The sequence below is a fragment of the Heptranchias perlo genome, chromosome 17 (genome assembly GCF_035084215.1).
Source record: "Heptranchias perlo isolate sHepPer1 chromosome 17, sHepPer1.hap1, whole genome shotgun sequence".
NCBI lineage: Eukaryota > Metazoa > Chordata > Chondrichthyes > Hexanchiformes > Hexanchidae > Heptranchias > Heptranchias perlo.
The window spans coordinates 50,728,633-50,800,721 of NC_090341.1; the positions used below are offsets into that span (position 1 = coordinate 50,728,633).

Sequence of the window (72,089 nt, forward strand, 5' to 3'; positions counted from 1 at the left end):
TCGGCTGACTCAGTTACAGACCAGAGATTGAACCCACAACCTTCTGGTCTGATCGGTTCATTACACACTGGGCTCTGCTTGTGACCCCCTCCCCCTCCCCCTCCCCACTCCCTCCCCCTCCCCACTCTGTCTCCCGCAGCATGACTTTTCATTGATATTGGTTCCCAAGGCATCGGCCTCTCTCCAGAGCCCCAGTTGGACGAGTCAGCCGGGAGGAAGGACCCAAAGCAATTTACAGCCAATGAGGTACTTTTTGAAGTGCAGTCTCTGTTGTAATGTAGGAAACGCGGCAGCCAATTTGCGCACAGCAAGATCCCACAAACAGCAATATTTACAATGACCAGATTATCTGTTTTAGTGATGTTGGTTGAGGGCTAAATATTGGCCAGGAGACTGGGGAGAACTCCCCTGCTCTTCTTCTAATAGTGCCATGGGATCTTTTACGTCCACCCGAGAGCAGACGGGGCCTCAGTTTAACGTCTCAAACTAAAGAAGGCACCTCCGACAGTGCAGCACTTCCTTAGTACTGCGCTGGAGTGTCAGCCTAGATTTTGTACTCAAGTCTCTGAGTGGGACTTAAATCCACAACTTTCTGACTCAGAGACGAGAGTGATACCCACTGAGCCATGGCTGACACAGAGGCCCTGATATTAGCGGGGAGGTGGGATGGCAGTGGGTGGGTAACCTGCCCAATAAAATCTATCCATTCCCCACGCGATTGCGGGTAAATTGGAACCACTTAATGTGGTTTCCGGGTTTCCCGTCGTCAACCTGCGCAGCGGGCGGACTGCGCACCCGCATCACAGGCTGTCAGCTGGAGGAGCCCTATTTAAAGGGGCAGTCCTCCAATGCTGCTCCTGGAGCAAAAACCCAAACAGCACAATGGAGCAGCCCAGGGGAAAGGCTGCTCCTAGATTTAGCGAAGCCTCACTCCAGGTGCTACTGGATGGGGTGAGGAGGAGGAGGGATCTGTTTTACCCAGCGGACGGGAGGAAGTGGCCTGCCTCTGCCACCAAGAAGGCCTGGCTCGAGGTGGCAGAGGAGGTCACCAGCTGCAGCGTCTCCAGTGCGGGAAGTGCTTCAATGACCTAACTAGGTCAGTCAAAGTGAGTAAACATACTGATTCTCCTACACTCCGTCTTCCACATCACCGCCCCCACCCCACAACTCATTCTGCACTGCCAACACTACTCTATCACATCACTCCTCACACCCACTCAAACCTCATTCTCAACTTACCTGCACTTCCTCACCTCCCCAGCACTCATCCCACCACTACCACTCAACCCAATCCTCATACAATGTCATGGCTCTGTCTCATACTCACTCTCTGATACATCTCTTTCATGGTCAGCCTCACCCAAACCAATGCATTCAGCGGTTGGCCATGTCACCATCACTCACTCACGTGTCTGTACTTTCTCCCCTTTTAGGAGAAGAGAGCCCAGAATGCACGGGAGAGGGCGAAGACCGGAGGGGGGCCACAACAGATCGTTGAGCTCACAGACGCGGAGCAGGAGGCGCTGGAGCTGAGCCGCACCCTCGAGTGCCTGTCCGTCGGGGACACCGAGACTGCCACCCGACAAACGGCTGGTGACAGAACTTTAACATTCAGCACTTACAATAGCAAATGATGTTAACATGCCTTGTCATCTTCAGCACCTCAACATCTGTCATCATGCTTAATATTGCTTTCTGTTCTCTAACAGAGCCTTTAGCGACCGCCGTGACGGCAGAAGGCGATTCCTCAGAGGACCTGCCGGCCTCTGAGGGGGCACCGTCACATCTGAGCGAGCCATCCACCACCGTGAATACACACACCTCGGTGGGTCCCCGTCCGCAGTTAGTTGGGTTCGCACACGGTGAGTCACCACACACGTGTGAGCACGAGCAGACACGGGTGGTAGGGGCAGCTGTGGAGAGTCTGCGTCGGTGGGAGCACTCTTCTCCAGGGTCTGCTCAACTGGACACAGATGCTGAACCCTGGGGGTCATCCATGAAACGGAGAATGATTGAGGGGCAGCAGCACATTTGCGAGGTGCTGGAACAGGAGCCATGTGCACTCTCCACAATCGAGCAGAGGATGGAGGAGTCCAACTCCTGCATGAGTGGAATGGTGGCACAGGTACAGGAGGGCATCTCTGAGATACTGTTACAGGGACGTGAGGGCATCTCTGAGATACTATCACAGGTAAGTGCAGGAATGTCTGTGATAGAGGGAAGGCTAGACTCCATGGAGCTTCAAGCAAGGCTCAAAAGTGAGTCTATTCAGGCCCTGACAATGGCTGTTCAGACTCAGGGTGAACAACTTTCTGCCGCCTTAAACAGGCAGGCAGATACACTAGTACTGGCCTTACAAGGCATCACACATGTCCTCCAAACTATCGTCCAGCAGAGTGGTAGGAGTGATGTGGCCCTGGCCCAGGGGACATGGAAGTGGGGACATCACTCAAAGCGCTCCCACGTCTCACCCGTTGCCCTCCTCTCAACCAGTACCCGCAATGCTGCCTCCTCTCCAGGTGGCCGAATCTGCCCCTGCACAGGTGCAGGTGGATCAGTCTTTGGAAGGGCCCTCACGGGCACCAAAGCCCAGAGGGCGTAGGCCCAAAGCATCTAATTGGTCAGGGCATGAACATGAGCAACCTGCCACTACCTCTGCTGCAGCCACAGGGGAGGCACCGTGTAGGAGTAGCCAAAAGCGAAAGGCGAAGGTTTTGTAAGCACAAAGGGGATGCACAAGGGTGTTTGACAGTTGGTCATGTTTTTTATTTATATTTGCTTTTTGTTAAACTTACATTAAATATTATTATTGTCACCACTACTGCCACGCCTTGGCCATTCTTGACTGGCTTCTGTAATAAGGCCCTTTCATGAGGTTCACCATGAACGCCCACACTTGATGCCACCCATTGGGTCACCCTACAGTGGGTGTACGTGTAGTTGCAGGACTGTTTTGTGCAGGGGGCGGTGGGGCGGTGGGGAGGGGGGGTGCGGAGCTGGAGTGGCCGCTGCTCTGTCCAGGTGGTGAGGACTGGACTCTTCGCACTGTCTGATGTTAGGAGAACCGTTCATTTATCAGTGACTCCCTGGCCTCACGAGCAGCCAGGTGAGCCGCTGCTCTGCCCATGAGTTGCTCCTCCTCCTCCGCCTCCGCCTCCTCATCCTCCTCCTCCTCAATGTGGGTGGCAGATGTGGATGGGACCTCCTCAAGCGGCACCCCTCTCTGTTGTGCCATGTTGTCACGACTATAATGCATCCCACTCTGTCTGGTGCGTATTGAAGCGCTCCCCCAAAACGATCGAGGCACCTGAAGCGCATGTTGAGCTGCCCTATAGCATTCTCAATTGTAGACCTGGTGGCGATGTGGCTGTTGTTATATCGACGCTGTTGCTCGGGGGTGGGGTTCCACAGAGGTGTCATGAGCCACGTGTGCAGGGGGTATCCCTTGTCCCCGAGGAGCCAGCCCTTGCGGGTGTTCGGTGCGTGGAAGAGGGGCGGGACGTTGGACTCCCGGAGGATGAAGGAATCGTGGCAGCTGCCAGGGTATCTGGCGCACACGTTGTAAGATTCTCAAAATTCACAGATCCCCCAAAACTCGGAGGAAAACCCTACATAAAAGGACTCTGGACTCTTTTCTAACCATTTCAGGATGATGAAATATTGGGCTGACTCACACACACGCCGCACCAGGAAGCATCAACCAGGGAAAAGTACTTTTCGAGGAATCCACGTCCTTTAAGGGACTCATTTCCTCATAGGGGCAACTGTAAGAATTCTGGAAAACTTTGGCCATTGACTAAAATCCTAAGATGGAAGGATAGGTGAGAGGTCACCAGACGAATCAACAACACACACAGTGGAATGTGGGAGAATTACTGCTTCAGACATGTCTCTGTTTTAATGCAAAACCTACAGCAGGTGATCAACACTCAGCACTAATTCGAAAGGCAGTAGGCCATTGAAAGAGGCAACTGCTCCAGACATGGTGGGGCCATGTCTTTGTTTTAAAGCAAAACCGATCAACACCTAGGACGTTGGATACAAAAGGAAGCCTTGTGTGACAAGCTCTAAAAATCGGAATTAACAATGACCCATCGGGAGAAGCAATTGCAACATGATGAGGGGCCATCAAAAGCCATCAAAGATTCTTAAGGACTTTGTAAGAACTGTTTAAACAGACATGAAGTGTTTTTTTTTTAAGTGACGAAGACCATTGTAAAAGGTTGTAGAAGTGGAAACTCGAAACCTCTCTCCCTCTCTCTCTCTTTGGCTCTTGCTGGCTTCTTGTGTGCTGCTTGTCTTGTTCTGCCTGTCTCTGGAAGGAAAGCAGCTTCTGGCGAAACCAACGAACCCTACGTGAGAGAACCGGTCAGCCAGACGTGCAAGTGCAAAGGATTGTTCAACAGCTCGGGAGGTGACAGTTCAACAAGGCGAGGGGGCAACAGAGAGGGGGTCAGCAGCTCTAGAAGCAAGCCGACACACGAGAAGAAACCAGAGCAACAGCCCCAGTGACCATCAGACACCTCACGGTAACAAGGGCCTTACGAAACAACCAACCGAATATTACCACCAACCAACCGGGTAATATCGGGCCACCGCGACCAAAGAAAACCAACTCGGGAGAAAACCGAAGATCCGCAAAGTTTCCACTCTACAATCTATTTCTGACTTACCTCTGGGTGAATTACTGTCAAAGATTCGTTTGGTGAGCATTATCTCTGGTCCTTTAGAGTCCAACTTAGCTAGTACAGTGGGATTGGGAGGGGTGGGGTATCTTTCTACAGTAATTTCCCTCGTGTGTACCGAAGTGTTCCCCATTTTATTAGAGTGTTAAGATTGTTGTGTTGTATTTTCTCTCTTGAATAAAGATCAAAGTTTCTTGCACCAAAACCAGTTGTCTGTTGCACTTTGTCACAACCCCCAAATAAGTCCAAGGTCTAGAACCCAGGGAGTGGGAGCGATTCGAACCGTTCAGAAGTCAGAGGCGAAGCTGACACACACCACCACCCCCTACAACGTGAAGGAATCTCTTGCGGTGGTCACAAACGTGCTGAGCGTTCATCAAGAGTGATAGCCCTTCCTGTTGATGAACAGTCCTGGATCGTGTGGAGGTGCCCGTAGTGCATAAAATGTTTGCCATGTTTGCCTACGTAACAACAGTGACTGGACTTCGACTGTCCTTCACTGGTTGTGAAAAGTTTTGGATAGCCTGCGGAGGCAGTGAGGCCTTCTCTAACCAACGGCTCGGCCTTATCTGTCAACGCACATTCCATAAGGTTTTATAATGAAATATTATCATGTGTTTATGACTCATTCTCTCAGCTGAGTCCAAAGTCAGAGGTTTATTATATTGGACTTTCATACTTTGCAGCGGATTGATCAGAGAACTGAACATTTGGACCAGACAACCAAAGGATACCCAGCACCCTAGGTTACTCCTGCTCAGCACAGCTCTGTACCGGAGCAGGAGGCTCCTTTACCCACTAGGCCCGCACCCTGGGCCCTGCTCAGTACGGCCCTGTACCTCAGCAGGAGGCTCCTTTACCCACTAGGCCTGCACCCTGGGCCCTGCTCAGTGCAGCCCTGTACCTCAGTAGCAGCCTCCTTTACCCACTGGCCCGCACCCTGGGCCCTGCTCAGTATGGCCCTGTACCTCAGCAGGAGGCTCCTTTACCCACTAGGCCCGCACCCTGGGCCCTGCTCAGTACAGCCCTGTACCTCAGCAGGAGGCTCCTTTACCCACTAGGCCCGCACCCTGGGCCCTGCTCAGGACAGCCCTGTACCTCAGCAGGAGGCTCCTTTACCCACTAGGCCTGCACCCTGGGCCCTGCTCAGTACAGCCCTGTACCTCAGCAGGAGGCTCCTTTACCCACTAGGCCTGCACCCTGGGCCCTGCTCAGTATGGCCCTGTACCTCAGCAGGAGGCTCCTTTACCCACTAGGCCCGCACCCTGGGCCCTGCTCAGTACGGCCCTGTACCTCAGCAGGAGGCTCCTTTACCCACTAGGCCTGCACCCTGGGCCCTGCTCAGTATGGCCCTGTACCTCAGCAGGAGGCTCCTTTACCCACTAGGCCTGCACCCTGGGCCCTGCTCAGTACGGCCCTGTACCTCAGCAGGAGGCTCCTTTACCCACTAGGCCCGCACCCTGGGCCCTGCTCAGTACGGCCCTGTACCTCAGCAGGAGGCTCCTTTACCCACTAGGCCTGCACCCTGGGCCCTGCTCAGTACAGCCCTGTACCTCAGCAGGAGGCTCCTTTACCCACTAGGCCTGCACCCTGGGCCCTGCTCAGTACAGCCCTGTACCTCAGCAGGAGGCTCCTTTACCCACTAGGCCCGCACCCTGGGCCCTGCTCAGTATGGCCCTGTACCTCAGCAGGAGGCTCGTTTACCCACTAACATTCATGACATCACTGGGGGAACTGAGTTGTAGGAACTAAAACAGCGCTAGTAACTGCTCACCATTATTGGTAAGGTTCTGGAAGATCGAGGCTTTGTTATCGTCAAGTCGGAACAAGCAAAGCGAATAATATTTTCGAAACTCTGTTTTAAAAAGAGGAAGTGATGTTGAGAATTCCTCTTTTACGTTCTCACCTTTTAATTGTTGTGAAAAAAAATCTTCTCTTGTTTGGGTAGAAAGCAGGAAGAGCGAGCTGACTCTGACAATATCAGCACTCTGCCGATGCCTCCAGTCATTGTGCAGCACTACCTGTGCCCAGCTGTTCCTCTTCCTCATTCCTTCTGCCAGTCCGCAGGCTCAAAGGAGGAAGGAAAGTGAAACCTTGGCCCACGCAGTGCTACAAAAGATTTCAGTTCCAGCCCAGAATGATAGACAGGAGTGATGTGGGCCACAGTCCGAACTGCGACCAAATCAAACTCCTTCCGCTTGTATTCTTTTTATTTCTTTCAAAGGCCGAGTTAGCAGGGAAAGTTGGGGGGAGGGGACTCAACTCTTCGGCCTTGAAAGGAGGCGAATGAGAGGGGACTCTATTAAAGTGTGCAAGGCAAGATTTATCCATCAATGAGGAAACGGCACCAAGAACAGGCCCGCAAAACTCAAACTGGACACAAATGGGCTGTGAGGGCCAGAATTGGTTCACAGCCATAGTTAGGACACCCCATCATAAAAAAAGCAAAGCCTTGCATTTATACAGCGCCTTTCAAAATCTCAGAACATCCCAAAGCATTTAACAGCCAATGAAATACTTTTGGAGTGTAGCCACTGTGGTAATGTAGGAAACGGGGCAGCCAATTTGCGCACAGCAAGATCCCACAAACAGCAATGTGATAATGACCAGATAATCTGCTTTGGTGATGTTGGTTGAGGGATAAATATTGGTCAGGACACCGGGGAGAACTCCCCTGCTCTTCTTTGAATAGTGCCGTGGGATCTTTTACGTCAACCTGAGAGGGCAGACGGGACCTCAGTGTAACATCTCATCCTAAAGGTGGCACCTCCGACAGTGCAGCACTCCCTCAGTACTGCACTGGAGTGTCGGTGCACTGGGTTTTGTCCTCAAGTCTCTGGAGTGGGATTTGAACCCATGACCTTTTGGCTCAGCTACACACTGAGCCAAGGCTGACATTGACACAGCCATCATAAAAGAAAGAAAGAACTTGTATTTATGTAGCGTCTTATCACTTCCTCAGGACGTCCCGATGTTATAAAGGTTTACGTGGTGCGAGGTGGAATAGAAAGAATTAATGAAGTTCACCCTTTTAAACATTGACACAACAGTGCAGATTGGTAATAGGCGAGCTCAGGAAAGCACTGGGTGGGGTAGTGGCTCCCTCAGAGCAAACGTCAAAAGCATTGGCAAGACGACCAACTCTCTAATGTCCATTGAAGTCCACAGCCCCAGTGTGGATCTGAGCTATGCAGATATGTTCTGATGTCCAGTTTGCTGAGTCAGCTGGGGCAGCAGTTGGCCTCAGTATGCCCCCCACCACCCCTAGTTAGGGAGGGGGACAACATCCAGGGCTCTCCCTCCTGTTCACTATTCAGTGGTACCTGCTGTGAGTGCACACGTGCAGATGTTGAGAGAGTTCAGGATAGGGCTTGGCTGCGATGCCCCCATAATCAAATAGCCTACTGACACTCACTGCAAAATATTACACACGAGGAAGGGGCCAATGGGATGAGGTACCGGAGTACTGGCATTTGACCGTAGAACATCACCCCAGCGAGAGTCAGCACCTTCGCGAGAGAAAACAGGGAGAGATGAGATCCATAAATAAACTTATAAATTAATCACAAAAGTGTTTTTAAAAAAAAAATGATTCACTCAGTGAGAAACAATGGACCAAATCCTGCTGGGCCAAGGCCTTTGTTTCCTAGGGAACGGGCTGTTAATTCTCCTAGTTAAAAGACTTGTGCTGCCCCTTGCAATGTTTTAGTCGTTAGCTGCAGGCTTGTGCTGAACTTTGATCCGTGGTTGAGGGCAGTGAGCAGCTCCTGTCCGTCGCACAGCCTGGAAAGTTCTGGAAAAGAAACTGAGGGTTGTTTGAGGATGGTTTGGCGGAATGCGCTGGCCAATTAATTTGGCAACACACAAGTTGGTTTATTTATATTTTAAACACAATCTGCCAGTGTCTTTTACAGATCCTCTTTTAACTCTTGGTGAACTGTAAGGTGCTGTCAGCCACTTAGGGCACTGTTGCCTGGACAGCAGCGCAATATGTATTGCTGCAAAATGGGATCTTGTGCATCCCCGATTTCCTTCACTCCACTATTGGCGGCCGTGCCTTCAGCTGCGGAGACCCTAAGCTCTAGAATTCCCTCCCAAAACCTCTCCGTCACTCTACCTCTCTCTCCTCCTTTAAGACCCTCCTTAAAACCTACCTCTTTGACCAAGCTTTTGGTCACCTGTCCTGAAGTTCCTTGGAACGTTTTACTACGTTAAAGGCGCTATATAAATGCAAGTTGTTGTTGTTACTCAGACTTAGTTGCTAAGTGATTAAACAGTATGGTTTGGGCCCAGTCGTTCAGAGGGCAAAGTGCCCGCTGTGGTTCTGTGCCACACACACCATGAAACGTTCCAGGTTCGATCTCAGGCCATAGGCCTGTGCTGAGTGAGCTGATATCAGCTGGGGCAGTGGGGTTGCCAACTCTCCAGGATTGGCCTGGAGTCTCCAGGAATTAAAGATTAATCTCAAGGACACTGCCGCGAGCAAACCCGGGAGAGAAATCATAGGGGCATTAAAAAATGGTGTGTTTTTTCATTTTCTTTGAACATTTCTGTTTATTAGTTATAAAAATATTGGAGATGTCTTAGAGGCTGTTTGACTGTCCCTTGGAGAGGGTGCAGAGGAGATTTACTGGAATGGTAGCAGGGATAAGGGACTTTAAGTTTGTGGAGAGACTGGAGAAGCTGGAATTGTTTTCCTTGGAGTGGAGAAGGTTATGAGGAGATTTGATAGAGGTTTTCAAAATGAGGAGGGGTTTTGATAGAGTAGATAGGGAGAAACTGTTTCCACTGGCAGGAGGGTTGGTAACCAGAGGACACAGATTTAAGGTAATTGGCAAAAGAACCAGAGGGGAGATGAGGAGAAATTTTTTAATGCAACGAGCTGTTATAATCTGGAATTCACTGCCTGAAAGGGCGGTGGAAGCAGATTCAATAGTAACTTTCAAAAGGGAAATGGATAAATACTTGAAAAGGAAAAAAAATTGCAGGACTATGGGGAAAGAGCGGGGACTAACTAAATTGCTCTTTCAAAGAGCCAGCATGGGCTCAATGGGCCGAATAGCCTCCTTCTGTGCTGTATGATTGTGTGACTCTATGACCCCTGTTGGAAAGTGGAGGATGGGATGGGAGCACGGCTCTGATGCCTTTCACAGTAGAATAAATGTGGCCTTGCCAGCATAAAATCTAGGCTAACACTTCAGTGCGGCGCTGATGGAGTGCTACACTGTTGGAGGTGCCGTCTTTCCTCTCAGATGGACATAAAAGATCCCATGGTCCTATTTCAAAGAAAATCAAAAGAGTTCTCCTTGATATCCAGGCCCATATTTATCCCTCAACCAACAAGATTATCTGGTTATTATCACATTGCTGTTTGTACCAACGGTGACTACACTTCAAAAGTACTTCATTGGCTGTAAAGCGCTTTGGGACATCCTGAGATCGCGAGAGACATCATAAAAATGCAAGCTCTTTCTTTCATTGCTCCCATCTCAAGAACAAATATATTTAAAATAAACTTGATGGCAAAGGTTTGGGGGCTTGAAGTAAAAGTGCAATAAATAAATACAGAAACAAGTAACGCAAGAATGAAGAATCAGAGGGAATGGGGCAGGGAGGGAGTGAGACTCGTCCTCCCTGGTTGGCAGCTGCCCGCCTCATGCAGCTCCCAATCAGCCGGCTGACTCGGAGCTCTCTCTGCGTTGCCATGCGTCCCAAGAAGATGTCCCTCGGGACCCCCTCTCCGCTGTTTTATCATTTTTCACGGAGACTCAGGCTGCCTAATCAAGTGTGAAAAGCCCATTCACAGGGCAGGGGAAAGTCTGCTGGCACACGATATCAGCCTCTCATGCCCTGGGGGGTCTTTGGTATGTGCTGTGAGTAGGGGAGAATGAGCCTCGACGATGAGAAGGAGAGGCCGTCCCTCCTCCAGAGCACTCGTATTTAACTTAAACACATTTCATATTACAATAACTTTAAACAAGAGATGGTGGAGCAAAGTTAAGAAGAATATGCTAGCTCAGCTTTAGATAAGTTCTCAAATCCAGTCTTATTACGTCCTGGTTGTAGCATCTTTATGACAGACTGTCAGAGGATTTTGTGGAAACTACAGCCCACGGGCTCCCATTGTGCCAATGTGATTGCAGTATTTACATAAGCCTCCCGAAAGATCCGATTAATGTATCTGAAGAATGCTTTTTGTTCCTTGATCCAACGTCCCCATTAAATTAACCCTAAATTGGCTCTTCCCTATGTCAGCTGTCTGTGTCTCACGCTGACAGTCAGTGTTTTGGGGGCCCAGCTTTCATGTCAGCGTCTGTTGACATGGGATCAGCATGGATTGGATCAGACTGGGGCCTTTCCCACCAGCCCCCACCCCCACCCCATTCCCAGCGACCCTCCTATCCAGTGTTCTGCTGCCAATGGAGTGATTCCAATCACTGCGGGAATTCTCCTAAGAACAAGAATTCACACTGACTGTAAGTTCTCAGGTAGGAGTGGCACTCATTGGAGAGGGAAGGGGGGAAATAGGAACATAGGAACAGGAGGAGGCCATTCAGCCCCTCGAGCCTGTCCTGCCATTCAGTTAGATCATGGCTGATCTGTATCTTAACTCCATCTACCTGCCTTGGTTCCATAGCCCTTAAAATCCTTGTCTAACAAATTCCATCAATCTCAGTTTTGAAATTTTCAATTGACCCCCAGCATCCACAGCTTATTGGGACACAGAGTTTCAGATTTCCACTCCCCTTTGTGTGAAGAAGTACTTCCTGACATCACCCTTGAATGACCTCGCTCTAATTTTAAGGTTATGCCCCCTTGCTCTGGACTCCCCCACCAGAGGTAATAGTTTCTCTCTATCAAATCCTTTAATTATCTTAAACACTTCAATTTAATCACCCCTTAATCTTCTATAATCACGGGAATGCAAGTCTAGTCTATGGAACCTGTCCTCATAATTTAACACTTGTAGCCCTGGATTCATTCTGGTGAATCTGCACTGCACCCTTTCTAAGGCCAGTATATCCTTCCTGAGGTCCGATGCCCATACCTGAACGCAGTACTCCAGATGTGGTCTAAATAGAGCTTTGTACAACTGTAGCATAATGTCCACCCCTTTGTATTCCAGCCCTCTTGGCATAAAGGCCAACATTCCATTAGCCTTTTAAATTATTTTTTGTACCTTTCCACTGGCTTTTAGCGATTTCTATACTTGGATCCTTAAATCTCTCTGCTCATTGACAGTTCCTAGCTTCTCGCTATTTAGAAAGTACACTGATCTATCTTTCTTAGGTCCAAAGTGAATGACCTCACACTTTCCTACATTGAACTCCATCTGCCACAGTTTTACCCACTCACTTAATCTGTCAATGTTCCTTTGCAACTTCCTGCTCCCATCGACACTATTTACTGTACCACCTAACTTAGTGTCGTCAGCAAATTTAGATATACAGCTCTCTATTTCTTCATCCAAGTCATTTATAAATATAGTGAAAAACTGCGGCCCCAGGACAGATCCCTGGGGGACACCACTAGTCATGTCCTGCCAATTTGACTACAAACCTATGATCCCTACTCTCTGTCTCCTACCTCCTAACCAATTCTCTATCCAAGCCAATAGGTTGCTTCCAATTCCATGCACTTTTATTTTTGCTAACAGTCGCTTGTGTGGAACCTGATCAAATGCCTTCTGGAAGTCCACATAAATAACATCCATAAACATTCCCATATCTACCACATTAGTAACCTCCTCAAAAAGAGATTTACTAGAGTGATTCTAGGGATGAAGGGTTTTAGTTACGTGGATAGACTGGAGAAGCTGGGGTTGTTCTCCTTAAAACAGAGACAGTTGCAAGGAGATTTGATAGAGGTATTCAAAATCATGAAGGGTCTAGACAGAGTAGATAGAGAGAAACTGTTCCCTTTGGCGGAAGGGTCAAGAACCAGAGGACATAGATTTAAGGTGATTGGCAAAAGAAGCAGAGGTGACATGAGGAAAAACTTTTTTACACAGGGAGTGGTTAGGATCTGGAATGCACTGCCCGAGGGGGTGGTGGAGGCAGATTCAATCATAGCCTTCACAAGGGAACTGGATAAGTACTTGAAAGGAAAAAATTTGCAGGGCTACAGGGATAGGGCAGGGGAGTGGGACTGGCTGGATTGCTCTTGCATAGAGCCGGCACGGACTCGATGAGCCGAATTGCCTCCTTCCGTGCTGTAACCTTTCTATGATTCTATGATTCTAGATTAATTAAACATGACTTACCCTTTATAAATCCATGCTGGCTCTCTCTGATCAGTTCACATTTGTCCAAGTGCTCAGTCACTCTGTCCCTAACAACAGATTCCAGTAACTTCCCCACACAAATCTTGGCAGCAAAAAGGTTATACTACAGTAAAACACAGATTATAAATCATCACCATCGTCACCTCATTCCTCAAAAAACCCACCCTCGACCCCTCTGTCCTTGCAAACTGCTGCCTCATCTCCAACCTCCCTTTCCTCTCCAAAGTCCATGCCCACCTTTCCCACAACTCCTTGTTTGAACCTCTCCAATCAGGTTTCTACCCTACCTCAGCACCAAAATGGACCTAATCAAAACAACAAAAACCTCCCCTGTGACTGTGACCGTGGTGCACTGTCCTCCCTCAAACTCCACGACCTGTCTGAAGCCACTGACACAGTTGACCGCACCATCCTTCTCCAACGATTCTCCTCCGTTGTCCAGCTCGGTGGGACTGCTCTCACTTGGTTCCACTCTTTCTGATTTTAACCAGAGCATCTCCAGCAATGGCTTCTCTTCCTGTCCCTACACTGGTACCTCCAGAGTCCTCCAAAGATCTATCCTTGGCCTCCTCTTCTTCCTCATCTGCACGCTACCTCGTGGCGACAATATTGCAGACATGACGTCAGCTCCACATGTACGCTAATGACGTTCATCTCTACCTTTCCACCACCTCTCTCGATCCCATCCATTGTCTCTGGACAAACTGCTCAAACTGCTTGTTTAACATCCAGCTCTGAGAAAGCCACAATTTCCTTCAGCTAAATGCTGGGAAGGCTGAAGCCATCTTCTTCAGCCCCTGTCACCGATTCCATCCCTCTCTCTGGCTACTGTCTCAGTATGAAACAGACTATTTGCAACCTCAGCATCTATCCCCATATCCTCTCCATCAAAGACCGCCTACTTCCACCTACGTTACATCCCCCGCCTCCGCCCCTACCTAAGCCCATCTGCTTCTGAAACCCTCCTCCATGCATGTGTCACCTCCAGACTCGACTATTCCAATCCCTCCTGGCCAATCTCCCATCTTCCATACTCTGTGAACTTCAGCTCATCCAAAATTCTGCTGTCCGTATCCTATCTCACACCAAGTCCCACTCACCATTCACCCCTAACCTCACTGACCTACATTGGCTCTCAGTCCCCCAACACTTCAGAATTAAAATTCTCATCCTCATGTTTAAATCCCTTCACGACCTCACCCTTGCATATCTCTGTAACACCCTCCAGCCCTATAACCCCCCTCTGACCATGGTCTCTTGTACAACCCCTCCTCCCTTCAGCCCACCATTGATTGCCTTCCCTTCAGCTGCCTAGACCCCAAGCTCTGGAATTCCCTCCCTAAACTGCTCTGCCTTGCCACATCCTTCTCCTCCCTTAAAACTCACCTCTCTGACCAAACTTTTGCTCACCCATCCTAATAATAGAGTACAAAAGCAAAGAAATTATGCTGAACCTTTATAAATCACTGGTTAGGACTCAGCTGGAGTATTGTGTCCAGTTCTGGGCACCACACTTTAGAAAGGATGTCAAAGTTTGGAGGGGGTGCAGAGGCGATTTATTAGAACGGTACCAGGGATGAGGGACTTCAGTTATGTGAAGAGACTGGAGAAGCTGGGATTGTTCTCTTTAGAACAGAGCAGGTTAAGGGGAGATTTAATAGAGGGGTTCAAAATTATGAAGGGCTTTGACAGAGTAGATAAGGAGAAATTGTTTCCACTGGCAGGAGTGTCGATAACCAGAGGACACAGATGTAAGATAATTGGCAAAAGAACCAAGGGGGAGATGAGGAGAATTTTTTTTTGACGTAATGAATTGCTATGATCTGGAATGCACCCCCTGAAAGGATAATGGAAGCAGATTCAATAGTAACGTTCAAAAGGGAATTGGATAAATAGCTGAAAAGGAAAAATTTGCAGGGCTATGGGGAAAGAGCAGGGGAGTGAGACTAATTGGATAGCTCTTTCCATGAGCTGGCACAGGCACGATGGGCCAAATGGCCTTCTTCTGTGCTGTATGATTCTATGATTCTATCTCCTTCTTTAGCCTAATGTCCATTTTTTTGATAGAGCTTTGGGATGTTTCTCTATGTTAAAGGTGCAATATCAATGCGAGTTGTTGTTACACAGCCAATCATGACATCCTCGAAATACCAGATGTCCCTTTAAGTGGCTTCACCGTATGATGGCAATTGGAGGTCATGGCTAGGGATTGTGAGATGTGTGGTACATTAGCCAATTATTTCAGGACTGGCCTCCTGTCACTGGGATTAATGATCACACCCGGAACAAATAGTGTCAAAGGTGATAGAAGGGGTGACAGCACAATGAGTTTCTACAGCCACAAGCCAAGCCTCAGTGACATTAGATTGTTGGTGGGTTTGTCCCTTTTAAAGAAAACATCTTCTGCCTCTTAAATTAGGAGTAAGAATGGCATCCCGACTGATAATTTTCACCCAACAGGGTAACAGAGTTGTGGAATAAGCTACCAGGGTAAGTCATTGAAGTGGACAGTGTGAATGGAGTCAGGAGGAAGTAAATGTGGGGATAATGGATTGAGGGGTATTGGGGGAAGGCGGGTGGGCCGGGAGGGGAGGCGGTTGATCAATGGCCTTGTTTTAGGTTCAACAAGCCCATTGATCAACCCCTCCCCTCCTTTCGCTATTCTTCATGTTCTCTTCTTTCTCCCCTGTGCCACCGACCATTTCATGCCCAAGAGAGATGGCCAGGGGCTGCTCTCTGTAATTGCTGCTCTGTTACCGGGTAACATGTCTGTTAGAGCAGCTCAGGATTGAATCATGCCCCCCCTTCCCCTCCATTGGCCTTCCCTCAATCCGTGGCTCCATCTGAGTCAATGCCTCCAGTGGGGGAATAGGACATTTTATTTGAAGAACTGTTTTGGCAAAGCCGGCAGGCCATGACGGTCAAACGGCAGGGTATGTGGACACGGCCTGGTAACTGGGGACTGGGCCTCTGCCAGGACTTGAGAGTAAACGCAAAAGAAACGAGGTTGCCAAGTGTCATCTTTGTATTGAAGCCGTCTGTTCAAAGGTCTTTCCAGCAGAGAGCAACACACATTCCCATCTGGGCTCCAGATTTTGGGTCTTTTGTTTTGTTTTACAACCTCCGCACATCAATGTAATGAACACTTGGTTTCATAAGAGATTGGAATCATTCAGTATTCTGGCGATTGGACTCTCCGGTTAGAAAAAAAAATTCCAGCCCTCCATTGCCTCGTCTGAGTGACCATTCTTCACATGTGAGCCTAAATAGTGAGCGTCAGCAAGGTGTTCCACTATGGGAGGCATCACAGCCCACCTCAATCCTCACCCGATGTCTACAACTCTCAGTTATATCAGCCTTGGTTCAGTGGGTAACACTCTTGCCTCTGAGTTAGATAGTCATGGGTTCAAAGCCCACACTCCAGACACTTGAGCACACAATCTAGGCTGATGCTCTCAGAGGTGCTATCTTTTGGGTGCAATATAAAACTGAGGCCCTGTAAACAATCCAACAGCACTACTTTAAAGAAGAGCAGGGGAGTTCTCCCAGTGTCCTGGCCAATATTTATCCCTCAACCAACACGAAAGAACAGATGATCTGGTCACTATCACATTGCTGTTTGTGGGACCTTGCTGTGCACAAATCGGCTGCCACATTTCCTACATTACAACAATGACTACACTTCAAACGTACTGCATTGGCTGTGAAGTACTTTGGGACATCTTGAGGCACTATAGAAAGGCAAGTCTTCCTTTCTTTGTCCCAAACAGCTTTACAGCCAATGGAGTACTTTTGAAGTGAAGTCACTGTTGTGCATTTTCCAGCAGGAGTCACTGGATAGCGATCAGGAGTGGGAACCTTGGATGATCCCTCCTCACTTTCCCGTCAGTTGTAGCTCTCTTCACTGTTGCCCCAGTTGAGATCAGTCACTCACACCCCACATTTGCCCACCTATCATCTGGGAAGCTTTCAAAAAAATGCCAATCAGAGAAAAGCTACTGAACTCAGCTCTTCACGATTGTCTGTCGGAGTGGAGAGATTTGCATCTCGGGCCGACCGTGTCAAGGGGACACCTGAGCGCCCCCCAGGAGGGAAAAACAGAGACAGGTATCATTCCACCCCTCCCCCCTCCTCCTCGTGTCTGCTCTCTTCCCTCTCCTAGGCTGTTTCCTCTTCACCCATGATTTGGTCTCTACCCCCATCTTGCCCAGACTGATCTCTCTCCCACTCCCTTGACTGTTTTCTCCCCTGCTCTACCCTAAACTGGCCTCCCCTCTCCCCACTCCAGCCTGATCTCTCCCCTCTCCTACCTTGAGCTGGGCACTCTCCTCCCCAGTCTGGACAATTCTCTCCCCTCTCTCCCCCAGGCTGCTTTCCCCCCTCCCCTCTCTCCCCAAGACTGCTCATCCCCCTCCCCTCTCTATCCCAGGCTGCTCTCCCCCCCCCTCACTCCCCCAGGCTGCTCTCCCCCTCCCCTCTCTCCCCCAGACTGCTCATCCCCCTCCCTTCTCTATCCCAGGCTGCTCTCCCCCCCCCCTCACTCCCCCATGCTGCTCTCCCCCCCTCCCCCCTCTCCCCCATGCTGCTCTCCCACCTCCCACCTCTCCCCTGGGCTGCTCTCCCCCTCCCCTCTCTATCCCCAATCGATCCCATGGCACTAGTCAAAGTAGAGCAGGGGAGTTCCCCCCAGTGTCCTGACCAATATTTATCCTTCAACCAACATCAGTAAAACAGATGATCTGGGTCATTATCTCATTGCTGTTTGTGGGATCTTGCTGTGCGCAAATTGACTGCTGCGTTTCCTACATTACAACAGTGACTGCACTTCAAAAGCACCTCATTGGCTGTAAAGCGCTTTGGGACGTCCTGAGGTCATGAAAGGCCCCATAGAAATATTTCCTTCTATGGAACTGTATCCTGGTAAAAGTTAGCACTTTCAGGAGAGGAGGGAAGAAAACTGGAATGGATCATTTTGTTTTTAGGAAAATGAAAAATGTTTGTATTTAATCAAATGAAGAGACCAGGGCTCGTGACTCCATTCATCGAGATATGCTGATGTAGAGTACTTTACCAGATTGGAAAGGTTATTATCCGTTGAGTTAATTAGTGAAGAGGTCGTGTTTGACTGTGTGTTTTCAGATATAATGAGATGGTTACGTTAGGATTCATGGGATTCAAATTCTTTTGAACTCTCAGTGAAAATTTCACAGGTGTCCATCCAGATTGAGAGGATCAAAGCACCCTACCAAAGGTCAGAACATTTAAAGGCCACATGCAACCCAGGAGAGCCACCCAAGCCGTTTCCATAGCAACAGTTTTTTTTATTTCCCCAATTCTAATGTTTTCCCAGTTTCCAATTTTCTTCCCCCTCCCCCCGCCCCCTCAAATGTGTTGATTCAGTCTCAGGTTCAATTTCATGGGTCCATTCCTTCTTCATTTGGGAACCCCGCCTGGTTTTACTCGCCTCTCTGAAACGGAGCCCTGTTGCAGCACCTCTGCTGAGATCGGCTAACTGAGGACGGTCTCAGGGACCTGCTGCTCTGTAGGGCTCAGTACTAAATTGGTTAGTATGCTTACCTATTGCCCATCGAGAGAGGCCACACCAACACTTCTCACACTCTAGCCTCCAGAGTCGCAGAATTCAAAAGAATGACATAGAGTGACGCTCCTCGGCTGAGTTCCACAACGCCCCTGGTGCAGGAGGCTCTCCCAATGTGGGTGCTCCACTGGTGTAGGAGGCTCACCCAATGTGGGTGCTCCCCTGGTGTAGGAGGCTCACCCAATGTGGGTGCTCCCCTGGTGTAGGAGGCTCACCCAATGTGGGTGCTCCCCTGGTGTAGGAGGCTCACCCAATGTGGGTGCTCCCCTGGTGTAGGAGGCTCACCCAATGTGGGTGCTCCCCTGGTGTAGGAGGCTCACCCAATGTGGGTGCTCCCCTGGTGTAGGAGGCTCACCCAATGTGGGTGCTCCCCTGGTGTAGGAGGCTCTCTCAATGTGGGTGCTCCCCTGGTGTAGGAATCTCTCCCAATGTGGGTGCTCCCCTGGTGCAGGAGGCTCTCCGATGTGGGTGCTCCCCTGGTGTAGGAGGCTCTCCAGATGTGAGTGCTCCCCCGGTGTAGGAATCTCTCCCAATGTGGGTGCTCCCCTGGTGTAGGAATCTCTCCCAATGTGGGTGCTCCCCTGGTGTAGGAGGCTCTCCCGATTAGGGTGCTCCCCTGATGTAGGAATCTCTCCCAATGTGGGTGCTCCCCTGGTGTAGGAATCTCTCCCAATGTGGGTGCTCCCCTGGTGTAGGAGGCTCTCCCGATGTGAGTGCTCCCCTGATGTAGGAATCTCTCCCGATGTGGGTGCTCCCCTGGTGTAGGAATCTCTCCCGATGTGGGTGCTCCCCTGGTGTAGGAGGCTCTCCCGATTAGGGTGCTCCCCTGGTGTAGGAATCTCTCCCGATGTGGGTGCTCCCCTGGTGTAGGAATCTCTCCCGATGTGGGTGCTCCCCTGGTGTAGGAATCTCTCCCGATGTGGGTGCTCCCCTGATGTAGGAATCTCTCCCGATGTGGGTGCTCCCCTGGTGTAGGAATCTCTCCCGATGTGGGTGCTCCCCTGGTGTAGGAATCTCTCCCAATGTGGGTGCTCCCCTGGTGCAGGAGGCTCTCCCAATGTGGGTGCTCCCCTGGTGTAGGAATCTCTCCCAATGTGGGTGCTCCCCTGGTGCAGGAGGCTCTCCCAATGTGGGTGCTCCCCTGGTGCAGGAGGCTCTCCCAATGTGGGTGCTCCCCTGGTGTAGGAGGCTCTCCCAATTAGGGTGCTCCTCTGGTGTAGGAGGCTCTCCCAATGTGGGTGCTCCCCTGGTGTAGGAGGCTCTCCCAATGTGGGTGCTCCCCTGGTGTAGGAGGCTGTCCCAATGTGGGTGCTCCCCTGGTGTAAGAATCTCTCCCGATGTGGGTGCTCCCCTGGTGCAAGAATCTCTCCCGATGTGGGTGCTCCCCTGGTGTAGGAGGCTCTTCCGATATGGGTGCTCCCCTGGTGTAGGAGGCTCTCCCGATGTGGGTGCTCCCCTGGTGTAGGAGGCTCTCCCGATGTGGGTGCTCCCCTGGTGTAGGAGGCTCTCCCGATGTGGGTGCTCCCCTGGTGTAGGAATCTCTCCCAGTGTGGGTGCTCCCCTGGTGTAGGAGGCTCTCCCAATGTGGGTGCTCCCCTGGTGTAGGAGGCTCTCCCAATGTGGGTGCTCCCCTGGTGCAGGAGGCTCTCCGATGTGAGTGCTCCCCTGGTGTAGGAATCTCTCCCGATGTGGATGCTCCCCTGGTGTAGGAATCTCTCCCAATGTGGGTGCTCCCCTGGTGCAGGAGGCTCTCCCAATGTGGGTGCTCCCCTGGTGCAGGAGGCTCTCCCAATGTGGGTGCTCCCCTGGTGTAGGAATCTCTCCCAATGTGGGTGCTCCCCTGGTGTAGGAATCTCTCCCAATGTGGGTGCTCCCCTGGTGCAGGAGGCTCTCCCGATGTGGGTGCTCCCCTGGTGTAGGAAGCTCTTCCGATATGGGTGCTCCCCTGGTGTAGGAGGCTCTCCCAATGTGGGTGCTCCCCTGGTGTAGGAGGCTGTCCCAATGTGGGTGCTCCCCTGGTGTAAGAATCTCTCCCGATGTGGGTGCTCCCCTGGTGCAAGAATCTCTCCCGATGTGGGTGCTCCCCTGGTGTAGGAGGCTCTTCCGATATGGGTGCTCCCCTGGTGTAGGAGGCTCTCCCGATGTGGGTGCTCCCCTGGTGTAGGAGGCTCTCCCGATGTGGGTGCTCCCCTGGTGTAGGAGGCTCTCCCGATGTGGGTGTTCCCCTGGTGTAGGAATCTCTCCCAGTGTGGGTGCTCCCCTGGTGTAGGAGGCTCTCCCAATGTGGGTGCTCCCCTGGTGTAGGAGGCTCTCCCAATGTGGGTGCTCCCCTGGTGCAGGAGGCTCTCCGATGTGAGTGCTCCCCTGGTGTAGGAATCTCTCCCGATGTGGATGCTCCCCTGGTGTAGGAATCTCTCCCAATGTGGGTGCTCCCCTGGTGCAGGAGGCTCTCCCAATGTGGGTGCTCCCCTGGTGCAGGAGGCTCTCCCAATGTGGGTGCTCCCCTGGTGTAGGAATCTCTCCCAATGTGGGTGCTCCCCTGGTGTAGGAATCTCTCCCAATGTGGGTGCTCCCCTGGTGCAGGAGGCTCTCCCGATGTGGGTGCTCCCCTGGTGTAGGAGGCTCTCCCGATGTCAGTGACTCCCCTGGTGTAGGAATCTCTCCCGATGTGGATGCTCCCCTGGTGTAGGAGGCTCTCCCGATGTGGATGCTCCCCTGGTGTAGGAATCTCTCCCGATGTGGATGCTCCCCTGGTGTAGGAGGCTCTCCCGATGTGGGTGCTCCCCTGGTGTAGGAGGATCTCCCGATGTCAGTGACTCCCCTGGTGTAGGAGGCTCTTCCGATATGGGTGGTCCCTTGGTGTAGGAGGCTCTCCTGATTTGGTGGCTCCTCAGTGGCTGAGATATTAATGGCAATGTATAAAAGAGCCAGAGACCAGGAGGTCCCATGTTGAAAGCCCAACCTGAGCTGAGTTAGCTGATCACAGCCAGGGTTTCAATCGGGCTGGGTTACAGAGAAGCTTCCTACTGCTGATTACCAACCCTTGCTGAAAAGTCAGCTTGTGTGGATCTCATTGAGGACACGATCGGGCTTGGCTTTGATGCTGAATACTCTGCCCACACTCACAGTCTGGAATTAGGCAGGAAGAATGGGCTCTCGGGTGAGGCATCGGAGGCAGCCAGCATCATAGGAATGTTCACTGAAGCACACAGACCACAAACTGTTACACAAAGGCCCCCTTCCATTTCGGTCACCCATTGACAGGAAGAATATCATAGCCCTTCAGCCGGGACCACGCCAGGAGGCAGGAATTTAACTCACAAGGAACGTTAAGGAAGCTGCAGTTTTGTTGAGGAAAAAGGAGGTAATCTAACGGAAGTTCTCAAAAATTATGAAAGTATTGGCAGGATTTGAAACAGGCAATTGGTTCACTCTGGTGAAAGATTTAGATACCAGGAGATGTGAGTCGAGACAGTAGGAAGTTGGGGGTCAGAAGGGAAGTCGGGTGGAACTTTACCTCCCAAAGGATAATAGAGTAAGGGAATAAATAACCGGGGAAAGTTATTAAGGCGGACGGTATAAATGGGGTCAAGAGACAATTCGATAGAGGTAAATTTGGCTTTGGGCGTTAGTGTAAACTGGGCCATGTCAGACCAGCTGCCTGTTGAAGCTGATGGAATAGAAAATGGGGCGAGATGCAAAACGTTTACACTATCGCCCAAAATCAAAATGACCCCCAGTGTGTTTCTGCAGGGAGGAGGGATTGGGGGTTATGATCAGAGGGTGGGAGGGGCTGGTCAATAAAACTGAGACAGACTTTGTCCGTTGACTCAGTAGAAATAAAAATGGGGAGAGATGTAAATCGGGCTGCCAATTCACTGTCTCCCGGTTTACATTATCGCACAAAGCCAAGATCTACCCCATTGGGCCTGAGGACCTTATCCTGATCCTAAAGTTCTTTGGGAAATTTTGCGAGGTTCTGCCACCAACACTAACAGTGAGTGTTAGAGAATCAGGCTCACAATTTTATATCACTGACCTGCACTTGCATCTAATAAGGTTCCACTGCCATGGAATGACTCCCTCCCCTATCTGTGTACACATGAATGGAGTGACTGAGTGAGGACTTGACTGCACAGTGTCTGTGCGCTCTCTGCTGATTTACCTGTCTGCCCCCAGCTTTTAGTTAGTTCTTTCTTGGCCAAGACTTGCAAGTGAAATTCTTAAACTCTCTGATGGCCACACCCATCCCAGTGAGGAATGCAGGAGCACTATTTCCAGGAAAGGACTGTGGAGTGTCGTTGATGTCACCAGGACCCACATTCTCCAGCTTTGCTGAGGGGCCATTCTTTTCATGGGGAGTGGAAGCAATACTGGACCTGTTCTGAACCAGTCCTGGGTGTGTCCTGCTCCTTTCAAAGCATGCTGAGCTGACTCATTCAAAGTGAATGTAAGTGTGTCGGAGGCTCTGCAATTAAACTCTCAAAAGAATCCAGCACAGACTGAAGGAAATACAAACAGGGAATGGTGGACACATGCAAGGGGGCTTCAACACCTGAAACAATGAGAAAGTCAAATGACAACAGGTTATGGTGTGATCATCAATTTTCATTGAAGTTATAAACGGTCTTGCGACTATCCCCCAGGATTGCAACTCATTACATTCCTGAGTCTGTGCCTCTTCACAGGACACTGCGTGGGATCAGTATGGTGCATGCTGGAGATTGTAATCCCAGCCACTCAGGAACGACAGCAGTGAGCCAACACACTGCAGGTGATTGTAATAGCAAGTTATAGTGCAAGTGAAATCATTTTATCATTGGGTCTCACTGTACGGGACTCTTTGCCCTCAAGCTGGAAGCCGGTGGCAATCCAAGGAGCAGAAGCCATGGGAGCCCCCGGTATTTATATCTGGGATCTCATTTTCTCTCATTATTGACTTCTTTGCACTTCTTGCTCCTCTGCTGCTGATTCTTGTGTAACATCTAGGGGAAAAAGAAAGACTTGCATTGATATAACTCTTTTCACAACCTCAGGATGTCCCAAAGCAATTTACCGCCAATTAAGTACTTTTTTGAAGTATAGTCATTGTTGAAATGTAGGAAGTATGGCGGCCAATTTACGCACAGCAAGGTCCCACAAACAGCAATATGATAATGATCAGATAATCTGTTTAGTTGTTGGTTGAAGGATAAATATTGGCCAGGACACCGGGGAGAACTCACCTGCTCTTCTTCGAAATAGTGCCATGGGATCTTTTACATCCACCTGAGAGGGCAGACGGGGCCTCGGTTTAACATTTCATCCGAAAGACAGCCCCTCCAATAGTGCAGCACGCCCTCAGTACTATGCTGGAGTGTCAGCCTGGTTTATGGGCTCAGGTCTCTGGAGTGGGCCTTGAACCCACAATGGCGCACACTCTGACCATTTGCAACCTTAAATGGCAATCGGGGCCTCGGACCTAGATTTGTATATTGAAATGGGCCTAGTGCCTGAAACAGGCAGACGCTTTGGAAGCCCAATGTTAAGCCCCTTTCAAAATGCGCCGGCCGCTTTGTTGGTGTTAACGAGGTGATTAGACTACCGAGCCCATTTTGAGGCCATTGCCGCCCCATTAACGCCAGGCGACACAAGTTAAAATCGAGCCCTTAGACTCCCCAGGTATGTAGACCACCTGCCTCTGGTGTGTGCGAGGATCTCAATGGCACTCCTGATGTTGTACCGGGCTCAGTTTCTAACCCCCCCCCTCCCGCCCCACACCTGTTTCCTTATGTAACACATAGTGGCATCAGCTGGTCTTCATCAACCAGCCCAGTCGTACCACCTGATTAGCAGCATTCAGTGAATCTGTTCTGATAAGACCAATGGCTGCCTCTTAATTTTCTGCTCTGATGCTCCATCATATGTTGCACTTTGCATCTGCCTGTTATGTGCCAGCTTTTCCTTCAACATAAAAGCAGTGGGGATTCAGACAGGGTGATTTGGCCCATGGAAATTCCTCCCTGCGGTAAATTCTCTCTCTCGTCTTAGCATACAGCTAGAAGCTACTGATAAAGGGGAACAAACGTCTAACACATTCAGGTGACAATCCTGTCTGCTACTTTAACGGAAACCCTAGCCAGTTAAACAGGTTAACGGCTGTGTTAAAATAGTTGGGGGATATCATATGATCTCGTTAAGCGTTTGTCCGCTAATACTGGCAATAATCACCTCCCGCTCCTTGTAGTCCTGGAGATGTGTTCACTGTGTCAGTGGTGTACTCCCACACACACCTCCTTCTCTGCTCATTTTCAGCCCTTCTTCACCTGCTCAAAATATTGTCACGACATTTCATCGTAGCGTTGGCTCTGAAATAAGACTTTTTTTGTTGCCCTTAAGCCACTCTCTGCTACAGTTGCCCCCTTGGCAGCTGCATCGTGAAGTTTGAAAGATTTATACATTAACACCATTTACACTAATGCACGCGCATTCACACTAACGCTCGCGCACTCACACTGATGTACACACACTCACATTAATGTACACGTACTCATACTAATACACAAACACTAATGCACACACACTCACATTAATGTACACATACTCATACTGATACACTAATGCACACACATTTACACGAACACTAATGTGCACACAGTCACACAAATACAGACACAGTCACACTAATGCTCAGTCACATGAAAGCACATACTCATGAGGGTAGAAGTTCTGACTGGTGAACTTCAGATAGGAATGCAGGCCTGGAGATTCCTGGGTCCCCAATGCGGTGGCACAAATCCAGCAGAGGGAGTCACATGGTCGCTAAACTTGGAGGCGGCTGACCCCATCAGAAATCCTGGGCTCAGTGGGACAAAGGCAAGATTCCAGCCACCAAGGGGCGACAGAGCCTGGAAAATTCGAGGAGGGTTCTGAGCAAGTGCGTAACTTCCTTATTTAAAGGGCTCCATGCAGCTCAAGGGCCAAGAAGGGTTGTGGGAGAGGAACTGGAATGGCTGGAGCTATAGAAAAATACAGTTGAAGTACCAAGCAGCAGCACGGTCCATGTGGAAGGAGGCGGCTGTGACTGGAAAGAGCTTAATGACCTCACTAGGTCAGCAAAGATAAGTGTATTGTCAGATGAGTAATAAGGCAAATAATTGCCACGCAGAGAAGCAAATGTTTATTCCTTAGAACAATAGTCAAGCATTGCCCTTTGGGATATCACGTAGTACCAAGCTCATTGTCCCAGAAGCACAGTCACTTGGCAGCACTCATGTCAAGTGTAATGTATGTGAGCATATTGAAGGCTCACATCCTAGGGCCTTTGCTCCCTGACACCTACCATTACCACCATCCATTCCACGAATCCTGACCGATTGTGACTGCAGGGTCTGCACACTAGGATCTACACACTGCAGCAGCCAATTAACTTAATGCATTCATCCTGCAGGAGAAGACGGCACACAATGCCAGGGAACACCAGGGAACATCAGGCTACTGGGCAAGGACATGCCAGCTCCTGAAGAAGAAGCAATGGCCATAATTGGCTTCAACTGTAGTCTGGTAGTTGGGGTTAGAGATCTGGGAGTCTTTGTGTCTTCAGTGGGTTTTTATTTCATATTTCTATGTATTTTTCAATCACTTGTGAAGGCAGAGGGCATGGCTAAGACACTAAATGAATAGTTCACATCTATCTTCAATAAAGAAGAGGATGCTGCCATTATAGCAGTAAAGGAGGAGGTAGTAGCGATATAGGATAGGATAAAAATAGATAAAGAGGAGGTACTTAAAAGATTGGCAATACTCAAAATAGAAAAGTCACCTGGTCCAGATGGGTCACATCCTAGGTGACTGAGAAAAGTAAGGGTGCAAATTGAGGAGGCTCTGACCACAATCTTACAATCCTCCTTAGATATGGGAATGGTGCCAGAGGACTGGAGGATTGTAAATGTTACACCCCTGTCCAAAAAAAGGGAGAGGGATAAACCCAGCAATTACGGCAATCAGCCTAACGCCGGTGGTGGGGAAACTTTTAGAGAGAATAATCCACGACAAAATTAATTGGCACTTGGAAAGTATGGGCTAATAAATGAAAGTCAGCACGGATTAGTTAAAGGAAAATCGTGTTTGACTAACTTGCTTGAGTTCTTTGATGAAGTAATGGAGAGGGTTGATGAGGGTAGTGCCAGGGATCGTGCTAGGGATGAGGGACTCCAGTTGTGGAGAGACTGGAAAAGCTGGGATTGTTCTCCTTAGAACAGAGGTTAAGGGGAGATTTGATAGAGGTGTTCAAAATCATGAATGGTTTTGACAGAATAAATAAGAAGAAACTGTTTCCAGTGGCAGAAGGGTCGATAACCAGAGGACACAGATTTAAGGTGCTGAGCAAAAGAGCCAGAGGTGACATGAGCAAGCATTCTTTTATGCAGCATGTTGTAATGATCTGAATGCACTGCTTGAAAGGGAGGTGGAAGCAGATTCAATCGTAACTTTCAAAAGGGAACTGGATATATACTTGAAGGGAAAACATTTACAGGGCTGTGAGGAAAGACCAGGGGAATGGGACTAAATGGATGGCTCTTTCAAAGGGCCGGCACAGGCACGATGGGCCAAATGGCCTCCTCTTGTACTATACCTACTATGATACTATGATACTTCATCAGCCACCACTTTCCTCATAAGAGATCCACAGAGTAACTGATGAAGATAAAGTGTTGCTCAAGCATGTCAAAGTTAACAGAACTGCTTTTTCTTCCAGAGGCTACCAGCCAGGAGACAAGGGAAAACATTACTGAATAGCATGACTTTACAATCCCTTCTACCTCTGGCAACGTTGGTGACCACTCAGCCACCCCATCATTCACCTTCTCCCTTGCACTCAGCAGCCCAGAGAGACCCACTCGAGGGGCTACAGATTGTGTAGATGAGGAATTGACATGTGGTGAGATACAGAGCGCGAGGAAGCCAGAGGATGCAGGTGTGGAAGTGGAGACTGATGTAGTTGAGCAGAGCTGTAAGATACGTCAGACCCTGGCTGCAGAGAAAATAAATGTTGCTCTTAGGGGGCCGGCCATGAAGAGAAGGATGCCAGCAGAGCAACAGACAAGTACGGAGGCTCTGAGTGGCCTCTCCCACAATGTCCAACACGTGGCTGGGATAGTGGTGCAGTCCACTGCCCTGCTGTTCACCAATACCTGAGGGAATGATAGGGTGGCTGAGTGGTCATAGAGTTATACAGCACGGATAGAGGCCCTTCGGCCCATCGTGTTGCCAGCGTTGCCAGAGGTAGAAGGGATTGTAAAGTCATGCTATTCAGTAATGTTTTCCCTTGTCTCCTGGCTGGTAGCCTCTGGAAGAAAAAGCAGTTCTGTTAACTTTGACATGCTTGAGCAACACTTTATCTTCATCAGTTACTCTGTGGATCTCTTATGAGGAAAGTGGTGGCTGGTGAAGTATCATAGTATCATAGTAGATACAGTACAAGAGGAGGCCATTTGGCCCATCGTGCCTGTGCTGGCCCTTTGAAAGAGCCATCCATTTAGCCCTGGAGAAAGTGGCAGCTGCAGGGGCATCTCAAAGCCTTACCCTACTTCATGAGCGATCCAGGCAAGAATGTCAACTCACTGCGGAGGCAGTCAATGAAGGACTGCAAGTCTTGGGCTGTTTAAAAAGGTCAATATCAACTGGATTGCAAAGTACACAGGGCAGCATCTTGGAGGGACTAGAGGATATTCAGTTGGCTCTCTCTCAGGGATTAAAGGATCTTTCTGATTCCCTGATATCTGTTCTCCTATGAATCGCTGATAACTAGCACCATGTTCCCAATATCAGTGGAGAAGCTGGCGTGTGTGCCTCAGAGGCAGTTTCCCCTCATGGCAGCAGCACAGAGGAGCCCTCCATCAGAAACCATCTTTGCAGGAGCAGGCTGCCGAGGAGCCCAAGACTGAGGTCAACCTGTCCCTTCCCGCTCCTAGCCCTTGGGGGTCTTGAGAGAAGGACCACCTCCATCCCAACAGCCGCCTACATCTCAGACCTCAGAGTCTCGAGTGGCATGTAGAAGAAGTGTTGGAATAGGGCAGAGAAGAATCACATGCTCATAAGGGGGTGACAAAGCCAAATGATGTTTTGTAAATAGTTGTAATAAATCACTGGAATATTTGGTGTAAGGAATGCTTGATATCTAGTTCTCTAGTAGCACAATGAGGAAGATGTAAGGCACTGATGTTGAGGCTCTGGATTAGGATGTGATGACTAGCTGTGAGGAGAAAGGATCTTACTGAGATAGTTGAGAAGTTTGGCGAGAGGACGCAGATCTTTGATGGGCTGAGGCTTCCAAATAAAGTTGTTCCATTCATCGGTGACAGTGTGCCGAATTAGTCTGTCTTTCATCTGCCTAGCAGCTATTGTCACCTCATCTGCTTCCTTTTCATCATGAGCCAGGTCTACAGCATCATCAGCGTCGATATCAGCCTCTCGGGCATCCTCTGAGACATCGATCATAATTCACGAGATGGTGTCGGGTGCTTATTGCAAGGCACCCCTCCGACCTGTCCAGACATCCCTCCGTCCCGTCCAGACCACCCTTTGGACCTGTCCAGGCACCCCTCGGACCCATCCAGACACCACTCGGAGCCGTCCAGACACCCCTCAAACCCATCCAGACGACCCTCAGACCCGTCCAGGCACCCCTCGGACCCGTCCAGACACCCCTCGGACCTGTCCAGACACCCCTCGGACCCATCCAGACACCCTCAGGCCCATCCAGACACTCCTCCAACCCATCCAGACACCCTTCGGACCTCTCCAGACACCCCTTGGACCCGTCCAGACATCCCTACGACCTGTCCAGACACACTTGGACCAGTCCAGACACTACTCCAACCTGTCCAGACACCCCTTGGACCAGTCCAGACACCCCTCGGACCTGTCCAGACCCATCAGACCTCTCCAGACAATCCTCAGACCCGTCCAGATGCCCCTAGGACCTGTCCAGACATCCTTGGACCTATCCAGACACCCCTTGGACCTTTCCAGACACTCCTCCAATCTGTCCAGACACCCCTCGGACCCGTCCAGACACGCCTCGAACCTGTCCAGACACCCTCAGACCCGTCCAGACACGCCTCGAACCTGTCCAGACACCCTCAGACCCGTCCAGACACGCCTCGAACCTGTCCAGACACCCTCAGACCCGTCCAGATCCCCTCGGACTTTTCCAGACACCCCTTGGACTATCCATACACCCCTCCAACCTGTCCAGACACCCCTTGGACCTGTCCAGACACCCGTCAGACCTGTCCAGACACCCCTTGGACCAGCCCAGACACCACTCCAACCTGTCCAGTCACCCCTCGGACCTGTCCAGACACCCCTCGGACCCATCCAGACAACCGTCCAACCTGTCCAGACACCCCTCCAACCAGTCCAGACATCCCTGGGACCAGTCCAGACACCCCTCGGATCTGTGCAGATAGCAGAATCTTCCTTTGAGCAGCCCAATGGCTTGCTTAAGTCTTATCCTTATCTTAGTGTTTACTTCATTGCACTAGTCACCCAACAGCCATCCTGACCCTTGACCCTGCTGTTTAAATAGAGCTGGGACACTGGACTGACAAAGTATAAAATCATCAAGAGCTGGGCCCATCATTACAAATGAGCTGCACATTTAGGGAATTTGGTTTATATAAATAAGACTGGTTACACAGCACAGTCAGTGAGCAGGGCCCCTCCGGGTACTGGTTATACAGCACAGTCAGTGAGCAGGGCCCTCCGGGTACTGGTTATACAGCACAGTCAGTGAGCAGGGTCACTCCTGGTACTGGTTATACAGCACAGTCAGTGAGCAGGGTCACTCCTGGTACTGGTTATACAGCACAGTCAGTGAGCAGGGTCACTCCTGGTACTGGTTATACAGCACAGTCAGTGAGCAGGGCCCTCCGGGTACTGGTTATACAGCACAGTCAGTGAGCAGGGCCCTCCGGGTACTGGTTACACAGCACAGTCAGTGAGCAGGGTCGCTCCTGGTACTGGTTATACAGCACAGTCAGTGAGCAGGGCCCTCCGGGTACTGGTTATACAGCACAGTCAGTGAGCAGGGCCCTCCTGGTACTGGTTATACAGCACAGTCAGTGAGCAGGGCCCTCCGGGTACTGGTTATACAGCACAGTCAGTGAGCAGGGCCCTCCTGGTACTGGTTATACAGCACAGTCAGTGAGCAGGGTCACTCCTGGTACTGGTTATACAGCACAGTCAGTGAGCAGGGCCCTCCTGGTACTGGTTATACAGCACAGTCAGTGAGCAGGGTCACTCCTGGTACTGGTTATACAGCACAGTCAGTGAGCAGGGTCGCTCCTGGTACTGGTTATACAGCACAGTCAGTGAGCAGGGTCACTCCTGGTACTGGTTACACAGCACAGTCAGGGCGTCTCCTGGTACTAGCACTGATTGGGTTGTTGCAGGCCTGAGCCAGACCTCTCAACCAGAGATGACCTATGGCCCCATAAGATCAAAGAAGGGAGGTTGCAAGGAACAATGAACTTTACTCTACCTTTATCCCAACAACCCGTCAGTCCATTGGGAGAGCTAGAGGGGAGAAGCTAGATAGGGGAGGGGCAACGGAAATAAATTTAAAGTCTGTGTCGTACTACCTATTTTAAGCAGGGGCCAATTTAAACTTACCACATAGCTGTACATTACCCAGCCAGGCAGTAATTAACTTCGAAAAACATGCTTTCATGTTACAATAGCTAAACCACAGGAAGACTCATGACTGAGGAAGGCCACATTGTAACCAAACTATGGAAGGATAATGAATTCCATGAATGCCTGTGGCCTTGCTTGGTTTCCGACACGAGGGTTGCCAATTCTGGTATTCCTGGAGGTTTCATCACATGACCTCCTGCCGCGAACCGCCCTGCCCCACACTCTTGCCATTGGTCCATCCTCCAGGCACACTGCCTTCCCACGGCCAATTGGGATTTAAGGTGATTGGCAAAAGAACCAAAGGCGACATGAGGAAAAACTTTTTGATGCAGCGAGTGGCTATGATCTGGAATGCGCTGCCTGGAAGGGTGGTGAAAGCAGATTCAATTGTGGCTTTCCAAAGGGAATTGGATAAATACTTGAAGGGAAAAAATTTGCAGGGCTGCGGGGAAAAGGCGGGGGAGTGGATTGCTCTTGCAGAGAGCCGGCACAGGCTCAATGGGCTGAATGGCCTCCTTCTGTGCTGTAACCATTCTGTGATTCTATGATGCTATGTGTCGTTGAAGTTCAACCAATGGCCCTGTCTTTCTAGTGCCTCATGTACCCCCTCCTGCCCCCATTGTCATGGTGCCTCGCTGGGACTCTTAACGCACGTCTGTGTTCTGCTTCGGAGGCAGAGGCTAGACAGAAGAGTGAAGTCTGGCCTCGCTCAATGGGGTAGGAGTGCCTCCTTCTTGTGTGTGTGGCTGTGGTGCTTCTGGGTGGTGGGGGCAAGAGCTGAGTCGAAACTACACAAGAGCAGAAACAAAGGGCCTTTGTGCTCAGTAACACTGCAGTCACAGTTTCCCAAGGCTCCTCTGCTACCGTTCCCAGTGACTTATTTTTTTGTGGGGGAGGAGGGGGATGAGTAGGAGGGCTTCCTTTTATTCGAGTCAGAACGAATCAAGAAAGATATCAAAGTGTTTGCAAACGTCACCCACTGCTACTTGAGGTCAGCGTCAGACTCGACGAGTGCCTCGGCCCATCAGGGACTGCAGTCACTGAGACTGATTCACCGAGTGATTGCTGAGAGAACAGTTCGTCCAGGAAGATCAGAAAGTTGGGGGGGGGGGGGTGGGGGGCGACTCGCATCAACTGCTTGCATCATTAATCTTACGGTCAAATAAAAGATCAACATCACTCTGAGTACTTGGAAAGCAAACAGCGTGTCGCTCAGTAATGCTGCTGGTTTAGATTGCAGCTTAAAGGGACACTGCACCAAAAAATTTTGGCAGATAGACTCATAGAATCATACAGCACAGAAGGAGGCCATTCGGCCCATCGTGTCTGCGCCGGCTCTCTGAAAGAGCTATCCAATTAGTTCCACTCCCCTTGCTCTTTCCCCATAGCCCTGTAATTTTTTTTCCTTTATATGTATATATCCAATTCCTTTCTGAAAGTTCCTATTGAATCTGATTCCACCAGCCTGTCAGGCAGTGAAATCCAGATCATGACAACTTGCTGAGTAAAAAAAAATTTTTCACAATTATTTCTGAAGACAGCCTACGCTTTGAACAATTTGTTCTCGGGATGTGGATGACGCTGGCGAGCTCGCTTTTGTTACAAGTCACTAGTTCTCCTGAGTCATTGTTTTACAACTGGGAGGCTGGCCAGCTCACTTTGGAGGACACTAAGAGGGGGAATTTCCCGGTGGTGGGGGTCCTCCCAATTGGCCTCCCGTAGCAGTAATGATATAGAACCTTTCTTCAGGATATTAGCCTATTTAAATCCATCTAAGTGATCGAACTACTGAGTACAATCATGATCCATCACACTGTGTCATAAGACCGTACGACAGGCCCCATCACACTGTGTCATAAGGCATAGGACAGGCCCCAAAGCACTGTGTCATAAGGCATTAGGACAGGTCCCATCGAACTGTATCATAAGACAGTAGGACAGGCCCCATCGCACTGTGTCATAAGGCATAGGACAGGCCCCATCGAACTGTATCATAAGACAGTAGGACAGGCCCCATCGCACTGTGTCATAAGGCATTAGGACAGGTCCCATCGCACTGTGTCATAAGGCAGTAGGACAGGCCCCATCGAACTGTATCATAAGGCAGTAGGACAGGCCCCATCGCACTGTATCATAAGGTAGTAGGACAGGTCCCATCGCACTATGTCATAAGACAGTAGGACAGGCCCCATCGCACTGTGTCATAAGGCAGTAGGACAGGCCCCATCGCACTGTGTCATAAGACAGTAGGACAGGCCCCATCGCACTGTATCATAAGGTAGTAGGACAGGTCCCATCGCACTATGTCATAAGACAGTAGGACAGGCCCCATCGCACTGTGTCATAAGGCAGTAGGACAGGCCCCATCGAACTGTGTCATAAGACAGTAGGACAGGCCCCATCGAACTGTGTCATAAGACAGTAGGACAGGCCCCATCGCACTATGTCATAAGGCAGTAGGACAGGCCCCATCGCACTGTGTCATAAGACAGTAGGACAGGCCCCATCGCACTATGTCATAAGGCAGTAGGACAGGCCCCATCGCACTGTGTCATAAGACAGTAGGACAGGCCCCATCGCACTGTGTCATAAGGCATTAGGACAGGCCCCATCGCACTGTGTCATAAGGCATTAGGACAGGTCCCATCGAACTGTATCATAAGACAGTAGGACAGGCCCCATCGCACTGTGTCATAAGGCATAGGACAGGCCCCATCGAACTGTATCATAAGACAGTAGGACAGGCCCCATCGCACTGTGTCATAAGGCATTAGGACAGGTCCCATCGCACTGTGTCATAAGGCAGTAGGACAGGCCCCATCGAACTGTATCATAAGGCAGTAGGACAGGCCCCATCGCACTGTATCATAAGGTCGTAGGACAGGTCCCATCGCACTATGTCATAAGACAGTAGGACAGGCCCCATCGCACTGTGTCATAAGGCAGTAGGACAGGCCCCATCGAACTGTGTCATAAGACAGTAGGACAGGCCCCATCGAACTGTGTCATAAGACAGTAGGACAGGCCCCATCGCACTATGTCATAAGGCAGTAGGACAGGCCCCATCGCACTGTGTCATAAAACAGTAGGACAGGCCCCATCGAACTGTGTCATAAGACAGTAGGACAGGTCCCATCGCACTGTGTCATAAGACAGTAGGACAGGCCCCATCGCACTGTGTCATAAGGCAGTAGGACAGGCCCCATCGCACTGTGTCATAAGACAGTAGGACAGGCCCCATCGCACTATGTCATAAGACAGTAGGACAGGCCCCATCGCACTATGTCATAAGACAGTAGGACAGGCCCCATCGCACTGTGTCATAAGGCAGTAGGACAGGCTCAATCGCACTGTGTCATAAGACAGTAGGACAGGCCCCATCGCACTATGTCATAAAACAGTAGGACAGGCCCCATCGCACTGTGTCATAAAACAGTAGGACAGGCCTCATCGCACTGTGTCATAAGGCAGTAGGACAGGCCCCATCGCACTGTGTCATAAGACAGTAGGACGGGCCCCATCGCACTGTGTCATAAGGCATTAGGACAGGTCCCATCGAACTGTATCATAAGGTAGTAGGACAGGTCCCATCGCACTGTATCATAAGGCATTAGGACAGGTCCCATCGAACTGTATCATAAGGTAGTAGGACAGGTCCCATCGAACTGTATCATAAGGCATTAGGACAGGCCCCATCGCACTGTATCATAAGGCATTAGGACAGGCCCCATCGCACTGTATCATAAGGCATTAGGACAGGTCCCATCGCACTGTATCATAAGGCATTAGGACAGGCCCCATCGCACTGTATCATAAGGCATTAGGACAGGTCCCATCGCACTGTATCATAAGGCATTAGGACAGGCCCCATCGCACTGTATCATAAGGCATTAGGACAGGCCCCATCGCACTGTATCATAAGGCATTAGGACAGGCCCCATCGCACTGTGACATAACACAGTACGACAGGCTCCATCACACTGTGACATAACACAGTACGACAGGCTCCATCACACTGTATCATAAGACGGTAGGACAGACCTCATCACACTGTGACATAACACAGTACGACAGGCTCCATCACACTGTGACATAACACAGTACGACAGGCTCCATCACACTGTGACATAAACACAGTACGACAGGCCCCATCACACCGCGTCAGGAGACAGTATGACAGTCCCCATAGCACTATGTCATAACTCCACTGTCATTAATTTTACACTAGCGTCCAGCCAAGGTCTCCCTACATGAGAGTGCAATGGACCCTGTCCTACTGCTTTATGACACAGTGCGATGGGGCCTGTCCTACTGTCTTATGACACAGTGCGATGGGACCTGTCCTACTGTTTTATGACACAGTGCAATGGGGCCTGTCCTACTGTCTTATGACAGTGCGATGGACCCTGTCCTACTGTCTTATGACACAGTGCGATGGGGCCTGTCCTACTGTCTTATGACACAGTGTGATGGGGCCTGTCCTACTGTTTTATGACACAGTGCGATGGGGCCTGTCCTACTGTCTTATGACACAGTGCGATGGGGCCTGTCCTACTGTCTTATGACACAGTTCGATGGGGCCTGTCCTACTGTTTTATGACACAGTGCGATGGGGCCTGTCCTACTGTCTTATGACACAGTGCGATGGGGCCTGTCCTACTGTCTTATGACACAGTTCGATGGGGCCTGTCCTACTGTCTTATGACAAAGTGCGATGGGGCCTGTCCTACTGTCTTATGACACAGTTCGATGGGGCCTGTCCTACTGTCTTATGACAAAGTGCGATGGGGCCTGTCCTACTGTCTTATGACACAGTGCGATGGGGCCTGTCCTACTGTCTTATGACAAAGTGCGATGGGGCCTGTCCTACTGTCTTATGACAAAGTGCGATGGGGCCTGTCCTACTGTCTTATGACAAAGTGCGATGGGGCCTGTTCTACTGTCTTATGACAAAGTGCGATGGGGCCTGTCCTACTGTCTTATGACACAGTTCGATGGGGCCTGTCCTACTGTCTTATGACACAGTTCGATGGGGCCTGTCCTACTGTCTTATGACACAGTGCGATGGGGCCTGTCCTACTGTCTTATGACACAGTGCGATGGGGCCTGTCCTACTGTCTTATGACAAAGTGCGATGGGGCCTGTCCTACTGTCTTATGACACAGTGCGATGGGGCCTGTCCTACTGTCTTATGACACAGTGCGATGGGGCCTGTCCTACTGTCTTATGACAAAGTGCGATGGGGCCTGTCCTACTGTCTTATGACACAGTTCGATGGGGCCTGTCCTACTGTCTTATGACAAAGTGCGATGGGGCCTGTCCTACTGTCTTATGACACAGTTCGATGGGGCCTGTCCTACTGTCTTATGACACAGTTCGATGGGGCCTGTCCTACTGTCTTATGACACAGTGCGATGGGGCCTGTCCTACTGTCTTATGACACAGTGCGATGGGGCCTGTCCTACTGTCTTATGACACAGTTCGATGGGGCCTGTCCTACTGTTTTATGACACAGTTCGATGGGGCCTGTCCTACTGTCTTATGACACAGTTCGATGGGGCCTGTCCTACTGTCTTATGACACAGTGCAATGGGGCCGGTCCTACTGTTTTATGACACAGTTCGATGGGGCCTGTCCTACTGTCTTATGACACAGTGCAATGGGGCCGGTCCTACTGTTTTATGACACAGTTCGATGGGGCCTGTCCTACTGTCTTATGACACAGTGCAATGGGGCCGGTCCTACTGTTTTATGACACAGTGCGATGGGGCCTGTCCTACTGTCTTATGACACAGTGCAATGGGGCCGGTCCTACTGTTTTATGACACAGTTCGATGGGGCCTGTCCTACTGTCTTATGACACAGTGCAATGGGGCCTGTCCTACTGTTTTATGACACAGTTCGATGGGGCCTGTCCTACTGTCTTATGACACAGTGCAATGGGGCCGGTCCTACTGTTTTATGACACAGTGCGATGGGGCCTGTCCTACTGTCTTATGACACAGTGCAATGGGGCCGGTCCTACTGTTTTATGACACAGTGCGATGGGGCCTGTCCTACTGTTTTATGACACAGTGCGATGGGGCCTGTCCTACTGTCTTATGACACAGTGCGATGGGGCCTGTCCTACTGTTTTATGACACAGTTCGATGGGGCCTGTCCTACTGTCTTATGACACAGTGCGATGGGGCCTGTCCTACTGTTTTATGACACAGTTCGATGGGGCCTGTCCTACTGTCTTATGACACAGTGCAATGGGGCCGGTCCTACTGTTTTATGACACAGTTCGATGGGGCCTGTCCTACTGTTTTATGACACAGTTCGATGGGGCCTGTCCTACTGTCTTATGACACAGTGCGATGGGGCCTGTCCTACTGTTTTATGACACAGTTCGATGGGGCCTGTCCTACTGTCTTATGACACAGTGCGATGGGGCCTGTCCTACTACCTTATGACACAGTGCGATGGGGCCTGTCCTACTGTCTTATGACACAGTGCGATGGGGCCTGTCCTACTGTCTTATGACACAGTGCGATGGGGCCTGTCCTACTGTCTTATGACACAGTGCGATGGGGCCTGTCCTACGGTTTTATGACACAGTTCGATGGGGCCTGTCCTGCTGTTTTATGACACTGTGCGATGGGGCCTGTCCTACTGTTTTATGACACAGTTCGATGGGGCCTGTCCTACTGTCTTATGACACAGTGCAATGGGGCCGGTCCTACTGTTTTATGACACAGTTCGATGGGGCCTGTCCTACTGTCTTATGACACAGTGCGATGGGGCCTGTCCTACTGTCTTATGACACAGTGCGATGGGGCCTGTCCTACTGTCTTATGACAAAGTGCGATGGGGCCTGTCCTACTGTCTTATGACACAGTTCGATGGGGCCTGTCCTACTGTCTTATGACACAGTTCGATGGGGCCTGTCCTACTGTCTTATGACACAGTGCGATGGGGCCTGTCCTACTGTCTTATGACACAGTGCGATGGGGCCTGTCCTACTGTCTTATGACAAAGTGCGATGGGGCCTGTCCTACTGTCTTATGACACAGTGCGATGGGGCCTGTCCTACTGTCTTATGACACAGTGCGATGGGGCCTGTCCTACTGTCTTATGACAAAGTGCGATGGGGCCTGTCCTACTGTCTTATGACACAGTTCGATGGGGCCTGTCCTACTGTCTTATGACAAAGTGCGATGGGGCCTGTCCTACTGTCTTATGACACAGTTCGATGGGGCCTGTCCTACTGTCTTATGACACAGTTCGATGGGGCCTGTCCTACTGTCTTATGACACAGTGCGATGGGGCCTGTCCTACTGTCTTATGACACAGTGCGATGGGGCCTGTCCTACTGTCTTATGACACAGTTCGATGGGGCCTGTCCTACTGTTTTATGACACAGTTCGATGGGGCCTGTCCTACTGTCTTATGACACAGTTCGATGGGGCCTGTCCTACTGTCTTATGACACAGTGCAATGGGGCCGGTCCTACTGTTTTATGACACAGTTCGATGGGGCCTGTCCTACTGTCTTATGACACAGTGCAATGGGGCCGGTCCTACTGTTTTATGACACAGTTCGATGGGGCCTGTCCTACTGTCTTATGACACAGTGCAATGGGGCCGGTCCTACTGTTTTATGACACAGTGCGATGGGGCCTGTCCTACTGTCTTATGACACAGTGCAATGGGGCCGGTCCTACTGTTTTATGACACAGTTCGATGGGGCCTGTCCTACTGTCTTATGACACAGTGCAATGGGGCCTGTCCTACTGTTTTATGACACAGTTCGATGGGGCCTGTCCTACTGTCTTATGACACAGTGCAATGGGGCCGGTCCTACTGTTTTATGACACAGTGCGATGGGGCCTGTCCTACTGTCTTATGACACAGTGCAATGGGGCCGGTCCTACTGTTTTATGACACAGTGCGATGGGGCCTGTCCTACTGTTTTATGACACAGTGCGATGGGGCCTGTCCTACTGTCTTATGACACAGTGCGATGGGGCCTGTCCTACTGTTTTATGACACAGTTCGATGGGGCCTGTCCTACTGTCTTATGACACAGTGCGATGGGGCCTGTCCTACTGTTTTATGACACAGTTCGATGGGGCCTGTCCTACTGTCTTATGACACAGTGCAATGGGGCCGGTCCTACTGTTTTATGACACAGTTCGATGGGGCCTGTCCTACTGTTTTATGACACAGTTCGATGGGGCCTGTCCTACTGTCTTATGACACAGTGCGATGGGGCCTGTCCTACTGTTTTATGACACAGTTCGATGGGGCCTGTCCTACTGTCTTATGACACAGTGCGATGGGGCCTGTCCTACTACCTTATGACACAGTGCGATGGGGCCTGTCCTACTGTCTTATGACACAGTGCGATGGGGCCTGTCCTACTGTCTTATGACACAGTGCGATGGGGCCTGTCCTACTGTCTTATGACACAGTGCGATGGGGCCTGTCCTACGGTTTTATGACACAGTTCGATGGGGCCTGTCCTGCTGTTTTATGACACTGTGCGATGGGGCCTGTCCTACTGTTTTATGACACAGTGCGATGGGGCCTGTCCTACTGTTTTATGACATAGTGCGATGGGGCCTGTCCTACTGCCTTATGACACAGTGCGATGGGGCCTGTCCTACTGCCTTATGACACAGTTCGATGGGGCCTGTCCTGCTGTTTTATGACACAGTGCGATGGGGCCTGTCCTACTGTCTTATGACACAGTGCGATGGGGCCTGTCCTGCTGTTTTATGACATAGTGCGATGGGGCCTGTCCTGCTGTTTTATGACATAGTGCGATGGGGCCTGTCCTACTGTTTTATGACACAGTGCGATGGGGCCTGTCCTACTGTCTTATGACACAGTGCGATGGGGCCTGTCCTACTGTTTTATGACACAGTGCGATGGGGCCTGTCCTGCTGTTTTATGACATAGTGCGATGGGGCCTGTCCTACTGCCTTATGACACAGTGCGATGGGGCCTGTCCTACTGTTTTATGACATAGTGCGATGGGGCCTGTCCTACTGCCTTATGACACAGTGCGATGGGGCCTGTCCTACTGCCTTATGACACAGTTTGATGGGGCCTGTCCTACTGCTTTATGACACAGTGCGATGGGGCCTGTCCTACTGTCTTATGACACAGTGCGATGGGGCCTGTCCTACTGTTTTATGACACAGTGCGATGGGGCCTGTCCTACTGTTTTATGACACAGTGCGATGGGGCCTGTCCTACTGTTTTATGACACAGTGCGATGGGGCCTGTCCTACTGTCTTATGACACAGTGCGATGGGGCCTGTCTTACTGTTTTATGACACAGTGCGATGGGGCCTGTCCTACTGTTTTATGACATAGTGCGATAGAGCCTGTCCTACAGTCTCATGACACAGTGTGACGGGGCCTGTTCGATTGTCTTATGACACAGAGCAATGGGGCTTCTCCTGCTGTCTTATGACACAGTGCGATGGAGCCTGTCCTACTGTCTTATGACAGAATGTGATGGAGCCTGTCGTATAGTGTTATGATGCAGTGAGATGGAGCCTGTCATACAGTGTTATGATGCAGTGTGATGGAGCCTGTCATACAGTGTTATGATGCAGTGCGATGGAGCCTGTCATACAGTGTTATGATGCAGTGCGATGGAGCCTGTCATACAGTGTTATGATGCAGTGCGATGGAGCCTGTCATACAGTGTTATGATGCAGTGTGATGGAGCCTGTCATACAGTGTTATGATGCAGTGCGATGGAGCCTGACATACTGCCTTGTGACACAGTAGGGGAAAAAAATTGGATAAGAGCCGTTTTTGTGTGTAGGTAGCGTGATGTGCTATTACCCCACACCCAATGACCCCTGTGCAGGCAGGACACGAGTTTCGGCCGGCCCGAGGACTCACCTGCAATCAGTGTTCCATTCCGGGCCTTGCACGTGGAATCAATGCAATTCGCCTGGGGAGCTCAATCTCTTAAAGGGAGGATGTTTCTTAGAAATCTCTTAAAGGTAGCTGGTACCTGTTATTTGCTGAAAATAACAGTCTACGGTCTGCACGGAGTCTGAATGGAGATCAGACATCGCACATGTAAAACACAGTTGCAGGTCCCATCCCTATGTTTACACACTGATGAGTTATGTTAAAATATTGAATAAAGGTTGCGCACTACTAAATCCCACATCCTCCAATCTGCACACCAGACCTCACGAATCTGCCGATCTGAGGCCTGCGCGAGTGAGTGCACCAAGGTTCTCTGCTGATGCACTAGAGGCCTTGGTGCAAGAGGTGGACAGAAGGAGCGACATCCTATATCCGCAGACAGGTGGCGGGGGGTTGGGGAGGAAACAAGAGGCCCTCCAGACATATAACCAAAAGGCAGTGAGAGGCAGCGGGGGACGAAGTCAATGCCAGGCGCACAGCATCATGAACATGGATGTAGTGCAGGAAGAAGTTCAATACTTTGACATGAGTGGTCAAGGTGAGTGAGGTCAACTGTCAAGTGGCATCTCCCACCAACTGCACCACTAGCCGCATCCACTGCTCCACACACTACACCCCTCACCACCCACATACCAACAAACTCTTTCCATCAGTACTCAACTCTTCCAATCAGATACTTCCTCTCACCCTTACACATTACCACTGTTTCAAGCCGCCCACCCACAACTCACAGGCCATACACACAGGCAGCTATTCAACCAAGACAGGCACATCACCCAGACACACGTCCCACTTTCTTGCTGGAGAAGGTGGCGCATATCAGGAGGCAGCAAGTGGCAGTGGCATTTAGCCCCTCGAGCCTGTTCCACCATTCAGTGAGATCATGGTGGACCTGTGACCTAACTCCATATACCCACCTTAGCCCCATATCCCTTAATACCCTTGGTTCACAGAAATCTATCACTCTCAGATTTAACATTCACAAGTGATCTCGCATCAACTGCCATTTGCAGAAGAGTGTTCCAAATGTCTCCCACCCTTTGCGTGTAGAAGCATTTCCTAACTTCACTCCTGCACGTCCTGACTCTAAATGTTAGGCTATATCCCCGCATCCTAGTATTGAAGTCTAGGAGACCTCCAAAAACAGTTACAAATGTCTCAGCAGCCAGAAGCCATAATCCAGCCACTAACCTGTAAATCCTGCATGGTCCCTTTAAATAGCGCAGGTGGGGGGGTCCTCTCAGCAATCTAAGACACGTTCAAATGGTCGGGGTTAAGACTGTCCGTTGAGTTAAGCATTAAGTCCGAAAATGACATCTATCACTTTAAATCAGCGTTGCACACTGATTGAAGCCATTTTCTCCCTACTTTACATGATTCCAGCGTTCATTATCCACGCCTGCGCAAACTCCTATACCAAGATGGCGTCTGGCACACATCACACTGGAAACGTGCGTGCGCATCCAAGACGCCATCTTGGATGTCGAAGAGGCCGAGTAGCGCCGAAACAATGGGTGCTACACGGCCCAATTTAGCGAACAGTGCGATGGGGCCTGTCCTACTGTCTTATGACACAGTGTGATGGGGCCAGTCCTACTGATATATGTCACAGTGCGATTGGGCCAGTCATACTACCTGATGACTCAATGTGATGGGACCTGTCTTACTGCTTTATGACGCAGTGTGACAGGGCCTGTTGTACTGCCTTATGACACGGTGCGATGAAGCCTGTCCTACTGCCTTTCAACACAGTGCAATGGGGCCTGTCCTACTGTCTTATGATACTATCAGTGGGCCCTGTCCTACTGTGAATCATAGAATCATAGAAAATTTACGGCACAGAAGGAGGCCATTCGGCCCATTGTGTCCACACTGGCTGGGAAAGGAGCCACCCAGCCTAATCCCACTTTCCCACATTTGGTCTGTAGCACTGCAGGTTACGGCTCTTCAGGTACACATTCAGGTATTTTTTAAATGAGTTGAGGGTTTCTGCCTCTACGACCCTCTCAGGCAGTGAGTTCCAGACCCCCACCATCCTCTGGGTGAAAAAATTTTCCTCATTTCCGCTCTAATCCTTCTACCAATCACCTTAAATCTATGCCCCCTGGTTATTGACCCCTCCGCTAAGGGAAATAGGTCCTTCCTATCCACTCTATCTAGGCCCCTCATAATTTTGTACACCTCAATCAAATCACCCCTCAGCCTCCTCTGTTCCAAGGAAAACAACCCCAGCCTATCCAATCTTCCCTCATAGCTAAAATTCTCCAGTCCTGGCAATAACCTCGTAAATCACCTCTGCACCGTCTCTAGTGCAATTACATCCTTCCTGTAATATGGTGACCAGAACTGTGCGCAGTACTCAAGCTGTGGCCTAACTAGTGTTTTATACAGTTCCAGCATAACATCCCTGCTTTTATATTCTATGCCTCGGCTAATAAAGGAAAGCATTCCATATGCCTTCTTAACCATCTTATCTGCCTGTCCTGCTACCTTCAGGGATCTGTGGACATGCACTCCAAGGACCCTCACATCCTCTACACCTCTCAGTATCCTCCCATTTATTGTGTATTCCCTTGCCTTGTTTGTACTCCCCAAATGCATCACCTCACACTTCTCCGGATTGAACTCCATTTACCACTTTTCTCCCCATCTGACCAGTCCATTGATATCTTCCTGCAGTCTACAGCTTTCCTCCTCACTATCAACCACACTGCCTATCTTTGTGTCATCCGCAAATTTCTTAATCATGCCCCTTATGTTTAAGTCCAAATCGTTAATGTATAACACAAAAAGCAAAGGACCTAGTACTGAACCCTCGACACCCCACTGGAAACAGCCTTCCAGTCGCAAAAACACCTGTTGACCATTACCCTTTGCTTCCTGCCACTGAGTCAATTTTAGATCCAATTTGCCACATTCCCTTGGATCACATGGGCCTTTACTTTTTTGACCAATCTGCCATGTGGGACCTTGTCAAAAGCCTTGCTAAAATCCATGTACACTACATCAATTGTGCTACCCTCATCAATCCTCCTTGTCACCTCCTCGAAAAATTCAATCAAGTTAGTTAGTCAGACACGACCTCCCCTTAACAAATCCGTGCTGACTGTCCTTGATTAGTCCGTGCCTTTCTAAGTGACCTGTCCCTCAGAATTGATTCCAATAATTTGCCCACCAACGAGGTTAGGCTGACTGGCCTGTAATTACTCGGTCTATCCTTCTCTCCCCTCTTAAACAACGGTACAATGTTAGCAGTCTTCCAATCTTCCGGCACTACGCCTGTATCCAGTGAAGTTTGGAAAATGATTGTTAAAGCTTCCACTATTTCCTCCTTGGCTTCTTTTAACAGCCTGGGATACATTCCATCCGGCCCTGGTGATTTATCCACTTTCAAAGATGCTAATCCCCTTAATACTTCTTCTCTCATTATGTTTATCCCATCCAATATTTCACACTCCTCCTCCTTAACTACAATCCCTGTATCATCCCTCTCCTTTGTGAAGACAGATGCAAAGTATTCATTAAGAACCATACCCACATCTTCCGCCTCCACACATAGTTTACCTTTCTGGTCTCTAATAGTCCCTACTCTTTCCTTAGTTATCCTCTTGCTCTTAATGTATTTATAAAACATCTTTGGCTTTTCTTTGATTTTACCTGCTAATATTTTTTCATACCCTCTCTTTTCTTTCCTAATTTCCTTTTTAACTTCACCCCTGCACTTTGTATATTCCTCTAAGCTTTCTGTAGTATTGAGTTCCCGGTGTCTATCATAGGCTTTCTTTTTCTGCCTTATCTTACCCTGAATGCTTCTTGACATCCAGCAGACTCTAGATTTGGCAGCCCCTCCCTTTCTCTTTGTGGGAACATGTTTACCCTGAACCCATTGAATCACCCCTTTGAATGTCTCCCACTGCTCTGACACTGATTTACCTTCAAGTAACTGTTTCTGATTTACTTCTGCTAATTCACTTCTCAGTTTAGTAAAATTAGCCTTTCCCCAATTGAAAACTTTAACTCCTGATCTGACTTTATCCTTTTCCATAACTATGCTAAAACTAACTTTACTATGATTACTACCACCAAAATGCTCATGACACAGTGCAATGGGACCTGTCCTACTGTGTTACGACACATTGCGATGGGGCCTGTCCTACTCTGTTACAACACAGTGCGATGGGGCCTGTCCTGCTCTGTTATGACACAGTGCGATGGGGCCTGTCCTGCTCTGTTACAACACATTGCGATGGGGCCTGTCCTGCTCTGTTACGACACATTGCGATGGGACCTGTCCTGCTGCCTTATGACACAGTGCAATGGGTCTTGCCCTACTGCCTTTCGACACAGTGCGATGGGTCCTATCCTGCTGTGTTATGACATAGTGTGATGGGGCCTGTCCTACTTTCTTATTACACAGCGAGATGGGGCCTTTCGTAATGCCTTATGACACAGTGCGGTGGGGTCTGTCCTACTGCCTTTCAACACAGTGTGATGGGGCCTGTCCTACTACCTGATGACACAATGCGATGGTACGTGTCCCACTGTGTTATGACACAGTGCGACGGTGCCTGTCCTACTGCCATATGATAAAATGCGATGGAGCCTGTCCTACTGCTTTTCAACACAGTGCGATGGGATGTCTGGATGAGTAGGGTTGCCAGCTCTGCTTGGGCTGCATTCCGGGAAATTTCATCTCATGACATCCCGCCTCCAACTGCACCCCCCCCCCACACTCTCCTGTCATTGCTCGCCTGATATGGCATTCATTCAATAATGGCGACTGCGATACCCACAACCCTCTGCGCTCCAGAAATCACTCTATGTAGCGCATGGTTGCACAAGAGTGCGCACGCATCAGGGCTGCATTGCATCCTGGGCCTGTTGCGGCCCTCCTGCTTTTTTGTGAGTGCAGCCGGATCAAAACAAGAGAAAATGTTCTTGTGACGTTCCTCCCGAGTTGCTCGCTGGAGTGTCCAGGAGATTAATCAACAACAACAACAACTTGCATTTATATAGTGCCTTTAATGTAGTAAAACGTCCCAAGGCACCTCACAGGAGCGATTATCAGACAAAAATTGAGACCAAGTCACAAAAGGAGATATTAGGACAGGTGACCAAAAGCTTGGTTAAAGAGTTAGGTTTTAAGGAGCGACTTAAAGGGTGAGAGAGAGGTAGAGAGGCGGAGAGGTTTAGGGAGGGAATTCCAGAGCTTAGGGTCTTATCAGCTGAAGGCACGGCCGCCAATGGAGAGGTGAAGGAAATCGGGGATGTGGAAGAGGCCAGAATTGGAGGGGCGCAGAGATCGCGCAGGGTTGTAGAGGTTTATAGATATTTGGTGGGGGGTGGGGGCGAGGTGATTGAGGGATTTAAAAACAAGGATGAGGATTTTAAAATCAAGGTGTTGCTGGACCAAGAGCCAATGTAGGTCAGCGAGCACAGGGGTGATTCCCTTTGAGGCCCGGAGACTCCAAGACAATCCTGGAGGGTTGGCAACCCTATGGCTGAGACTGTGTAACACAACATGGCCCAGCAGTCAAAGCTTGGCCCGTGTGGTATGGCTGGTTTAGTTTTACAATGGGGGGGTGTTACTACTCAGGAGGCCTAAGGGATTTTGTGTAGGAATTAGGAACAGGGAGCATGTGCCTCACTGTCCCGGCTATGACAGATTGTCCAGAGTTAATAACAGCAGCTGGGTCATCCCATTAAAATATAAATAATCCTGCGTGGAGTGTGAATCCTTTCACTGTGGCAGGAGAGTTAAACACCAATAAACAGAGGCACTTTGCCAAGTGTTATACTTGGATCGGGATTACCGCTCGACCAGGATTCCAATAAACCGACAATTACAGATGATGCCAAACTTGTAAACCTCTTCACCACAAGCCATTCATCATCCCTTCAGGAACTCAGTGTAAACACCAAAACAGGAAGGGGGCTGCATGAAAACCAGGATAGCTGGAACATTTTCCACTTGGATTAGGATTTTATGCTTCGAGGGTTGGAAACCAGGCAGGGGCGCGGGAGGGGGGCGGGGAGGTGCAGTTAAAATGGAGTGGGGGAATTACCCACTCCTTTCCTGGCTGGAGGTAATATTAAATTGCAGGCGGCAAGGACATCAGCCCCGAGCCGGTGAGGTCCTCTTTAAATATGCAGATCAAGCTCTGATGATGTCATTGGGGCCCAACTTGCCATTTTAACTTGAGGCCTGAGCGAGGGGGGCAATGGTGGTTTCCCCACCAGGACAAACCTGCTAGGAACAGCAGCCAGGACTGCAAGAGTTAAGTTTTTACAACATTGTGTATACTTTCCTTGTGGGCCAGGAGGAGCAGCAGTGCTGCTCCAGGCCCCACAAGGAAACGTTGGGCCTCCCCTGTCCTGGGCTCCCCCACCCCTCCCCCCCCCCCCAACCTTGACTTGCCCCACCGGGCTTCACCCCCCCACCCCCTCCTCGAAGCACTTACCTTGTGCAAGGGACCGTTGCCCTGGGTTCCTGACAGCTGCCTCCTGCTGCCCGATGTTAACAGCCAGGCAGCCGCTTCCCCCACTCCCACCCTCCGCGGATCAGGCTGCTTTGGTTGTGGAATGATGTTGGTTGAGGGATAAATGTTGGCCTTCAGATATCGAGTGAATACCAGAGGAGCTTTCATTGAGCGAGATGCAGAGTCTGTCAATGTATGTGAATGTGCAACATTATACTTCAATGAAAAGTACTCCAAACAGGCCCAGCTGATGTCTGCTCCCGGGCCAAGTACTTACCAAAGTACTTTGTTTATTTAGTTAATGTATTTCTGCATCTAGATTCCAGTTAAACCCAAAAGCTTATTTACAATGGGCTGCTGTCCAAGGGTAAACCTTTCATTTGCTGCGGTAGATTTTAATAATAAACACTTACTTCTCACCGAGGAAAACCTCTAGGGCATCACAGACGTTATGATAGAACACTGACTGTTCAGAGCACGGTCCTAGCCCCCAGGATCCATCATTCACTGTTCAGTTATGTCCTGCAGGGTTGAACCTTGTGGGGAAATAGTTCCACATGTGCCAGCAGCTCTTCAGTACCTCACCCACTCCTCCTCTGTGATCCCAGTCAGTCACTGCTGACAAGCAATTCTACCGTGGAGATTCACTGCCACTGCAAAATAAAGAATCAAGCCTCGAATCTTCTGGGCAATGGCTCAGCTTTGACCCATGGGATACATTTATCTAGCAATAATAAGCAGCGACTGTATGTTCATTGACCAATTAATAGATAGTCTGACACAAGCACACATCCAGCTTAACAACAGGAAATATAGATATGAACAATCTATATGTCCTCCAGTACTGAAACATGTAGTAGTGTCACTTCATGTAACACTAACATGTAACAGTCACCATTCCACACTGAAACATGTAACAGTGTCACTTCCACACTGAAACATGTGACAGTGACACTGAAACATGTAACAGTGACCCTCCCCACTGAAACATGTAACAGTGACACTGAAACATGTAACAGTGACCCTTCCACACTGAAACATGTAACCGTGACCTTTCCACACTGAAACATGTAACAGTGTCACTTCCCCTCTGAAACATGTAACAGTCACCCTTCCACACTGAAACATGTAGCAGTGTCACTCCCACACTGAAACATGTAAAAGTGTCACTTCCACACTGAAACATGTAACAGTGACACTGAAACATGTAACAGTGACCCTCCCCACTGAAACATGTAACAGTGACACTGAAACATGTAACAGTGACTCTTCCACACTGAAACATGTAACAGTGACACTGAAACATGTAACAGTGACCCTTCCACACTGAAACATGTAACAGTGACCCTTCCACACTGAAACATGTAACAGTGACCCTTCCACACTGAAACATGTAACAGTGACCCTTCCCCACTGATACATGTAACAGTGACCCTTCCACACTGAAACATGTAACAGTGACCCTTCCACACTGAAACATGTAACAGTGTCACTTCCCCTCTGAAACATGTAACAGTGACCCTTCCACACTAAAACATGTAACAGTGACACTGAAACATGTAACAGTGACCTTGCCACACTGAAACATGTAACAGTGACACTGAAACATGTAACAGTGACTCTTCCACACTGAAACATGTAACAGTGACCCATCCACACTGAAACATGTAACAGTGACACTGCAACATGTAAAAGTGACCCTTCCACATGGAAACATGTAACAGTGACCCTTCCCCACTGAAACATGTAACAGTGTCACTTCCACACTGAAACATGTAACAGTGACCCTTGCACACTGAAACATGTAACAGTGACCCTTCCCCACTGAAACATGTAACAGTGACCCTTCCACACTGAAACATGTAACAGTGTCACTTCCCCACTGAAACATGTAACAGTGACCCTTCCCCACTGAAACATGTAACAGTGACCCTTCCCCACTGAAACATGTAACAGTGACCCTTCCCCACTGAAACATGTAACAGTGACCCTTCCACACTGAAACATGTAACAGTGACCCTTCCCCAATGAAACATGTAACAGTGACCCTTCCCCACTGAAACATGTAACAGTGACCCTTCCACACTGAAACATGTAACAGTGTCACTTCCCCACTGAAACATGTAACAGTGACCCTTCCCCACTGAAACATGTAACAGTGACCCTTCCCCACTGAAACATGTAACAGTGACCCTTCCACACTGAAACATGTAACAGTGCCACTTCCACACTGAAACATGTACCAGTGACCCTTCCCCAATGAAACATGTAACAGTGACCCTTCCACACTGAAACATGTAACAGTGACCCTTCCACACTGAAACATGTAACAGTGACCCTTCCCCACTGAAACATGTAACAGTGACCCTTCCCCACTGAAACATGTAACAGTGTCATTTCCACACTGAAACATGTAACAGTGTCACTTCCACACTGAAACATGTAACAGTGACCCTTCCCCACTGAAACATGTAACAGTGACCCTTCCACACTGAAACATGTAACAGTGACCCTTCCCCACTGAAACATGTAACAGTGACCCTTCCACACTGAAACATGTAACAGTGACCCTTCCCCACTGAAACATGTAACAGTGACCCTTCCCCACTGAAACATGTAACAGTGTCACTTCCACACTGAAACATGTAACAGTGACCCTTGCACACTGAAACATGTAACAGTGACCCTTCCCCACTGAAACATGCAACAGTGACCCTTCCCCACTGAAACATGTAACAGTGACCCTTCCACACTGAAACATGTAACAGTGACCCTTCCACAATGAAACATGTAACAGTGACCCTTCCCCACTGAAACATGTAACAGTGTCACTTCCACACTGAAACATGTAACAGTGACCCTTGCACACTGAAACATGTAACAGTGACCCTTCCCCACTGAAACATGCAACAGTGACCCTTCCACACTGAAACATGTAACAGTGACCCTTCCACACTGAAACATGTAACAGTGACCCTTCCACACTGAAACATGTAACAGTGACCCTTCCCCACTGAAACATGTAACAGTGACCCTTCCCCACTGAAACATGTAACAGTAACCCTTCCACACTGAAACATGTAACAGTGTCACTTCCACACGGAAAAATGTAACAGTGACCCTTCCCCACTGAAACATGTAACAGTGACCCTTCCACACTGAAACATGTAACAGTGACCTTTCCTCAATGAAACATGTAATAGTGACACTGAAACATGTAACAGTGACCCTTCCACACTGAAACATTGAACAGTGACCCTTCCACACTGAAACATGTAACAGTGACCCTTCCACACTGAAACATGTAACAGTGTCACTTCCACACTGAAACATGTAACAGTGACCCTTCCCCACTGAAACATGTAACAGTGACCCTTCCCCAACAAAACATGTAACAGTGTCACTTCCCCACTGAAACATGTAACAGTGTCACTTCCACACTGAAACATGTAACAGTGACCCTTCCACACTGAAACACATAACAGTGACCCTTCCCCACTGAAACATGTAACAGTGACCCTTCCACACTGAAACATGTAACAGTGTCACTTCCCCACTGAAACATGTAACAGTGACCCTTCCCCACTGAAACATGTAACAGTGACCCTTCCCCACTGAAACATGTAACAGTGACCCTTCCACACTGAAACATGTAACAGTGCCACTTCCACACTGAAACATGTACCAGTGACCCTTCCCCAATGAAACATGTAACAGTGACCCTTCCACACTGAAACATGTAACAGTGACCCTTCCACACTGAAACATGTAACAGTGACCCTTCCCCACTGAAACATGTAACAGTGACCCTTCCCCACTGAAACATGTAACAGTGTCATTTCCACACTGAAACATGTAACAGTGTCACTTCCACACTGAAACATGTAACAGTAACCCTTCCCCACTGAAACATGTAACAGTGACCCTTCCACACTGAAACATGTAACAGTGACCCTTCCCCACTGAAACATGTAACAGTGACCCTTCCACACTGAAACATGTAACAGTGACCCTTCCCCACTGAAACATGTAACAGTGACCCTTCCCCACTGAAACATGTAACAGTGTCACTTCCACACTGAAACATGTAACAGTGACCCTTGCACACTGAAACATGTAACAGTGACCCTTCCCCACTGAAACATGCAACAGTGACCCTTCCCCACTGAAACATGTAACAGTGACCCTTCCACACTGAAACATGTAACAGTGACCCTTCCACACTGAAACATGTAACAGTGACCCTTCCCCACTGAAACATGTAACAGTGTCACTTCCACACTGAAACATGTAACAGTGACCCTTGCACACTGAAACATGTAACAGTGACCCTTCCCCACTGAAACATGCAACAGTGACCCTTCCACACTGAAACATGTAACAGTGACCCTTCCACACTGAAACATGTAACAGTGACCCTTCCACACTGAAACATGTAACAGTGACCCTTCCCCACTGAAACATGTAACAGTGACCCTTCCCCACTGAAACATGTAACAGTAACCCTTCCACACTGAAACATGTAACAGTGTCACTTCCACACGGAAAAATGTAACAGTGACCCTTCCCCACTGAAACATGTAACAGTGACCCTTCCACACTGAAACATGTAACAGTGACCTTTCCTCAATGAAACATGTAATAGTGACACTGAAACATGTAACAGTGACCCTTCCACACTGAAACATTGAACAGTGACCCTTCCACACTGAAACATGTAACAGTGACCCTTCCACACTGAAACATGTAACAGTGTCACTTCCACACTGAAACATGTAACAGTGACCCTTCCCCACTGAAACATGTAACAGTGACCCTTCCCCAACAAAACATGTAACAGTGTCACTTCCCCACTGAAACATGTAACAGTGTCACTTCCACACTGAAACATGTAACAGTGACCCTTCCACACTGAAACACATAACAGTGACCCTTCCCCACTGAAACATGTAACAGTGACCCTTCCACACTGAAATATGTAACAGTGTCACTTCCACACTGAAACATGTAACAGTGACCCTTCCACACTGAAACATGTAACAGTGTCACTTGCACACTGAAACATGTAACAGTGACACTGAAACATGTAACAGTGACCCTTCCACACTGAAACATGTAACAGTGACCCTTCCACACTGAAACATGTAACAGTGACCCTTCCACACTGAAACATGTAACAGTGACCCTTCCCCACTGATACATGTAACAGTGACCCTTCCACACTGAAACATGTAACAGTGACCCTTCCACACTGAAACATGTAACAGTGTCACTTCCCCTCTGAAACATGTAACAGTGACCCTTCCACACTAAAACATGTAACAGTGACACTGAAACATGTAACAGTGACCTTGCCACACTGAAACATGTAACAGTGACACTGAAACATGTAACAGTGACTCTTCCACACTGAAACATGTAACAGTGACCCGTCCACACTGAAACATGTAACAGTGACACTGCAAAATGTAAAAGTGACCCTTCCACATGGAAACATGTAACAGTGACCCTTCCCCACTGAAACATGTAACAGTGCCACTTCCACACTGAAACATGTAACAGTGACCCTTGCACACTGAAACATGTAACAGTGACCCTTCCCCACTGAAACATGCAACAGTGACCCTTCCCCACTGAAACATGTAACAGTGACCCTTCCACACTGAAACAAGTAACAGTGTCATTTCCACACTGAAACATGTAACAGTGTCACTTCCACACTGAAACATGTAACAGTGACCCTTCCCCACTGAAACATGTAACAGTGACCCTTCCACACTGAAACATGTAACAGTGACCCTTCCCCACTGAAACATGTAACAGTGACCCTTCCCCACTGAAACATGTAACAGTGACCCTTCCACACTGAAACATGTAACAGTGACCCTTCCCCACTGAAACATGTCACAGTGACCTTTCCTCAATGAAACATGTAATAGTGACACTGAAACATGTAACAGTGACCCTTCCACACTGAAACATGTAACAGTGTCACTTCCCCACTGAAACATGTAACAGTGACCCTTCCCCACTGAAACATGTAACAGTGACCCTTCCACACTGAAACATGTAACAGTGACCCTTCCCCAACAAAACATGTAACAGTGTCACTTCCCCACTGAAACATGTAACAGTGTCACTTCCACACTGAAACATGTAACAGTGACCCTTACCCACTGAAACATGTAACAGTGACCCTTCCCCACTGAAACATGTAACAGTGACCCTTCCCCACTGAAACATGTAACAGTGTCACTTCCCCACTGAAACATGTAACAGTGACCCTTGCACACTGAAACATGTAACAGTGTCACTTCCCCACTGAAACATGTAACAGTGACCCTTCCACACTGAAACATGTAACAGTGACCCTTCCACACTGAAACATATAACAGTGTCACTTCCCCACTGAAACATGTAACAGTGACCCTTCCCCACTGAAACATGTAACAGTGACCCTTCCCCACTGAAACATGTAACAGTGACCCTTCCCCACTGAAACATGTAACAGTGTCACTTCCCCACTGAAACATGTAACAGTGCCACTTCCACACTGAAACATGTAACAGTGACCCTTCCCCAATGAAACATGTAACAGTGACCCTTTCACACTGAAACATGTAACAGTGTCACTTCCACACTGAAACATGTAACAGTGACCCTTCCCCACTGAAACATGTAACTGTGACGTTTCCTCAATGAAACATGTAACAGTGACCCTTCCACACTGAAACATGTAACAGTGACCATTCCACACTGAAACATGTAACAGTGACCCTTCCACACTGAAACATGTAACAGTGACCCTTCCCCACTGAAACATGTAACAATGTCACTTCCACACAGAAACATGTAAGTGTCACTTCCACACTGAAACATGTAACAGTGACCCTTCCCCACTGAAACATGTAACAGTGTCACTTCCACACTGAAACATGTAACAGTGTCACTTCCACACTGAAACATGTAACAGTGACCCTTCCCCGCTGAAACATGTAACAGTGACCCTTCCACACTGAAACATGTAACAGTGACCCTTCCCCAACAAAACATGTAACAGTGTCACTTCCACACTGAAACATGTAACAGTGACCCTTCCACACTGAAACATGTAACAGTGACCCTTCCCCATTGAAACATGTAACAGTGACCCTTCCCCACTGAAACATGTAACAGTGTCACTTCCACACTGAAACATGTAACAGTGACCCTTGCACACTGAAACATGTAACAGTGTCACTTCCCCACTGAAACGTGTAACAGTGACCCTTCCACACTGAAACATGTAACAGTGACCCTTCCACACTGAAACATGTAACAGTGTCACTTCCCCACTGAAACATGTAACAGTGACCCTTCCCCACTGAAACATGTAACAGTGACCCTTCCCCACTGAAACATGTAACAGTGACCCTTCCACACTGAAACATGTAACAGTGCCACTTCCACACTGAAACATGTACCAGTGACCCTTCCCCAATGAAACATGTAACAGTGACCCTTTCACACTGAAACATGTAACAGTGACCTTTCCTCAATGAAACATGTAACAGTGACCCTTCCACACTGAAACATGTAACAGTGACCATTCCACACTGAAACATGTAACAGTGACCCTTCCACACTGAATCATGTAACAGTGACCCTTCCCCACTGAAACATGTAACAGTGTCACTTCCACACTGAAACATGTAACAGTGTCACTTCCACACTGAAACATGTAACAGTGACCCTTCCCCACTGAAACATGTAACAGTGACCTTTCCTCAATGAAACATGTAATATTGACACTGAAACATGTAACAGTGACCCTTCCACACTGAAACATGTAACAGTGTCACTTCCACACTGAAACATGTAACAGTGACCCTTCCACACTGAAACATGTAACAGTGTCACTTCCACACTGAAACATGTAACAGTGACCCTTACCCACTGAAACATGTAACAGTGACCCTTCCACACTGAAACATGTAACAGTGACCCTTCCACACTGAAACATGTAACAGTGACCCTTCCCCACTGAAACATGTAACAGTGACCCTTCCCCGCTGAAACATGTAACAGTGTCACTTCCACACTGAAACATGTAACAGTGACCCTTGCACACTGAAACATGTAACAGTGTCACTTCCCCACTGAAACATGTAACAGTGACCCTTCCCCACTGAAACATGTAACAGTGACCCTTCCCCACTGAAACATGTAACAGTGACCCTTCCCCACTGAAACATGTAACAGTGACCCTTCCACACTGAAACATGTAACAGTGCCACTTCCACACTGAAACATGTAACAGTGTCACTTCCACACTGAAACATGTAACAGTGTCACTTCCACACTGAAACATGTAACAGTGACCCTTGCACACTGAAACATATAACAGTGTCACTTCACCACTGAAACATGTAACAGTTACCCTTCCACACTGAAACATGTAACAGTGACCCTTCCACACTGAAACATGTAACAGTGTCACTTCCACACTGAAACATGTAACAGTGACCCTTCCCCACTGAAACATGTAACAGTGACCCTTCCCCAACAAAACATGTAACAGTGTCACTTCCACACTGAAACATGTAACAGTGACCCTTCCACACTGAAACATGTAACAGTGACCCTTCCCCACTGAAACATGTAACAGTGACCCTTCCCCGCTGAAACATGTAACAGTGTCACTTCCCCACTGAAACATGTAACAGTGACCCTTCCCCACTGAAACATGTAACAGTGACCCTTGCACACTGAAACATGTAACAGTGTCACTTCCCCACTGAAACATGTAACAGTGACCCTTCCCCACTGAAACATGTAACAGTGACCCTTCCACACTGAAACATGTAACAGTGTCACTTCCCCACTGAAACATGTAACAGTGACCCTTCCCCACTGAAACATGTAACAGTGACCCTTCCCCACTGAAACATGTAACAGTGACCCTTCCCCACTGAAACATGTAACAGTGACCCTTCCACACTGAAACATGTAACAGTGACCCTTCCCCACTGAAACATGTAACAGTGACCCTTCCACACTGAAACATGTAACAGTGACCCTTCCACACTGAAACATGTAACAGTGACCCTTCCCCACTGAAACATGTAACAGTGCCACTTCCACACTGAAACATGTAACAGTGACCCTTCCCCACTGAAACATGTAACAGTGACCTTTCCTCAATGAAACATGTAACAGTGTCACTTCCACACTGAAACATGTAACAGTGACCCTTCCACACTGAAACATGTAACAGTGACCATTCCACACTGAAACATGTAACAGTGACCCTTCCACACTGAAACATGTAACAGTGCCACTTCCACACTGAAACATGTAACAGTGTCACTTCCACACTGAAACATGTAACAGTGTCACTTCCACACTGAAACATGTAACAGTGACCCTTCCCCACTGAAACATGTAACAGTGTCACTTCCCCACTGTAACATGTAACAGTGTCACTTCCACACTGAAACATGTAACAGTGACCGTTCCACACTGAAACATGTAACAGTGACCGTTCCACACTGAAACATGTAACAGTGTCACTTCATGTAACAGTAATGTGTGACCTTTGCACACTGAAACATCTAAATGCGATCCCTGGACCAACCTTGGGATCACAAAATATTGGTAAGAATGAACATGGGCTCACAAGATATCTCTCCATTTGAATCTGGATATCCAACATAATATAATTCATGAGGTATTTGTAGCCCGCCATCCCTTCATGTTTGACAGACCTATTGTTCCGTGTATCTCTGGGCCTCCTTTCATGACTGTCTAGCCTGGAAATGTTGACTGTTCCCTCTCCTATTTTTGCTACCTTACAGAAGAAGGCAAGGGAATGTTACAAGGAGACACAAAACAAGTGAAAGGTCCTTTAGTTTGACTTCCTCTTCGGCCTACTGCTTGGCATGGCAACTACTCACAGTAATGAGATTGAAGGCAGGAGCTCGCTATGTGGGCAATCACTGTACCATCACTCTGTGATCACTCTGTGATGGTCTAGTGATTGCCCACACAGTGTTCCAGCGTTCCTGAGAGTGGCCCTCAAGCAAGAGTTGGTGCTTTCCATTTGGAGCTGCAGCCAAGCCTTTTCCCCCAATGTTCACTTCACCAACATAGTTTCTGGCTTTCTGCTTGAACGGCTGTACATAATTCTGCATACGAGCCGTTGCTCCCTGTCCAGCCTCAGTAGTGTCTGAGGATTAGACATGCACCACTCGAACAAGATTCCACGTTAAAGGAATTGCTTTAAGCAAATACTTGATTGCTGCCTGAGCAATGCAACTAAAAGAGAAAAGAAAGACTTTCATTTATTACGTTTTTCACAACCTCAGGACATCCCAAAGCCAATGAAGTACTACACTGGGAGGGTCAGCCTAGATTTTGTACTCAAGTCACTGGAGCAGGACTTAAACCCACAATCATCTGACATAGAGGTAAGAGTGCTATCAACTGAGCCACAGATAACACTTTAAATAGAACTAACCTTTATCTCACATAGAACTAACCTTTATCAGCATTATCAAAGTAGCTCAGTTGCTATAGTTACAGCGTGGATGTTTACACAGCTTATTAAATAAATCTATTACATTTTAGGGAGTTTCAGTTCCATCAGCTGGGACTTCCAGCTAGCTCGTCCATTGACTCAGTGTCTAACTGTACTGCATTGGATGATCTCAGGGTGGTCTCAGGATTGATCCCGGTTAACTGATCTCAGCCAGAATGATGGTAGGGGGCACCATAATTGGCCTCAGTCTCCCTGGGCAATGGAAAGCAGAGTCAGTCAGAGATCCCACTCCTCACCATTATCCAATGACCCCTGCTGGAATTTCAATGCAGAAGAGAAGACTTGAGCGGTGAGACGTGCTCTGATGCCTATTGCGGCAGTCACTGAGGGGTCCTCTGAGTGCAGGTCATGGTGATTCATCCTCCATGTAGTTGTGGTTCCAACAGAGCCAGGGCCCCCTCCCCAGCAATGTCAAAGTCCAGACCTCTTTCTGTGGCAAAGCTGTGAAGGGTACAGCAGGCTACAACTAGTCATGACACACGATCTGGGGCATACTGCAGAGCCCCTCCCGACCTGTCCAGACAGCGAATGTATCCTTTAAGACCCCCATGGTCCTCTGCTGCTGTTTGAGCCACTTTTCGTGGGGTCATTATCCATGGGAGCAGGAGGTAGGTTTTGTTACCCACAAGCCATCTGTTGATATGATTTTCTTCCCTGAAGAGGTCAGGGTTGGCTGAATTTTCATTCTGAGGGCCACATGACAACGTTCAGCATATCGGGTATTGAGATGGAGGATCTTCTGTGTGTTAGGAGCAGGAGTGGGCCATTCAGCTCCTCGAGCCTGTTCTGCCATTCAATTAGATCATGACTGATCTGTATCTTAACTCCATTTTCCCGCCTTGGTTCCGTAACCCTTAATACCCTTACCTAACAAAAATCTATCAATCTTAGTTTTGACATTTTCAATTGACCCCCAGCATCCACCGCCTTTTGGGGGAGAGAGTTCCAGATTTCCACTGCCCTTTGTGTGAAGAAGTGTTTTCTGACATCATCCCTGAATGGCCTAGCTCTAATTTTAAGGTTATGCCCCCTTGTTCTGGACTCCCCCATAGTTACTCTCTATCTACCCTAACAAATCTTTTAATGATCTTAAACACCTCAATTAGATCACCCCTTAAACTTCTATACTCAAAGGAATACAAGCCCAGTTTATGCAACCTGCCCTCATAATTTAACCCTTTTAGCACCTGTACATTGCGGGAGTGGAAGCCCTTCCCTTCGAGGGGGTTGAGGGGGTGTTCTCCGAGTGCTCGCAAAGCAACATGGCTGCCGATGAGTGCACCCTGGACCTTGGGAAAGCCAGAGACCCTGTAACACTGGAGGGTCTATCTCGCTGTTGCCTTCCTTGTGATGCTGAAGGTGAAGAATGCACCTACTCTCCTGTAAAGGGTGCCAGTGACCTGACGACTACAGGCCCGTACTGCAGCCTGGTTCATATTGCACTCACCGCCCGGGGCTGCCTGAAATGAACCCGCGCCATTAAAGTTGAGTGCGTTGGTCCCCTTCACAGCCACGGAGAGAGCAGTGCAGGCAGAGGAGCTGGGCTGCGGGTCCTCGTGCAGTAGGTGGCAGGGCGAACCTATTGTCTCTTTGGTGAAGCGCACTCTTCTCATACACATCTCCTCACTAAGATCCTCATATGACATGTGCTGCCTGCATACTCTATGGAGGGGAGGAGGTTAATATCTGGTGGGCTGCATTCGCTTTGAGTGCTGCCTGACTCTCTTTTGCTCCTTCGTGTACTGCCCCTCCTTCTCCATGATAACAGAATGGTGATAGTGGAAGCAGTTAGTATCAATTCATTCAACTGCAAATTAGATAGGTCAGAAAACATTTTGGGATCCAGTATATGAGTAATTTGAGACGTGACATGTGGTGAGCGTAACATGCTTGGGAGGAACAGGTGACTTTGGACCCATGGTTCCCAAAGCTACCCCCCACTGGGGGTTTTCCACGTGTCAGGTCTGGATCTGTTGTAGACTAATTGAGAGATTGATTGCCATGATTAGTTAACAACTCCATTATCAATGTATCATGCGACTATCAGGATGGTGGAAGGTGAATTAGATGGACCTTGGCCTTTTCTTGTCCAGCGATTCCTATCTTCCTACAATGGCATGATCATTATACCCATAGGGAGTGCCATCCCTGCTTCTGAGAAGCCCTCACTGCAAATAGGGGGGGGGTGAGAGGAGGGGGTGAAAATCTGCTGGTGGTCTGACACTGAGGAGCAGTGTCAGAAACAAGTGAATGTGCCGGGAGGCTGAATGGCAAAAAATAAATGCTTTAACAATGGATGCCGATTCACTGAATTCCTTCAAGCGAGAGCTGGACCTGTATCTGGCTGGGGCAGAGATCACCTCTTACAAAAGGAAGGTACTGCATAAAATTAACAGGGCCAGAGAGGAGTTTTTTCCCCCAAATTGGCCTGAGTTTTTATCTGGTTTTTCGCCTCTCCCAGAGATCACACAGTTTTGGGTGGGATGGAGAGTGAATATGTTGTGATGCACATGGTATTGTGTGGGACAGGCTGGATGGACCAGAGGGTCTTTTCCTGTTCGTCATTGTTCGTATGTTCATATATATTGGATATATACTTGAAAATGATGCAGATGGGATAATCCTTCGACTGTGCCCTTGTGAGCTCACTGATTCATCATCCTCGCTGTGGCATGTGCAAATTACTTTTCCAGAAAATTTTGGAATAAGTTCACAACGGGAAGATCGGACCATCGCATGGCGTAATGTAAGGCCTAATGTACGGTTTAAGAACGCAGATCGTGCCACACCACACCAGGAAAAAGATGTGAACAAAAAGAACCAGACCAGACAGCCCAGGGAGACTGAAGTTTCCTTGAACCTGTCGGTGGTCTAAGGGTTAATGTTTATTTATTAAATGCTATCTGTTAACCCAGAGTATCCATGGAATAAAAGCAAAATACTGCGGATGCTGGAAATCTGAAATAAAAACAGAAAATGCTGGAAACACTCAGCAGGTCAGGCAGCTTCTGTGGAGAAAGAAACAGAGTTACCGTTTCAGGTCGATGATCTTTCATCAGAACTGAAAGATTTTAGAGATTTAACAGTTTATAAACAAGTACAGAGCCAGGGAAAGGAGGGGGGAGGGAGAAACAAGAAAGAACAAAAGGGAAGGTCTGTGATATGGTGGAGGGCAAGGGTGATTCATTGATGGTGCAAGGCAAAAGGGGGTGGTAATGGGACAAGTAAAAGAAACTAATAGAAAGATGAGGAGGTGAAAGAGCAGATGTTGCATTGACCTGAAATGTTAACTCTGTTTCTCTCTCCACAGCTGCTGCCTGACCTGCTGAGTGTTTCCAGCATTTTCTGCTTTTATTATGCATGGAATACGAGCTTTGAGAAGAATTACTAATTAGATTGGACAGTAAATCACAGCAAATAAACATTAACTGCCAGATATGTAATGTTAAATGACCCCCCACGGATCAAAGGTGAAGAACTGCTCTATTCCACTCTATTCACAACACCCTTGAACCTTGACCCTCGGAGGTCAGTCCAACTTCCTGCTGCGACCTTGCAAATAAGACCCCCGTGAGATATTCCAATCTGCGTGCTGGCTGGCCGTGGCTTAACAAGGGGTTTACTGTCACAGGCGAGAGAGCCTTGGAGAATGTCATGCATAATGGATGGCAGAAGCTTTTCTGCGTAGACAAAGTTCCAATTCAGCCGTCAGCCTGCCTCTCCAAGCTTTTATTGTCTGCATGTAAGCACCCTCGAGAGCAGAATTCTACTGTGCCACAGTGCTCAGATTATCCCTTATCACCAAGTAGAACTGCACCTCGTGCTGTCGATCCTGCAGTGCTGAATCCTGCCAGTAGGTTCCCAGACTTGACTGAGCAGGTTGTGATGCTGTAAACATCGTTGGCTGTTGATGGATCCATCCTATAGAACTTCGGTTATGTAGAGACAAGAGAAGCTGGAATTGTTCTCCTTAAAAGGAAGACTTACATTTATACAGCGCCGTTCACAACGTCCCAAAGCACTTTACAACTAATTAAATACTTTTGAAGTGTAGCCACTGTTGTAATGCAGGAAACACAGCTGCCAATTTGCGCACAGAAAGATCCCACAAACAACAATGAGATAATGACCAGATAATATGTTTGAGTGATGTTGGTTGACGGATAAATATTGGCCAGGACACCACTTTAAAATAGTACCATGGGGTCATTTACGTCCACCTGAGAGAGCAGACAGGGCCTGGGTTTAACATCTCAGCCGAAAGATAAAACCTCCAACAGTGCAGCACTCCCTCAATACTGCACTGAAATGGTAGCCTGGAATATACGTTCAAGTCTCTAGAGTGGGGCTTGAGCCTCCATTGAAATGCTTTTTGTCTCTATTTTAGCAATACTTCTATCGTCTGAACTTTCCTCTCTTGTTCCTCTACTTCCTCCCTGTATCCACATTCATGCCACACAAATGCCAAGTAATGACCATCTCCAACAAGAAAGAATCTAACCACCTCCCCTTGACATTCAATGGCATCACCATCACCGAATCCCCCACCATCCAACATCCTGGGGCTTGCCATTAACCGGAATCTCAACTGGACCAGCCACATAAATGCCACGGCCACTCGAGCAGATCAGAGGCTGGGTATTCTGCGGCGAGTGCCTCACCTCATGACTCCCCAAAGCCTCTCCACCATCTACAAGGCACAAGTCAGGAGTGTAATGGAAAAGTCTCCACTTGCCGGGATGAGCACAGCTCCAACAACACTCAAGAAGCTCAACACAATCCAGGACAAAGCCGTCCACTTGATTGACTCCCCATCCTCCACCTTAAACATTTACTCCCTCCACCATCGGCGCACTGTGGCTGCAGTGTGTACCATCCACAGGATGCACTGCAGCAACTCGCCAAGGCTTCTTCGACAACCCCTCAGAAATCCGTGACCTCCACCACCTAGAAGGACAAGGGCAGCAGGTGCATGGGAGCAGCACCATCTCCAAGGTCCGCCCCAAGTCTCAGACATCCTGACTTGGAAATATATCAGCCAGTTCTTCACCCTCGCTGGGTCAAAATCCTGGAACTCCCTACCTAACAGCATTGTGGGAATACCTTCACTATTCGGACTGCAGCGGTTCAAGTAGGTGGCTCACCACCACCATATGAGCCAGGCTTCCGTGCTGGCCTTGCTATTGACGCCCACATCCCAAGAATGAATTTTTAAAAAATGCTTAATGTGCTCAGTCTGAGACTCATCATGCCATTTCATGCTCTATCTCACTCTTTCCTAGGACCTCAAAACTTTCATTTTTCAATCATTCTTCAGAATTGGGCGACACTGGCAAGGCCGACATTTAGTGCCCAGTCCTAGTTGCCCCTTGAGAAGGTGGCAGTGGGCCTTCTTCTTAAACCGCTGCAGTCCGTGTTACGATTCAGGCGCGCTCCAGACACTTTTTTCTCCGTGACCAGTACAGAGGACCGCTTCCATGTGACCTTATGCATCGAGCTAGGGTAGCAGGCCGCAGGGTAAACAATGAGGAAAAGGAAAGAACTTGTATTTCTACAGTGTCTTTCACAATCTCAGGATGTCCCAAAGCGTTTTACAGCCAATAAAATACTTTTTTTTAAGTGTAGTCACTGTTGGACTATGTAGGAAATGTGGTAGCTAATTTGCATACAGCAAGGTCCCACGAACAGCAATGAGATAATGACCAGAGAAACATTTTCTTCAAATAGTGCCATAGGATCTTTTACGTCCACCTGAGAGGGCAGACAGGGCCTCAGTTTAATATTCCATCCCGAAGGAAGGCACCTCCGACAGTACATCACTCCCTCAGGACTGCACTGGAGTGTCAGCCTAGATCACGTCTCTGGACTTAAACCCATAACCTTCTGACTCAGAGGCAAGAGTGCTACCATTGAGCCACAACTGATATCTTTTCACCACTGTGGTACACACTAGAATTAGCAATGGGTTGCCACCCTAGGTTCTGGATCTCTCCAATAAATAACACTCTGACAGACCACACGCCTCAGGGTACAAATTACATTCATAGTGTAGGTACAGTAGGTACAGCACAAGAGGAGGCCACTCGGCCCATCGTACCTGTGCTGGCTCTTTGAAAGAGCTATCCAATTACTACCATTCCCCCAGCTCTTTCCCCATAGCCCTGTAAATTTTTTCCCTTCATGTAATGAACGAATTCCCTTAGAACATAAGGGCTTAAGAAATAGGAGCAGGAGTAGGCCATACGGCCCCTCGAGCCTGCTCCGTCATTCAATCGGATCATGGCTGATCTTCGACCTCAACTCCACTTTCCTGCCCGCTCCCCATATGCCTTGATTCCCCTAGGGACCAAAAATCTATCTATCTCAGCCTTGAATATATTCAACGACTCAGCATCCACAGCCTTCTGGGGAAGCGAATTCCAAAGATTCACAGCCCTCTGAGTGAAGAAATATCTCCTCATCTCTGTCTTAAATGGCCGAACCCTTATCCTGCGACTTTGCCTCTAGTTCTAGACTCTCCACCCAGGGGAAACAGCCTCTCAGCCTCTACCCTGTCAAGCCCCCTCATAATCTGATATATTTCAATGAGATCACCTCTCATTCTTCTAAACTCCAGAGAGAATAGGCCCATTCTACTCAACCTCTCCTCAGAGGACAATCCTCTTATCCCAGGAATTAATGCAGTGAGCCTCGGTTGCACCGCCTCTAAGACAAGTATATCCTTTTTTAGATAAGGAGACCAAAACTCGCAGTCCTCCAGGTGAGGTCTCACCAAAGCCCTGTACAATTGTAGTAAGACTTCCTTACTCTTGTACTCCAACCCCTTGCAATAAAGGCCAACATGCCATCTGCTTTCCTAATTGCCTGCTGTAACTGCATGTTAACCTTTTGGCCCCGATATTACCAGGGAGGCGGGATGGCAGCGGGGGTGGGGGGGGGGGGGGGGGGCGACTGGGCCCAGTGAAATCAGTCCATTCCCTACGCAATCACGGGTAAATTGAAGGCACTTACCATGGCTTCCGGGTTTCCCGTCGCCAACCTGCGCAGCGGGCGGACTGTGTACCTGCATCACAGGCTGTCAGCTGGAGGAGCCCTATTTAAAGGGGCAGTCCTCCAATGGATGCTCCTGCAGCAAAGAACCAAAATTACAGCATGGAGCAGACCAGGGGAAAGGCTGCTCCCAAATTTAACGATGCCTCACTCCAGGTCCTACTGGATGGGGTGAGGAGGAGGAGGGATATTTTCTACCCAGCGGACGGGAGGAAGTGGCCTATCTCTGCCACCAAGAAGGCCTGGCTCGAGGTGGCTGAGGAGGTCACCAGCAGCAGCAACGTCTCCCGCACCTGGATCCAGTGCAGGAAGCGCTTCAATGACCTAACTGGGTCAGCCAAAGTGAGTCCACTTACTCATTCTCCTACACTCCGTCTTCCACATCATCACCCCCACCCACAACTCCTTCTGCACTGCCAACACTACTCTATCACATCACTCCTCACACCCACTCAAACCTCATCCTCAACTTACCTGCACTTCCTCACCTCCCCAGCACTCATCCCACCACTACCACTCAACCCAATCCTCATACAATGTCATGGCTCTGTCTCATACTCACCCTCTGATACATCTCTTTCACGGTCAGCCTCACCCAAACCAATACATTCAACAATTGGCCACGTCACCATCCCTCACTCAAGTCTCTCTACATTCTCCCCTTATAGGAGAAGAGAGCCCAGAATGCACGGGAGAGGGCGAAGACCGGAGTGGGGGGGCCGCAACATCAGGTCGACCTCACAGATGCAGAGCAGGAGGCTCTTGAGTGATCCGCACCCTCGAGTGCCTGTCCATCGGAGATGCCGAGACTGCCACCCGACAAACAGCTGGTGACAGAATTTTAACATTCAGCACTCACAATAGCAAATGATGTTAACATGCCTTGCCATCTTCAGCACCTCAACATTTGTCACCATGCTTAATATTGCCTTCTGTTCTCTTACAGGGCCTTCAGCGACTGCCGTGACGGCGGAGGGCGATTCTTCAGAGGACCGGCCTCTGAGGGGGCATTGTCACATCTGAGCGAGCCATCCATCAGCGCAGATACTCACCCCTCGGTGGGTCCCCGTCCTCACTTAGTTGGGGTCGCACACGGTGAGTCACCACACACATGTGAGCATGAGCAGACACTGGTGGCAGGGGCAGCCAGGGAGACCTCGCATCGGTGGGAGCAGTCTTCTCCAGGCTCTGCTCAACTGGACACAGATGCTGAACCCTGGGGACCATCCTTTAAAAGGAGAATGATCGAGGGGCAGCAGCACATTTGCGAGGTGCTGGAACAGGAGCCAAGCGCACTCTCCACAATCGAGCAGAGGATGGAGGAGTCCAACTCCTGCATGAGTGGAATAGTGGCACAGGTAAGGGAGGGAATCTCTGAGATACCGTCACAGGGACATGAGGGCATCTCTGAGTTAGTGTCGCAGGTAAGTGCAGGAATGTCTGCAATGGAGAGAAGGCTAGCCTCCATCCAGCATCAAGCACGGCTCACCAATGAGTCCATTGAGGCCCTGACAACGGCCCTTTGGACTCAGGGTGAGCAACTTTCTGCCGCCTTAAACAGGCAGGCAGATACACTAGCACTGGCCTTACAAGGCTTCACACATGTTCTCCAAACTGTCGTCCAGCAGGGTGGTAGGAGTGATGTGGGCCTGGCCCAGGAGAGGGATGATGGCGAAAGGGGACATGGAAGTGGGGACTCCACTCAAAGCACTCCCAAGTCTCACCCGTTGCCCCCCTCTCAACCAGTACCCACAATGCTGCCTCCTCTCCAGGTGGTCGAGTCTGCCCCTGCACAGGTGCATGTGGAGCAGTCTTTGGAGGGGCCCTCACGGGCACCGAAACCCAGAGGGCATAGGCCCAAAGCATCTAATCGGTCAGGGCATGAACAAGAGCAACCTGCCACTACCTCTGCTGCAGCCACAGCAGGAGTATAAGGCAGAGGTTTTGTGAGCACAAAGGGAATGCACAAGAGTGTTTGACGGTTTGTCATGTTTTTTATTTATATTTGATTTTTGTTAATGGCACATTAAATATTATTATTGTCACCACTACTGCCACGTCTTGGCCATTCTTGACTGGCTTGTGTAATAAGTCCCTTTCATGAGGTTCACCAAGAATACCCACACTTGATGCCACCCATTGGGTCACCCTACAGTGGGTGTATGTGTAGTTGCACAACTATTTTTGCACGGGATGGGGGGAGGGCTGGTGTGGCTGCTCCTCTGTCCAGGTGGTGAGGACTGGACTCTTCACACAGTCTGATGTTAGGAGAACCGTTCACATATTAGTGACTCCCTGGCCTCACAAGCAGCCAGGTGAGCCGCTGTTCTGCCCATGGGTTGCTTCTCGTCCTCTGCCTCCTCCTCCTCGTCCTCCTCTTCAAAATGGGTGGCAGATGTGGATTGGGCCTCCTCCGGCGGCATTCTTCTCTGTTGTGCAAGGCACAACACATGACTATAATGCGTCCCACTCTGTCTAGTGTGTATTGAAACGCTCCCCCAGAACGATCAAGGCACCTGAAGCGTATCTTGAGCAGCCCTATAGCCTGCTCAATTGTAGACCTTGTAGCGATGTGGCTGTCGTTGTATCGACGCTGTTGCTCGGTGTTGGGGTTCCTCAGAGGTGTCATGAGCCACGTGTGCAGGGGGTATCCCGTGACCCCGAGGAGCCAGCCCTTGCGGGTGTTCGGTGCGTGGAAGAGGGGCAGGATGTTGGACTCCCTGAGGATGAAGGAATCGTGGCAGCTGCCAGGGTATCTGGCGCACACGTGAAGGAATCTCTTGCAGTGGTCACAGATGAGCTGAGTGTTGATGGAGTGATAGCCCTTCCTGTTGATGAACAGTCCTGGATCGTGTGGAGGTGCTCGTATTGCTATATGGGTGCAATCGATTGTACCCTGCACCCGTGGGAAGCCAGCCACAGACGTGGAATCCCACTGCCCTCTCCGTCTGGCTGAGGTCATCCATGGGGAAGTTGATGTAGTGCGAGGCCCTGCGAAACAAGCCGTTGGTGACCTGCCTTATGCACTTATGTGCAGACGACTGAGAGACCCCGGCGATGTCCCCGGTGGCACCCTGGAATGATCCGGAGGCAAAGAAGTTGAGGGCAGTGGTGACTTTGACAGCGACAGGTAAGAAGATGCTGCTCGGGCCAGCCGGGAGCAACTCGGCATGAAGGAGGCTGCAGATGTCCGCGACTACCTCGAAACCGACTGAGCCTCCGTATGCACTGCTCCTCAGAGAGGACCAGGAAGCTGAGCCTCGGTCTGTACACCCTGTGGCGAGGGTAGTGCCTCCTGCAACGCCGCTCCCTCTGTTATTGCCCTCCCTGCTGTTGTGCAGGTGCCTGTGGTGCAGCACTGTGTTGTGGAGCTCCACGTGGTGGAGGTGGACGGCATGCCTGGCGAGGCTGGTGATGTTGCTCGTCCTCGGATGAAGTGATGAATGCAGCTATGGCGCCCCCCCATCCTGACTGTGTGAGTTTCAGGGGGTCCGCAAAGTAGGTAAATGTGTTTGCACAGCAGAGTTTAGGGTATAAATTAAGAATTTTGAGTGGAAAGACAAAGGTGTTGCAGCCAAAACTTTGTCTGAAGTGACAGAGTGCCCTGCTGCAATAAATGAGGTTTTCCCCCCATCTGTCAAATAATCCTTTGCATCTCCCACTGGCTGCTGGCTGAATCACGTCTGCTCCAACAGGGAGTGTTTCCCACAGCACGGGAAACACGCTGAGGATCCTTCAAAATTGCACCGCTGCCAAAATCTCCAGTCAATGAGGTCTGTCAAGTACCTCAACTATCTAAATAACAATGTAAAGCAGCATCCCGCCAGCTTTAATTGCCAGTGGGAGTCCCGCATGCGGGAGCAGCGCGCGCACCCGAACGTGTCACTGGGGAACCCGGAAGTCAGCGGGTTGGAGCCGGGCTCTGAACCCGCTCCGGGATTCCGCAATTTTAGGAGCCCCCCACCGACCCCAACACACCCGATCGGTCATCTGAAAATCAGCTCCTTTGTGTTTCTTGTACCAGGACACCCAAGTCTCTCTGGACACCAACATTTAATAGTTTCTCACCATTTAAAAAATATTCTGTCAATATCCTTTTGAAAGTTACGATTGAATCTGCTTCCACCGCAACTTTGAGGATGTGCAATCCAGATCATAACTACTCGTTGCATAAAAAATTGTTTCCTCATGTCGCCTCTGGCTCTTTTGCCAATCACCTAAATCTGTGTCCTCTGATTACCAACCCTTCTGCCACTGGAAACAGTTTTGCCTTATTTACTCTGTCAATACCATTCATGATTTTGAACACTGCTAACAAATCTCCCCTTAACCTGCTCCGTTCTAAGGATCAGCATCTACCCTGTCAAGCCCCCTCAGAATCTTATATGTTTCAATGAGATCACCTCTCATTCTTCTAACCCCAGAGAGTATAGGCCCATTCTATTCAATCTCTTCTCATAGGACAACTCTCTCATCCCAGGAATCAATCAATTTGCTCCTTTTGTTCCCTTTTTTAGATCTCCTCTGTACTTTCTGTATTCAGCCTGGTTCTCTGCTATATTATGAACCTTATATTCATCATAAGCTTCCTTTTTCTGTTTCATTTTAATTTCTATATCTTTCGTCATCCAGGGAGCTCCAGCTTTGGATGCCCTTCCTTTCCCCCTCCTAGGGATGTGTCTACTCTGTACCCGAACCAACTCCCCCTTGAAGCCTCCCATTGTTCAATTACTGTTTTGCCTACCAATTTTTGCTTCCAATCCACCTGGGCAAGATCCCTTTTTAACCCACTGAAATTAGCCTTCCCCTAGTTAAACATTTTTACATTTGATTGTTCCTTGTCCTTTTCCATAACTATTCTAATCCTAATGATATTGTGATCACTGTTCCCCAAATGCTCCCCCACTGAAACATGCTCCACCTGCCCCACGTTAAGAAATAAAACCAGCAAAAGCAGAAGTCGAACGGCTACATAAGGTAAATCACAATCTTTCACTTGACTTACGGAAACTGTGGCCAAAATTCCTTGACAATTCCGCGGGTTGCCCTCCGTAACTACCAGGAAAATAGCGGAGACCTGTTTGTACCGGGAATCCGTCGATGGCCGGAGTCTGCCGCCCTGAGGCAAATGACAGCCAAGGCGCGGAGCTAAGGGTGGGGACACCCTAAGTCAGGTGTTCCCACCTCTGAGCCTGGAAGGAGACCCGGTGTTTCCGTGACGACCAGTACACTAAGTGAGCCAAGGGCATGTGAGCCCCACTAGTGGTGGCCAAGTCAGGCAAATGGTCTGTACCCATAAGAACATAAGAACAGGAGTAGGCCATTCAGCTCCTTGGTCTGTTCTGCCATTCTATTAGATCATCGCTGATCTGCACCTCAACTCCATCTACCTGCCTTAGCTCTAGATCCCTTGATACACTCACCTAACAAAAATCTATCGACCTCAGTCTTGAAAGCGCCAAGTGACCCAGCATTCACAGCCTTTTGGGGGAGTGAGTTTCAAATTTCCACTACCCTTTGTTTGAAAAAGTACTTCCCGATTTCAATCCTGAATGGCCAAGCTCTAATTTTAAGGTTATGCCCCCTTGTTCTGGACACCCCCATCAGAGGAAATTGTTTCTCTGTATTTACTCTATCGAATCCCTTTATCGTTCTTTTTTTAACACATAGTATGGACCACCATATTGCTGTTGCCATGGTGAAAGCTCCAGAATATTCATCCACCTTCAACGTTCGACCAGGCCCGCACAGAAAATATTCTCCGCACCCCTCATAATACATCCCAGTACAAGAGCAGCCATCAATTATTTGATCATTTCTCTTTATAATTCATCTATCTGTCTTTACCAAGGAAGAAAATGCAGCCAGAGTCTCTAGTAAAGGAAGATATAGTTGAAATACTGGATGGGCTAAAAATGGATAAAGAAGAGGTACTAGAAAGGCTGGCTGTACTTAAAGTAGATATGTCACCCGGTCCGGATGGGATGTACCCTAGGTTGCTGAGGGTGGAAATTGGGCACCGCACTTTACGAAGGATATGAAGGGTTTGGAGAGGGTGCAGAAAAGATTTACTAGAATGGTTCCAGGGATGAGGGACTTCAGTTAGATGGATAGTCTGTAGAAGCTGGGGATGTTCTCATTAGAGCAGAGAAGGTTGAGAGGAGATTTGATAGAAGAATTCAAAATCATGAAGGGTTTAGATAAAGTAAATAAAGAGAAACTGTTCCCAATGGCGGAAGGGTCGGGAACCAGAGGGCACAGTTTTTAGGCAAAAGAACCAAAGGCAACCCGAGGAAAAACTTTTTTACCCACGCGAGTTATGATGATCTGGAATGCTCTGCCTGAAAGGGTGGTGGAAGCAGATTCAATCGTGGCTTTCAAAAAGGAATTGAATAAATACTTGAAAGGAAAAAATTTGTAGGGCCACGGGGAAAGAGCGGGGGAATGTGACCAACTGGATAGCTCTTACAATGAGCTCGATGGGCCGAATGGCCACTTTCTGTGCTGTAACCATTTTATGATTCTATGATTTAACCTATCAGTGACAGTATAGAGAACTATGGGTCAGTACCTGGGTGTGAGGAGAGTGGCCTACACATAAAGCAGGAGTGCAGAACAGCAGGAGAAGATATGGTGTAAGATTCTCAAAATTCACAGATCCCCCAAAAACTCGGAGGAAAAAAAAACCCTAAAGAAAAGGAATTTGGACTGTCTTCTAACCATTTCAGGGTGATGAAATATTGGGCTGACTCACACACGCGTGGCACCAGGAAGTATCAACCAGGGAAAAG

The 72,089-nt window shown here is 49.0% G+C and overlaps 1 long non-coding RNA gene across 1 annotated transcript; it reads right to left on the bottom strand.

Moving 5' to 3' along the window:
* Window positions 1-23,155: 23,155 nt before the first annotated feature.
* Window positions 23,156-47,791, bottom strand: LOC137333914 (uncharacterized). The gene is made up of 2 exons (XR_010966011.1): window positions 47,652-47,791; window positions 23,156-23,553 (listed from the first exon to the last, which is right to left on the bottom strand). It is a non-coding gene; the product is annotated as an uncharacterized lncRNA (long non-coding RNA).
* Window positions 47,792-72,089: the final 24,298 nt, after the last annotated feature.